Raw genomic sequence first — 72089 nt, forward strand, 5'->3', positions numbered from 1 at the left:
AAAAAAATTCATAAAAATGTGGGGCACAAAGATAATGAATAAGATTAAAGCTTACTTTATGGGCATATGTAGCAACTATTATACATTAGAAATTGCTTACCAAGGAAGTAATCACATAAAATGTTAAGCAATTTAAATGCCTGAGTACTTCAATTATATTCTATTCTATTAAACTAAACATACGAATTGTAAAAGACTGCTGTCTGGCACTCCTAGAAAATTTTAATGATCTGTTTCAATTGTGTTTTTGACATTTGTTTTCTAAAGCACATTTCAAGGCTTCGATAACTAGATTAAAGTTATAACCCACAAAGCGCTCCTGCAGGCTACAGTTTGGATGACACAAATCATCCTTTAATAGGTGCTATTTATATCTCCCAACAAAATGTACTTTCTAAAAAACCAACACTTTTGCACATCAAGGTTACATGCATGAATTCCCATTAAAGTTCAGTAACATGCTATTGTATTTAAAGTGTATTGGTTCTTGACCTTTTAGTTAAGAATTCTTCATTAAACCTGATGGTAGAAGGTTTATTTGCCATCTCCTATTATTTTGCTTGTTACTTTGCAGTAACAAACGTTACTATTCTTTCAATAGTAAAAACAATCAAGTGGTTCAGGGAGAAAAGAGGCAGACATTAATACAGTTGTGTTCACAAGGTATGCTAATATCAGATTACCTTATATTAGTATGATAATTTGTCTACTCGTGACTTAATTGTCTACTAGATGGAAGCAGTCCCAATCTTCAGAACCCTGGCTAATATACAGAACCTGTGTAATCAGAAATATGCAACATCTTTCTTTCTTTTTCTTCTCATTTTATTAAAAGAGTTTGTTTGATTTTATGCAATGCAAATGAATGATTGCTGAAAAACAGAAAGAAAATTAAGGAAGACTTAATGTGAAACCAAAAATTCATTTAAATGAACAATTAAAAGTAATTCAAATAAACAGAAATTGTTTCAAAACATTAATCTCTAGCCATACAAGATATCATTTATAATGACATGTACAGTATATAAGATGTTACTGTGCTACAGAAGAAGCATTATTACTATTGCTTATTGGTAATAGAAAAAGAAACTTCAATAATGTGAGTGTGCAACTTCTACTGAAATACAAAACGAAGAAAACTACTTCAGTTTTTTCTCTAAAGTTAAACATCATCATAACAATACTCTGAATTTATAAGTTCATGGTTTGTTTTATTTGGAATGAAAAACTTCTCTTCTACACTCAAATAGATGAGAAATATTCATTCAGTTCACTTTCACCCCATAGATCTTCATATTTTTAAAATTTAGTATAATAGAAGAAATATATAGTTAATCAATTCTTACTTGAAATAAATTAGAAAATGGCAATCTAGAGAAGGAAAAACTTGCTGAAAAATATAATCTTTAGGTATATTATGTCGGGACCAATATACAATTGACAAATTAAATACTGAAAAAATAATTTCAATATAACACAGTGAATTATACTATTTGTTGGGTTTGAGAAATGAGGAGGCAGGAGACAGGTCTTCAGTAACAACAGCTCTTTACTTTATTATGTGAACCCAGCAAAGAAACAGGAGAACAGTCCTCCTTATATACCATTTAGGTTGAGGTACCAGCCAATTTGTTTTCCTGCCCAAATTTCCTCCAAGAATTCAAATACATAACCCTATTGCTGCAATACATTATGCATATTTTAAAATTATAACAAATTAAGTTGGCAGATCAGAATTCTTGCAATTAAAATGTAAATCCAATAGGTATTTAAATACTGTATCACAAGCTTATGTATCATTCAATTGTTATTATAGTTTTTGAAGAAACTTTCCTAGAATTATAGTTCAACATATCTGCATCTAAGTACTTTCTAAAAATAATGAGATCACCAAACCTATAGTGCTCTAGGAAAACATATATTCTCGTTACATGAGTAAAAGTATAGACACAATCTAATAAAAAATTAAAAATGGAATAGTCATAGAATAGGTGACAGTCATAATATGCAACAAATATTTAAGGTTTATTTCTTTAAAGCACGTTTTTTAAACAGCATAGGTAGATGAAATAAAGATAAAGCTACAGAGTCATTTATATTCCTGTTATTCATGCATTTTACCATTATTGTACAAGCACAAATAAAAAATGTTAAACTATCTTAAAAAATGGCAGAATTTTCTCGAATGGAGCTTTAGAATTCAGAATCAGGAAGTTAATTCTTTTCTTCTCATGCACTTAACATTGTGAAGGAAAAATGAAATGCACAGTCTTTTCTCTTTGTCAGTGTTGTGTCTCCAGACAATTCCATGTTTCTGATATGTTGAGGCTTGCAGAAAAGTATCCTACTGATATTTTTTTTCTTTTTATTCCAGCTAAATGCCTTTATAATTTACTACACATTCACAGCCACTTTTATTGTAAGGGAGAAGAGCTATGTTAATCTATTGCAGGAAAAAATGGACAAAAGTCTTTTATTACCTTTTCCAAACTAACAAATTTTGTTTGGAGGCATAAGCTTTCATGATCTACAGTTGGCTCCATCAGATAGAATGGAATGGCTAGACTAATAAAGGATTTAAATTGAGATGAGGCAGATATAAGGAAAGTAAGGCAGAAGTTAGGCTGATTATGCAGCTGTCTTACATTTGAAACAGGCAATATCTTATGAAATGTCCAGAAAAATTATTAATAAGCAAGAACCCATACTTGACAATGACAACGTACTTTTTCAGGCACCGGGTAATACACCCATGTTTGTACACAGACAACTACCCAATCTGTAGCAGATTTTCATGTTTCAGAACAAGAAATCAACAGAATAGTGGTACTAATATGGCTTCCAGGCCCTGTCAGCAATACCCCCTTGAATAATTAATAGACACAAATTTAAGAGCAGGATACAAAACAGGAACAAAGTAAAGTAAAATCAAAGTATTTCAACCTTCTAGTTTACTCCACTACTATCTCAAAGTAATTTTTCAATAAAATAAACTTTGCCAGCAAAATTGATCAAGAGACTGCTGAACTCACATCCAAAAGCTTCAGGGTACTCTAAAGAACACATTAGAATTTTAACACCATAATCACTTGTTAATTGTTAAGATATTTGTAATCTGTCTCAATATAAGATTGAGTGTCTTGACCGGGTCATCTGAAGGATTGTGATGCCTATACCGGTTAGGGATGGACCCCTTTTCTGCCATTTATTATTTCTTCTCCATGAGATACTCGCCTATTGACCTCCTTCGACTGCGAGGTTCCCCCGCCTCGCAGGAATGGCCCTCCAAGTTATCGAGGGCCTACCTCAACGAAGGGTTTTGGGACCCAGAGAGGTGGCATGCTGCTAAGAAGAATGTATGGGGTTTTTAAAATAGATTTTTAAACAAGGGTTTTTTTAAGGGGGGGAGGGACAAGACGGGTGGGGAGGAGAACCCGTCGGGGAGGGATCCAGCCCCGGTGCCAGTTTGCGGCACTACTACATCTGGTCTGAAGGCAGGGGGGGAGGGGTTTGTTCCAGGACTAGGGGGTGGTTCAATTTGTACGGTAAGTGGGAGAGGCAGATATGGTGGAGGGGGGGGGCGTATCGAGTCTGGGGAGCACGTGCTCGATGTCTGAAAGCGATCATGTGCTCCGGCCCCTTAGTCCCTACCCGTTCCTCGGGCGGCCGTGATCCTCAGAGCCTGGATCTTCGGTTGATGTTATGTAATGCCCGGTCCGTGGCAAATAAAGCCCCCTTGATTTGCGATCTTATTCAGGGGGAGTCCGCGGACCTTATGGGCATTACGGAGACCTGGTTGGGGCCAGAGGGGGGGTTCCCCTCGTTGAACTGTGCCCCCCAGGTTTCCGAGCATTCCATCAGCCGAGGGCCCAGGGTAGGGGTGGAGGGGTGGCGGTTGTCATTAAGGAAGATCTAGAGCCGAGGGAGGCCACTGTTCCTCAGATTGCCGGCTGTGAATCCCTCTATGTGAGGTGGGGCCATAGGAATCAGTTGGGCTTGTTGATCACGTACCTGGCTCCTTGCTGCGTGACCACAGCCCTGCCCGAGCTGCTGGAGTTATTTGCCACTGTGGCAGTTGAGACCCCCAGACTTATAGTTATGGGGGATTTCAACTTGCCATCAGCTGGCTTATCATCGACTGCAGCTCGGGAGTTCCAGGCTTCCATGACGGCCTTGGACCTGATTCAAGTAAATGATGGCCCTACGCACATGGGGAGGCACGCTGGATCTGATTTTTATCTCTGGTCAGTGGTTAAATGATCTGATACTAGACGATTTAGTAACAGAACCAATGTCATGGTCCGATCATTTTCTCCTTCGCCTAGACTTCCGAACCGCCACCCACCATCGCAGGGAGACGGAACCTACATGGTGGTTCCGTCCCAGGCACCTGATGGACCCTGAGAGGTTCCTGACGGAGCTTGGGCCATTCCCTGAGGATCTGGCCCACGGCCCGGCTGAGGAAATAGGTGCAGCCTGGGAGCAGGCGCGGCTGGGGCCTTGGACCGTGTCGTGCCTTTGCGACCTCTGACCCGGCGCAGATCTCGTCCGGCCCTTGGTTCTCCGAGGGGCTGAGAGATGAAACGCCAGAGAAGACGCCTAGAGAGCACTTGGAGGTCCAGTCGTTCCGAAGCTGATCGGACACTAGTTAGGTCCTATTCTAGGACCTACCTAGTGGCAATGAGGGAGGCGAGGCGTTCTTACGCCTCCACCCTCATTGCGTCGGCAGATAACCGCCCGGCCGCCCTGTTTCGGGTGACCCGCTCCCTCCTCCATCGGAGGGTGGGGGATGACCCTTAACGGGGCCGTGCCGAGGAGTTTAGTGGTTATCTATACGACAAAATCGCTCAGCTCCGGGATGGTCTGGACCGAAATTGGGATGATCCAAGCGAGGGAGAGGAGGCACGTCTTGTTGAGTCCGTTTGGGATGATTTTGACCCTGTGGCTCCCGAGGACGTGGACAGGTTGTTGGGGAGGCTCCGCACCACTACATGTTTACTGGATCCGTGTCCTTCCTGGCTGGTGCTGGCCACTCAGGAGGTGACACGAGGCTGGCTCCAGAGGATTATAAATGCTTCTTTGTTGGAAGGGGTTTTCCCTGCCGCCTTGAAAGAGGCGGTGGTGAGACCCCTCCTTAAGAAGCCCTCTTTGGACCCGGCTATTTTGGGAAATTATCGGCCAGTCTCCAACCTTCGCTTTGTTGCGAAGGTTGTAGAGAGTGCTGTGGCGCGCCAGCTACCCCAATACCTGGAAGAATCCGTCTATCTAGACCCGTTCCAGTCCGGCTTCCGACCCGGTTACAGCACGGAGACAGCTTTGGTCGCATTGGGGTTATTCCTCTGCCCTGGTCCTATTAGACCTCTCAGCGGCTTTTGATACCATCGACCATGGTATCTTGCTGCGCCGGTTGGGGGGATTGGGAGTGGGAGGCACTGTTTATCGGTGGTTCCCCTCCTATCTCTCCAACCGGCCGCAGACGGTGTTGACAGGGGGGCAGAGGTCGACTGCGAGGGCCCTCACTTGTGGGGTGCCACAGGGGTCGATTCTCTCGCCCCTTCTGTTCAACATCTACATGAAGCCGTTGGGTGAGATCATCAGTGGCTTTGGGGTGAAGTACCATCAGTACGCTGATGACACTCAGCTGTACTTCTCCACCCCAGGTCACCCCAATGAAGTTGTTGAAGTGCTGTCCCAGTGTTTGGAAGCCGTACGGGTCTGGATGGGGAGAAACAGGCTCAAGCTCAATCCCTCCAAGACGGAGTGGCTGTGGATGCCGGCATCTCGATTCAGTCAGCTGCAGCTGCAGCTGACTGTTGGAGGTGAGTTATTGGCCCCAAAGGATAGGGTGCGCAACTTAGGTGTCCTCCTGGATGAGCGGCTGTCGTTTGAAGACCATTTGACGGCCGTCTCCAGGGGGGCCTTCCACCAGGTCCGCCTGGTTCGGCAGTTGCGCCCCTTCCTTGATCGGGATGCCTTGTGCACAGTCACTCACGCACTCGTTACCTCTCGCTTGGATTATTGTAATGCTCTCTACATGGGGCTCCCCTTGAGGTGCACTCGAAGGCTTCAGCTAGTCCAGAATGCAGCTGCGCGGGTGATAGAGGGAGTGTCGCGTACCTCCCATGTAACACCCCTCCTGCGCAGACTGCACTGGCTACCTGTGGCTTTTCGGATGCATTTTAAGGTTTTGGTTATGACCTTTAAAGCGCTCCATGGATTAGGGCCTGGGTACTTACGGGACCGCCTACTGTTACCATATGCCTCCCACCGACCCGTACGCTCTCACAGAGGGACTTCTCAGGTGCCGTCCGCCAAGCAATGTCGGCTGGCGGCCCCAGGAAGGTCCTTCTCTGTGGGGCTCCCACACTCTGGAACGAACTTCCCCGGTTTACGCCAAATACCTGACCTTGGACCTTTCGCATGAACTGAAGACGCATCTTTTATTCGGGCTGGCTTAAATTTTATGGATTTTATAGTTTTTATTATTAATTTTAAACCGGGTTTTAATTTCTATATATTTTAAATTTTTTAGGCAAATTATAATAAGTTTTTTAATCTCGCATTTTATAAAATATTGTCTTATCTGTTTTTTATTTGCCTGTACACCGCCCTGAGTCCTTCGGGAGAAGGGCGGTATAAAAATCAAATAAATGAAATGAAATGAAATGAAATAACCTGTATTTTCATAATCATCCTGTCTTCTATCTCTCCTCTTTCCCCCATCTATATTGATGTAAATTCTATATCAGACGAATCACAACTCACAGTATCTGACACAATGAACTGTGGAGTTCACAGGAGTTTATATGTTTTAATAAAATCATGTAGTCTAAAAAGTTCCTACCTGACTCCTCTGATTAACATTTACAGTAAGAACAAACAACATCTATGGTATATAATCAAAAGTTAGTATCTTTAAAAGAAGTGTAGCTTTTATTTGTTGATAGATATGTTTATTATTTCTAGTTAATATATGTTTATGGACATTATATAGACAAAAATTAAAAACAAAATAAAAACAAGACTCTTGTTGATTTGAATGGTTTTAGAAATCAAATCAATCAGAAAATGTATCTATCTATCTATCTATCTATCTATCTATCTATCTATCTATCTATCTATCATATATCTCTATCATATATCTATCATCTATCTAAAAAGCCATATAACACAATTTGTAGCTAAGATATAAAAAACACCATCAATATCATTACGGAACAGGCTGTATCATATACCCAGATCCCCAAATCTTCAATGCCTTATAAAAAGTCAGTAAAGCTGGAACCAAGCTGATCTTCAGAGGATGATGTCCAATGGGTAACATATAAAGGGTGTCTCCCTGGCCTCCACCACATGACATTCCCTAACAGCCAGAACCCAGAACAACATCCCCCACCATACCCAATAGTAGATGTATGTGGGAAGATCAACTCCTTAAAATGACTTATTCCATGTCATAAAGAGCTTAATAGGTCATCACCAACACCTTGAAATGAGTCTGAAAGCAGAGTGATATAATAAATGCAGCTCAAAGAGCAGAATTGTAATTTGCACTGATTAAGGATTGCATCAGGGTCTATAGCTTCCAGGAACTCTTCAAGTACAGCTTCATGTAGTACACACTACAGTAGTCCATTTAGCAGGTGGCTAAAGCATGAGTGACTTTCATCTGAGCCTTGATTTATCAATGGATATAATTAATACCAAAGTAACAACACTACACTAACTTCCAGACAGATACTCTCTGGAAAAACTCCATCCTGAAGAATATCTGGAGTATTGATCTATTCATCTGTATTTCCCTGATTTATATAGCCACTATCTCACAACATAGTCTTTAGACTGCATGCACAAATAAATTTACAAGAAAATGTAAAACATGGTGCTCGACATTAAAAAAAAATCCTCAAATCAAGAACACATTTCCACAGATTTCACCCAGTTTCCTGGCTTAAAAGTGAAGAAAAACTGCTAACAAGTTTGCAAGATGCAGCAAGTTGTAATTTTAAGGAAAGGTGTCAAAAAGTTGGGGATTCAACAGAAAATCAGCATATTCTGGATTCAATTAGGCTTACTTCACAAAAGCAGGATATAACCAAGAGTTTTTGCTGGTACAAATGTACTGGAAGGTACCAATTCAGCAGGTGAAGATAATCCTGAGGCACCAAAGTGACAAGCCATATAAGGCTTTATAGCTCAAATACAGTTTGACTTTCATCCAAAAAGCTATTAGTAATCCATGTAAGGCACAGGTGAAAATGATATCCTTCTAGAACAGGGGTATCAAACTGGCGGCCTGCAGCCGGATGCATCACCCACAGGTCATGCCCACACCCAGCTCCACAAAGGCAAAAAAACCCTCACGATATGTCACATGATATCACCTGATGTGATCGAATTTGACACCCATGTTTTAGACAAAAGGGATACATATTGAGCAGATGATGAGCAGATGTTCACAGTATTATTATGACCCAAATACGGACAGTATAGTGACAAGTTCGGATGGATGAAATTATATGCATGCAATTAATTCCCACTTACTTTTTTTAATGTTCCTGAATTTCAACCTAAATAGATCTACATGAGTCAATAAATACATTTTGATGGAAGATAGGCCTTGATGTTATTTGTATATAGACCAAAGATTTGTTGACCAAATTTTTGTTTGTTTCTATTTCATAATTTCAGCATTCCTCAGTCTTGAGAATTAATAATGCCTTCCTTGGTTGACTTATTTATTTATTTATTTATTTATTTTATTAGATTTCTAGACCGCCCTTCTCCCGAAGGACTCAGGGCGGTGTACAGCCAAGATAAAAATAAACAATATACAATTAAAAATAGATTTAAAAACTTATTATACAGTTAGGCCGATAAATTAAAATATATAATCTATAAAACCCCAATTTAAAACTAAAAATTAAATTTAAAAATCTCCCCAATTTAAGAAAGCCCCGCGCGAACAAACAAATATGTTTTCAGTTCGCGGCAAAAGGTCCGAAGATCAGATATTTGGCGTAAACCGGGGGGAAGTTCATTCCAGAGAGTAGGAGCCCCCACAGAGAAGGATCTTCCCCTCGGGGCCGCCAGCCGACATTGTCCCTCTCTGTGTGAGCGTACGGGTCGGTGGGAGGCATTTTCCCTGCCACTAAAAATCTTTCCATGCATTCAGAAGCCACCAAATATAGGTAAAGTGTCTATGTTTTTTCACTAGAGGCCTTCCTTCTCCCATTCTATTATTTTTGTTTTTCTCTACCCTTTTTCTATACATCACAAATCTAATGTAACAGTCTAACAGTCCCACTTGAAAACCATCACAGATCCACTGTTAGACCCCTTGCAATTTGCATACCAAGCAAATAGATCAACAAATGATGCTGTTAGTATGGCTCTGCACTATATCCTACAACATCTTGAATCTCCAAAGACCTACGCAAGGGTCCTCTTTGTAGACTTTAGTTCAGCAATCAACGCCATCATTCCAGACACACTTCTAACTAAGTTAAACCAGCTACAGGTACCTGAACACACTTGTAAGTGGATCACAAGCTTCCTAACAAACAGGAAGCAGCAGGTAAAGCTAAGGAGAGTCACATCAGATACCTGTACAATTAGCACAGCCCCCCCCAAGTGCTCTCCCCACTTCTCTTCTCTCTCTGCATCTCCAACGATCCATCTGTTAAACTACTGAAGTTCGCAGATGACACAACAGTGATTGGTCTCATTCGAGACAATGATGAATCCGCATGCAGATGGGAGGTTGAACGTCTAGACTCATGGTGTGACTGAAACAATCTGGAACTGAACACACTCAAAACCGTAGAAATGGTGGCAGACTTTAGGAGAAACCCTTCCATATTTCCAACTCTCACAATACTAGACAACACAGTATCAACAGTAGAAACTTTCAAATTTCTAGGTTCTACCATATCGCAAGATCTAAAATGGACAGCTAACATCAAAAACATCACCAAAGAAGGACAACAAAGAATGTTCTTTCTGCGCCAACTCAGTAAGTTCAAACTGCCCAAGGAGCTGCTGATTCAGTTCTACAGAGGAATTATTGAGTCTGTCACCTCTATAACTGTCTCGTTTGGTTCTGCAACCCAACAAGACAGACACAGACTTCAGAGGAGAATTAGAACTGCAGAAAAAACAATGGCTACCAACCTGCCTTCTATTGAAGACCTGAATACTGCACGAATCAAAAGGATGGCTGTTAAAATATTTACAGATCCCTCACATCCTGGACATAAACTCTTTCAATTCGTACCCTCAAAACGACGCTACAGAGCACTGTACACCAGAACAACTAGACACAAGAACAGTTTTTTCCCAACGCCATCACTCTGCTAAACAAATAATTCCCTCAACACTGTCAAACTATTTACTAAATCTGTACTACTATTAATCTTCTCATCGTTCCCATCACCCATCTCCTTCCACTTATGACTGTAACTTTGTTGCTTGTATCCTTATGATTTATACTGATATACTGATTGCTTATTTGTAGCCTATGACTATCATTAAGTGTTGTATCATTAAGTGTTAAATTTGTACCCTAATACTATCATTAAGTGTTGTAAGTGTTGTAACTTGATGCAGGTATATTTTCTTTTATGTACACTGAGAGCATATGCACCAAGACAAATGTCCAATCACACTTGGCCAATAAAAATTCTATTCTATTCTATTCTATTCTATTCTATTCTATTCTATTCTATTCTATTCTATTCTATTCTAACTAATGGTGTCTCACTACTGCTGCCCTGATTTGTAACCTTTCCTTTCTGGTATTTTGATTTGTAACATATTCAGTACCTGACTGTCCTTTAATTAAAAATAAAATCATTCTGACACCTATCCAAAATACTATGAGGAAAAGCTTTTATCCACATAAAAATACAAAATTACGCATATTATGTCTCTACTGGTTTTGAAACAATTAGCTGCTGGATTTAATTAAAATAACAATACTCCATATTATTGCAGAAGTACACTATGTAACAGAACTGCAGATGAAAGCATTAACTTACTTCATTCATCTATTGTTACTAAATCTTTGTGTACCTCCAACAACTTAGAAATAGGTTAAGAACTACAGATTTAGAAAAAAGAAAGAAATTATGCAGAAATACTTTCAGCACTAGAGCTCTATTTGCATACAATTTCTCTGGATAATTTTAAAAACTCTCTTAACTCATCTACCTTCATACTTTTCTCTAAATTGCTTTATTCAGCAGGGGTCCTTCTATTCTGCATATAGGAAGTGGATACTATATAGCCATTGTGAAGAAACAGCTGGCAAATACTTACTCAAATTCACCTGAAATGGAATCCAATATTACTATTGGTAAAATCATCATTATATCTTATTTTTTTTATTATTGTCTCTCTTCTCACACATGCACATACATACACATGGACTATATTTTCTTTTATATGGTAAAAATACTATTAGCTTAAAAAATGATTATGTTAAAAATAAGTGTCCTAGAAAAGAAAATAATGAAAGTTTGCTCTAAATACTGTGTATCCTAGATTACCTGATTAGAGAAGACTTTAGAACTGTAGCAACTTTCAGACTACAAAACTTGCTGGAGAACATCTCTGTTCTACTGTATGCATACAATGCAAAGACCAATACTTTCAAGAAAACTTATTGGTCTTTAAAAAAAGCACTAAGAGTACTAAAAGTACTAGCACAGAATTTCAGGGAAGACTAATTAGTACTCAATCACCAGAAAACCAAAAACATGGCATTTGCAAAAAGCTCAAGGATAGATAACCGGAATATTGACCAGGTCTCCTATTTCAAATACTTGGGAGATGTCCTTCATTCTGCTAACAACCCTATGAAGACTATGTTGCTGAAATGAAGAAGATCTCAACTGCTTTCTTCAAATTTGTCAAGATAAGCAGCCATTATATACCCAGAACACTCAAACTATTAAAAGCCAAGCCAATAGCACTTTTTTTTTAATGGTACCATAAAAACATGGTACCAGCAGGCCCCTTTTGAAAACATGGTACCAGCAGGGCAGGATGTGAGGTATTGAGAGGTCTAAAGTGTGCCCATACAAGCTACAAATTACTCTTCCCCTTCCAAATCCAGATTGTTGTACAGCTTCAAGAGATATAATTGAGGATTTGAAATTTTCATTTTTAGGCCCTTTTTCAGGCTGTTTTGCGGGCCATTTTTGGGCTGTTTTTTTGCCTATTTTTGGGCTGTTTTTCAGCCAGTTTCAGGGCTATTTTTGGGCTGTTTCCTGCCCTGCTGCACAAATCCTTTAAACATTTGCTGGCAAACACAAAACGAGGCTTCGCCCCAAAGCCTATTCCCCCTTCTGAATTTGGATTATTAAACAGCCATATGAAATAATATAAAATTGCACTACTAAGCACAGTAACATCTGGACTATAGCAAAACTTTGTGAAAAAAATTGATATAAGTTCCCATACTCCATATATAGATTATGTTGAACAAATGTAATGTCTTTGGGTTGATTTAAAGCCAAGATATGAAAATAAGGAAAGCAAGAAAACTTCATCAAAAACTTGAATTGTCTTCCTAAAGCACCCTGCTTTTTCTCCAATTACAATTTCTGTACTAATAAACTTTACGTCCAGTTTTAGAACCAATTCTGAGAAAATAAGCTTGAAAGAGGGTCAAAAATCCTTTCACCCACTTGGACTTCTTCCTCATATCAGTACATCTCTTTACAAAACAGGTTGTTCTTTAAAAAACACATTTGTCTCTAGAACATTTAGTTGAACAACAAGCAGACTTTGGAAAGAAATCAAGGAAAGGAGAGAGGAAAACCAAGAAATACCTCCCCACAAAAAAAGTAATGGGATAGGGAAGGAATCTTAAGTATCAGTGTAAAAGTCCCTTTTTTCCAGTGATAACAGTTCTAGGATAAATCAGATCAATAATAATGTCTGTCCATTTATCTCTCCTGTTCAGCTTTTCCTCATTATTTAATTATACCAATATAAATAAAGACAGAGGTGGACAATTCTTGTGATTAAGATAACTTTGTGTCCATTTTTAGGGCCAGAATGATCACAGCTCAATGATGGAGCATATATACTGTGTATTCAGTAAAAGCAGAGCTGAGGAAAACTTCTGTTGAGAACATTGCGAACTTCTTCTCATAAATTATGGTCCATGAAGGTGGGGATATTAGTGATCCTTAGATGCCTTTCTATATTTTTATGCATAAGACATGTTTCTATTAGAATCTTCCTTCATAGATATGCTGCTCGGCATAATCTGTAATATGTTTTTTTTTTTTAAAAAAGGAGATCAAACCACAGATCTCTAAAAAGGACCTTACTATAATTTGCCCATTTTTGACAGGGTTTTTCAAACTTGCAATCTGAACAGCATTCTGGAAGTTGAAGTCTACACATCTTAAAAGTTGTCAAATTTGAAAAACACTGATTTATCAGAACATCTAGCTCAGGGGTATCTAACCTTGGCAACTCTAAGACTTGTGGACTTCAAAATGGGCCGGAAAATGGGCGGGGACAGAGCCAGCCAGTGATGGGATTAGCCCAAACTGGTCCATAGCAGGTGAATCCCACCTCTGCCTTTGAGATGAGTGGTGGGCCTGGGTGTGATGAGTGATGTCGAGTTGGCCACACCTACCCAGTCACATGACCACCCAGCCACACCTATCCAGCCAGTCATTAGGACAGAGAACCAGTTGTTAAAAATATTTGAATCCCATCACTGACTCAAAGGACCAATTGACTTAGCCAGTTCCCCAACCTTTATTGCCAATGAACCCAATATGTACTCTACGTCTCCCATGACTTACACAAACAGCCTTAAAGTACCTATCCACCAGAAATTTTTAGGCTGGCATGGTGTTATGCCCTGCCCTCAGCTATCCTTGAAGGCCAATATAGGAAAATTCCCTACTTGCACAGAAAATGTTCCAGTGACTGTGAACCCACAGAAACAACAGAGCATGAGCTTCTGCCATGTCCTGTATTACCAAGATATTCATGCAAACTATATTTAATCATTATTGTATAACTATCCAGAGCACATAGGTCAATTTTATATTCCTCTCTTGCTTGCAGATACTAATACTGCCACAATAAACAACGTTGTCTGGTTCTGCACAGCAGTACTTTAAATCTATCAGGTGAGCTATGCCTAAAACTACCCTTAGTAATTAAATTTATCAGTTAAGAGTGTTTTGTATTCAGGTATATTACTTTTTTCTCTTTCCTTATATTTGTATAATGTTTTTAACCATCCCTCTAGATTTTTTCATACTTTTCATTTTTAAGTATAGATAGATAGAGATGACAGAGATAGACAGGTACAGGTACAGGTACAGATGATATTGATATAGATTTAGATATAGAGATTTGTGTATATGTATATGTATGTATATAAATATATTTTATATAAATTTATTCATCTAATTTGTTTAATTTTGTAAAGTTTTTAATATTTTTTTTCATTTTTAAAAATAATTTGCTCTCTGTAGCTTACCTTCCTTATGCTGATGTATAACTGAAGTAATGTTTTGTAGTAACTTTTATAGATTTTTCTACAATGTAATTGCAAAATGGGTCCTTTGTTGGCATGAGTGGTGGATGATAGATTATAGGTGTTCTGGGGGATATAAAGGCACTTAAGTGTCCACAATCAAATGCTTTCCCCATTTGGTAAAGAAATCCAAGAAAAAAATTCCATTACATTTCTGACCAAACACCCCCATTACGCAAACCTAAAGAGTCAGATAATGATTTTTTTTTCAGTGTCCCTGTGAAAACAATAGTATGAGGCTAGATTGAAGTAATTATGAAATAGAATTTTATGGAATCCAAGAAAGGCTCAATCAGATGCAGATTTCTAGCAATAGTAAGCAACAGAGCATTGGTGTCTGCAGGCCCAGCAATGCCATTACATTACAAGCTTTGGTCCCTTTGGATATGCATGCAATGTCATGATGCATGAACAAAAAGGGCAGCTTTTGTGTAGCATCAGTACAATGGTCCATTTATTAGAATAACGTGTTTGAGCCTCTACCTGCAGGCACTAGAGACACTATTTCATATTTACTTAAAGCTTTTCCCTGAGGCTTAGTCTCTATTTTTGATGAGTTTATCAACTGTTCCTTTGTTTATACTTATTCTTGAAATTTAAGCTTTTTTCACACTGTCCAGCATTGATCTTGCTTTTCTGCTTTCTAAGTAGATAAAATTTTGATGCCATTTTGTGTCTTGAGTATGGCACTTTAGTAACACATCCAGAAAGCATAGCCTTTAGCAAACTGCATATCTTGCTCTAGGGCTTAAGCTACCCACATATTTTTCTTTTTCTTAATAAGATGTTGATTCTAGGAAGATAGAAAAATATAGTAACAAGTAAAAAGGTAGCAAGTTCTATTGAAAACAATCAATTACTGCTGTTTCCACTCTAGTATCTCCTAGCTAAGTGAGGCAGATCTCGTGACAAGATTCTTACAAAAATATATAGCAATGTGTTCACTAATAGTACATTGACATACACACAAGCACACACACACATAATGATTCTCAGAAAAATAATGTGTTTCTGTTATCTACATTTGTGTACTAGTAAGATACAGTACAAAAAGTTATTATTAGTTTTAAATCTACAAATTATCATAGATTTTGAATTTCTAATTTATATATATTTATACTAATGCATTAATGCTTAACTATACTAAGAAGATATCTTGGATATATTCTACTTTTTCTTTTAATGTTTAATGTTATATCTACATTCTTACTTTTTTATGCCCAAATAATTTGAATATTAAATAGTTATATAGATAGCATCAGATAGATATATTTTAAAACTCATAAAATATTATTCCTTAACAAGCAAACTTAAAACTACTCCTACTTGACTTCATATTCAGTGGCCAGAATTTAGATAAAATATGACTTGTTTGTCGATACATAGCTTTTTATTTATACATTCATAAATAATTTTAGGGTTTAAATGGATTTAAAAGCACCCATACTTTTGTTCAGAAGAATTTTAGAACAGGTATGAAACCAATTGGCTTTTCAAGTCCAATTTAATGTTAAAGTACTGGCTTTCTATGGTACATATTTATTTATTTATTTATTTATTTATTTATTTATTTATTTATTTATTTAGTCACAACAATATATGTAGGTATCATACAAAAAGATTATATAGTAAATAAACATATATATATATATATATATAAAACAATAGGACAGGAACGGTAGGCACGTTTGTGCACTTATGCACGCCCCTTATGGTCCTCTTAGGAATGGGGTGAGGTCAATAGTAGAAAGTTTTTGGATAAAACTTTTGGGATTATGGGAAGAGACCACAGAGTCAGGTAAAGTATTCCAAGCACTGATGATTCTGTTACAGAAGTCATATTTTCTGCAATCTAGATTAAAGCGGTTGACATTAAGTTTAAATCTATTAGTTGCTCTAGTATTATTGCAATTAAAGCTGAAGTAGTCTTTAACAGGAAGGACATTACAATAGATGATTCTGTGAGTTAAGCTTAGGTCTTGTCGAAGGCGACGGAGTTCCAAGTTTTCTAAGCCTAGGATTTCAAGTCTGGTGGGATAAGGTATTTTGTTGTTTTCAGAGGAATGGAGAACTCTTCTTGTAAAATATTTCTGGACACGTTCAATTGTATTGATGTCAGAGATGTGGTGAGGGTTCCAAACTGGCGAGCTGTATTCTAGAATTGGTCTTGCAAATGTTTTATATGCTCTGGTTAGTAGTGTGGTGTTTTTGGAAAAGAAGCTACGCAAAATTAGGTTTATAATTCTTAGAGCTTTTTTTGCTATGTAGTTGCAGTGGGCTTTGGCACTTAGATCATTTGACATGAAAACTCCAAGGTCTTTGACGGGATGGGGTCGTCTGTAAGGTAATGTCCATCTAGTATGTATTTAGTTTTTGGGTTCTTTTTTCCTATATGTAAGACTGAGCATTTGCTGGTTGAAATTTGGAGCTGCCAATTTTTAGACCAAGCGGATAGATGATCAAGGTCATTTTGAATGATAGAAGTATTGTCTGTGGTGTTGAATAGTTTGACATCATCAGCAAAGAGAACACAATTACTTGAGATGTGGTCACAGAGGTCATTAATGTATAGTATAAAGAGTGTTGGTCCAAGGACGCTGCCTTGAGGAACGCCACTCTTGACAGGAACAGGATTCGATAAAGCATTGCCAATTTTGACCACTTGTTGTCTGTTAGACAGAAAAGCAGATATCCATTTGTGGAGGGGTCCTGAGATGCCATAGGATGTTAGTTTTAGGAGAAGTTTATCGTGTACTACTGAGTCAAAAGCTTTGCAGAAGTCTATGTAGATTGCATCTATTGATTTGCCTTGATCGAGATTTGAAGTCCATATGTTTTTGCAGTGGAGAAGTTGTAAGTTACATGATAATTTTTTCCTGAAACCAAATTGTTTGTTGGAGAGTAGGTTGTTAGTTTCTAAGTGTGAGGTAATGGATTGGTTGATGATAGATTCCATGACTTTGCAGGTGACGCAGCAAAGGGAGATCGGTCTGTAGTTTTCGACTAAGCTGGGGTCTCCTTTTTTGAAGATAGGGATGACTGTGGCTAGTGACCAAAGTTTGGGAAGAGAACTGGTAGTGAAAGCTTTATCAAAGATAATACTTGGGGTTCTGCTATATTAATGGAAAGTTTTTTTAAGAAGTATGCACATAGTCCATCGGGTCCAATAGAAAGCGATGGTTTTAAGTTGTGAAGAGCTTTTCCAACATTGTCTTCTGTGAAATCTATATGAGTTAAATCATCATAGTCATTGCTGGTTCGTTTGTGGAATGTCGGATATGTGTTATCGGAGTTAACAAAAACTGAGCCAAAGAAAATGTTGAAGAGGTTTGCTTTGACTGTTTCGTCATTGCATTCTTTGTTGTTAGAATCTTTTAGTGGTGGGATGGATCTTGAGTCTTTAAGTTTATTGTTGACAAAATTATAAAAGGCACGATTGGAATTTGTGCGCAGAAGGTTCTCTTCTTGCTTGGTGTGGTAATTTGTGCATTCAGTTTTTATTTGCTTGCATATGTTTCTGTAGCGGTTTTTGAAATTTGTAACATAGCCTTTTTTGCTTCTTTTCCAGAGGGATTTTTTTTTTGATTGAAGTTTTTTTATTGATATGGGTAGTTTGTTTTTTTTGGTCATGGTAGTCATTTGTGGTACATATAGTTTAATGACTCTATTGATTTCAAGCAGGAAGACTCTATAGTGGTCATCAGCGGTTATGCAGGTTGCAAACAGATTTTGCCAGTCCAGAAATGAAAGATCGTTGTTTATTTATTTATTTATTTATTTGATTTCTATACCGCCCTTCTCCCGAAGGACTCAGGGCGGTGTACAGGCAAGAATAAAACAGATGGTACAATATACAAATTTAAAATGCAGTTAAAAAACTTATTTTAAAATTGGCCTGAGAAGTAAAATATATAATAAGCTAAAAAAACCCATTTAAAATTAATTTCTAAGAAATTAAAAATTTGTTAAAATCAATTTAAGCCAGCCCCGTGCGAATAAAAAGATGTGTCTTCAGTTCGCGATGGAATGTCCGAAGGTCAGGTATTTGGCGTAAACCCAAGGGAAGTTCGTTCCAGAGGGTGGGAGCCCCCACAGAGAAGGACCTTCCCCTGGGGGCCGCCAGCCGACATTTATAAGGTCATAATTGGCTTTTTTGAAGTTGTAGTTGGGAGTACTGTTGTTATGATGATTTAAGTATGGACGTATATTGAGACAAAAATCTATCGTGCAGTGGTCACTGTTGGAAAAAGGTTCTTTAATTTGTAGTCCGTAAACTGAGTTTGAATTGTTGTAGAAGATGAGGTCAAGGAAGTTGTTGAGTCTTGTATTGTTAGTTACAAGTTGTTCAAGACCTAGGTTTGTAACAGTGTTGTATAGTGTAGTATGGATTGGGTCAGTTGAACATTCATTAGTTGTCCAGTTAATGAGAGGTAGATTTAGGTCACCCAGGAAGATGAGAGGATATGGGCAAGAGGTAGCCCATGTTAGCATTGAGGTTAGCATATTTGCATGGGTAATGTCATAGTCAGGGGCTCTGTAGCATAGTAAGAATCGAAGAGTAGTGTCAAGAACTGAAAGCAATTTCACTATCCTGAATTTACTTATAATCAATTCAAAAGGATAAAGAGTCTTGACATATTATGAAAAATTCTGAAAATGGAAAAAATGCATACTTCATGAAAGTGTTTTTCCCACATTTTATAATCCCTCCATAATGACAAATACTGTTGAGCCATTAACCCTTCTGTTCTTTTGAGATACTTAGTGGCTAAGTGGCTAATTCCCCAGTATAATGAACTTATTGCACAACATTTAGAGAAATGTTAGATAATTTTTTTTGATGTAATATAATAACTAAATGCATGCTAAAAAAGTAAAAAAAACCAACCAGTTACATATTTTAACAGAACAAAACAAATCACCGCTTAGATGAATAATTTTATACAAAGTTGTGAATACAAAATTGCAATCCTATACTCCTATAGGTAGATATATAAAATTGTAATATTAATAGTTCTACTAGTCTTCCAAGATTTATTTAGGTCCAGATAGCTGTGTTTTAATTCATATCTGCAGGGAATAAGTTGGAAAAATCTGTTACTTTGAAATTGATGTATTATATAGGGAAAATGGATGTAGCAAACCAGGCAAATTAAATTTTTGCCTAATATTCAATTTCTGAACACAAAATCAAATTCAAAATCAACATTATAGTTAATTATGGATAAATAACTAAACACCCCTGGATTAATTCCAGAAAACTGTCAGTTTAGTTGGAAGTGCATAACAGCAAATAGAGTGTCACAGATTCATATTTTATGATTTTAAAATGATAATTTATATCTAACATGACCATATTCATTTTAGTGTCAAATCCATGCAAGTAAATGACAATGTATCATTTAATAAATGATAGTGGAATTCTCAATAATAGTATGCTTTAATTATATAACCTTCCTCTGAGCTACAAATACTGAATGAATTTCTTTGATAGATAGTGTAGCTGTCAGAAATATGGGATAGACTTGATATGCCATAAACTTAATATATTGTGGTTTTTATCTATAATATTCTTTATGTCAAATGGGCTTTTTAAAAGAAAGTATAGCCCCATCTCTCTCTCTCTCTCTCTCCCTCTCTCTCTAAAGAAAGATACCAATGCCTCACTTATCACTTCAAAACTATTTTTGTCTACTTACTTTGAAATATTATTTCAGTCTCTTAGCCAACATTATGCTTAAATCCCTAGTATGACCAAAGCTGAAGTAGCTGAAAAGGTAATAAATTATCTCAACCATTTCTCAATAATAATATGACTATAAAAAAGAAAAACAGATATTTTGAAATAGAACAAAATAATTTTATTTCCTTAAGCATTAATGTTTATATATTTTTGCTGTTGATGGTGGAATTTAAAGAATGGAAAATCACCTCAGTTATGTCTTCATCTTGAACATTTCTTAAAATCAACTGCATATTGAAACCTTGTTATTATTTAATCAAACCATTAATTGTTTTCCAGTGATCATAAATTTGTAAATTATATTTGAAATGTTTCAAAAAGTAAGAAGTCAAGGCATTAAATAATAACTTGAAAAAATGAGAATTGAACAAACAAACATTAAAACAATAACTAAACAGTAACTAAAGGTCTTAGTTTTATTATAGAAAATATATCACATTACATATTCTCAGAATACTATAGGGTTCCCCATATCTGTAGTTGGGAATTATTATTTAACAACAAAGGATTCCCCAACCTTTTATTTAACCAAATCTTCATTCCTGAAAACTCCTGTAGTTTTGATTTTGCCCTCCTGCACTTCTTCATGTTTGTTTGCAATTTAGCATAAGATTATTTCATTTCTGCTTAATGTTGTCTTGTTGATTAAAATTCAATAAGCTTTTCCTGATTTTTTTCTCATTGAAATTTATTTACAGATTTGTTATCGTTTTGGTCATCTTCCACATATGTTGAAAACTGTCAAAAAAAATGTACAGTAAGAAGAAATCAAACCATTCTAAGCAGCCTTACCAATGGAGAATAAAATGGAAATTACTATTAATAATTTGAATGCTATGCTTCTGCTGATTCAGCAAAAAAGATGTATTATCTTTTTTTAAAAAAATAGGTGCAGTTCATTTGTTGATTGCACTCAACTGTAATCAACACTACTGTCAAGGTCAACCTATGAGGCATTCAAGGTTGTTGTTTTAATATAAAAAAAGAAAAAACAAGTGCACACATAGATGTTGAGAAAACATTTGCTTCTTAAGTATCATTATATTGATTTCAACCTATCTTCTAGCTTTGGAAAGTTTAATTGTATAAACACTTTCTTTATGCCTCAGTCTTTTACAAAAATACTGCCTAGCATGAGGTTATGACAGCGCCTCGTGGCACTCAATTTATATTAATGCAGAACTACTAGCATAACATTTGGTACATGTAAGTCTTAAGAAGATGAATTCTTTTTCTGTTTAATCTATTTTTGACATTTTATCACTTATAACATGGAAGAATTCATCAAATATTTCATATACATACATACATACATACATACATACATACATACATACATATATATATGTAGGTCTTTGGTTATTTGGGTTTTCTCCCGCGTAAAATTGGAAGTGTCTTGGCGACGTTTCGACGAAGTCTCATTCGTCATCTTCAGGCCTCAGCTTCGTGCTTCTGGGAGCAAGCAGAAGCATGAAGCTGAGGCCTGAAGATGACGAATGAGACTTCGCCAAACGCCGCCAAGACACTTCCAATTTTACGAGAAAACCCAATAACCAAAGACCTACATACAAACTCGCCAGAAATATATATATATATATATATATATATATATATATATATATATATATATATATATATATATATATATATATATATATATATGCAATTAAAAATATTATTTCCAATAAATACATTTAAGGTTCATTGTATTCTTATATAGAATAATTTGAATCAGTCAATGTTCTGTTTCAATACTTTTGTCCAATGCCTCCTCTCTTTTCTCCTTTTGATAGACATATTTTTATGCTTCCAGCTTTTTGTCACTTCATCCATTATCCTAAGAATTCTCAGACTGTAACTTCCAAAATGTTTTAAAGATATTAGTAATGCTTACACAATAGAATCGACACCATTCATTAAATTCTCATAGTTGTAATAGCTACAAGTCAGCACAGGACTTGAATACTTTAAGGATAAATGAATGCATAATGTATGCAATATATATTTCTTGCTGAAAAATTTTCTTCTCTTATTTTATGAAATATTTTGGCTGATAGCATTAACCACAGTTCTATTACTTTAAATGACACTTTTTAATTATTACAGTATGATACTGTACAATAGGATAAAATAGATTGTTTATCAGTTAACATCACAAATTAGTCACATTGGGTTTTTTTCTTTTTTCATTGTTATATACCTTTATAACCAGGAAAATAAATTCCTGGTATAACATCCACCTAAGATCGCCATAATAGCATCTGTAATGTTATCTTAAGATACTGGATTTAACACCTGGAGAGATCAGATTGAAATCTCCATTTTATTCCTGAACTGAGTGTATGTGAGTGAAGGTCATCCTAGTGACTAGCTAAAGCAAACAAGCACCAATATTTGGCCACAGAGATATAGAAAATTCTAGAGGTGAAAGATAACTTTCACCTCTATAATAGTAACCAAGGAATCATTTCACACTGCAGGAAAAGGCAATAATAGTCTGGTAATACTGTAAATATTAATAACTACATAATTGTGAGGTAATTGACAATGTGCTAAATAATGGGGCTACTCAAATTAGATGACCCTCAATATGTTATTAAGGAAAGCTGAGAATTTCAATGAATCAGATTAGAGTTGGAAGGGACATTGGAGATGTTCTACTCAAGCAGGAGTCCTTATACAATTTGAGACAAATGGGTGTCCAGGCTTTTCTTAAAAGCCTCCAATGATGAAGCACCCACAACCTCTGAAGGCAAGTTGTCCCACTGGCTAATTGCCCTCACTGTTAGGCAGTTTCTCCTTAATTCCAGGTTGTTTCTCTCCTTGATTAGTTTCCAGCCATTATTTCTTATTTTGCTTTCTGGTGCTTTGGAAAATAAGTTGACCCTCTGTAGCAGCCCCTCAAATAGTGAAATACTGCTATCATGTCAATCCACTCCTTCTTTTCTCTAGACTAGCCATACTCACTTCCTGAAACTGTTCTTCATATGTTTTACTCTGCAAGACTTTAATCATCCTAGTTGCTCTTCGCTGCACTTTTTTCAAAGTCTCAGTATCTTTTTTGCAATGATCAAAACTGGATGCAGTATTCCAGATGTGGTCTTACTAAGGTTTTATAAAGTGGTACTAATACTTCACATGGTTTTGATTCTATGCCTCTGTTTATACAACAAAGGATTGTATTAGTATTTTTGGCGGCGGCTGCACACTGCTGACTTAAGTTTAAGTGATTATCCACTAGGATTCCAAGGTTCCTCTCTCAGTTACTGTTTTTGAGCCAGATTTTGCCTAATCTGTACTTGTACCTTTGGTTTTTCCTGCCTAAATGTAAAACATTGCTTTTTTCCATATTAAATTTCATGTTGTTCATTTCATGAATAGGGCCCATTGTTCAAGTCTGTCAAAATATTTTTGGATTTTGAGCTTGTCTTCTGGGGTGTTGGCTATTCCTACAAGCTTAATGTCATCTGCAAATGTATGAGTTTCCATTCTATTCCATCATCTAAGTCATTTATGACGATATTGAGTCCTGCTAAGCCTAAGATGGAATCTTGTGGTAACCACTTTTTAGAGAACTAATGGTGGCATTAATAGGCTAAATTAAAGCCCTGTCTCAGTTGTCAAGAAAAAGAGAAAAAGGAGAATTACAATGGGAACATAAAATGTAAGAAGCATCAACAAGCTTAATGCAGTGAAAGATTAAATAAACTGACTTCATATTCACATTTTAGGTAACAGTAAAAAGGACTGGAATTGGACACTTTCATTCAGAAGATCATACTTTTTACCACTGAGAAAATAAAAACAAAAAATATATCAGCTAGACTTCAATGCAAATAATACCAGCTAGACTTCAGTGGCAACATTTTAATATAATTTATATTATAGTATAGTATGATATATGTAATATATAATAACATATATTATAGTATTGTATAGTATAGTATAGTATAGTATAGTATAGTATAGTATAGTATAGTATAGTATAGTATATTGTATAGTATAGTATATATTTATACTCCAACTACTGAAGCAATAGGAGAGATTGAGAAATGCTGAAATCAGCAGAATATTCAAGAAAGATGTGATGTCACTGGTTGGGAGGGCAAAGTTGAAAATGACAAGAGAAAAAAATGTAGTTATACGCTATGACAGTGGTGCACAAACTTTTCTTCATCACAGGTAAAGAAAATACCTTTTGTGGCCATGGACCATGAGCACTGACCCCAGGATTTAACTCAAAATTTAAATCATAACATTTCTTCCAGCTTCTGTGGATTCCCTGTAATGACATTGCAGACCCCGCCCCCCGCGGCCCACAGACCACAAGTTGAAAACTACTCCTCTATGATATAAAATCGGTGCTATGATGATGACTATTTCTTTTATAGTTGGTTTAGTATGAAAGAAGCATTCAATTTGTAGCATACAGTGTTTTAGCATTCTCTTCCTTGTACCGTTAAGAGACAATGGAATTAAGCATATTATTTTACAGACTAATTGCTTTATCATTCCAAGATTAGCTATCTCCCTGCTAGTATAACAACGTGCCTGGATTTAAGGGGAGTTGTTATTAAATAATCTAGTGTTAATCAAGATCTTTAAGTAACTTGTAATGTGATAGTACAGTACAAACTTGATTATCCCTTTGTTTTTTTTAGGGCCTATTCTCCATTTGGAGATTTGCACTAGATTGAAAGATCCCATGTTATGCTTTTCTTCCTGAGTAGGATTTTCATGCTCTCTCCTCTTCAATGATTTCAAATAATCCATGGACCTGGTCTCTTCAGTAGTCCAAGACTGATTATTTCCATTTTTCTTGCTAGACATATTTTCCCCTTCTTCTTCCATTTCATGCCACTTCCTTAGTCCATTTTAACTCAATTTGCCCCATCTGTATTGCATGTCTTCTGTGATTCTTCTCTCATCTCTTTCCCTCTCACCTATGACAGATTATCAGTCACAAATATATTCTATACATGTAGAAAATCACATGACAGGTGGAAAAAAGTACCTTCTCCATTCCTAAACAATGCTTGGTTGATTATTTCATTTCATTAGAAAAAAAAATTGCAGTAGGGGTCAAATGACATGTTTTTGCGTATTCTTTACATAATTTAGCAGTCATGGATTCTGTAATTCCTAGATTCATGTATTTGATATTTAAATATGTCTGTTTCCAAATGGATTACTATTGTAAACAAATTTAAATAGCTTTCCTAAATATCTAAATTTGTATTAATAATTTTTCTTGTACAAAATTATTTCTTTTACATTTTTTAAAATGAAGTCATAATTCTTTTGTGACACAAAACAGGTGAAATAAATGAAAGTTATGATTCCAATCCTTTATATATTTTGGATATATAAAAAGGTACATCAGTATTCAGATTATTCATCCCATGCATCCTTTAAATTCATTTAAATTTTGTTAGCCCTATTTTTGATACACATTAGTGTCTTTCCTTATTGTAAAATAATAACAATTTCATTCTGAAAAAAAGTGTTTAGTTATTATATTTTTTGGAAATGAACACTGCAATTTAAAATGTTAATGAAGACCTATATTATTCAAATTGTCTTGTAGGTAATTCTGTTTATTTTAATGCTTGTTTTCTTATTGTTTAGCAAAGAGTTATTAATTCTCATTGGTTTCATGTTCTTTGGGATGGTTCAGAAGCTTTTTCTGATATAAAGAGATCCTTAAATAAACTGTTTGGTCATACTGGAAGGTAGTGCTCTTTAATTTGCCATAGTGGCAGCTAGGCAATTCTTCTGTTTCTGCAGTAGCTGTATCTTTTTTGGACTACAAGCTTTCAATAGAAAATTTGGGGAATAGTAACTCTTCAGCCACTTTCTTGAGATACTGCTCTTGAAAGAAGAATTCTGTGCACTAACTTAGCTGTTCCTAGCATTGCAGTCTCCTGGACAGAGAACTCTGGAATCTGTTGAAGTAACCTTCCCAACTGAGGCATCACAGCCATGAATGCTCTTACCACTTTACTATCCTTTACCAAGTAAAGGACCACTGTGGTCTTTATTTTCAATATATTTTCTTGTTGCTTTTTCTGACAATTGTACTTTCCCATCTTTTCATATTGCTTTTTCTTGATGTTGCTGTCACTTGGCATTGCTACATTTATCACCACTGCGGTCTTCTGGTCCTTGTCTTCTGTCATGATGTCTGGTTAACTGGCCAGTTCCTGCCTATCTCTCTGGATCTGAAAACAATATAGGATATTAGCTGTGTTATTGTCCACAATTTTCCATGAAATCTTCCATCTGGACTTGGAATCTAACCTATACACTGTATGTTCCACTATACAGTGCCAGCTCCTTGGCTGTACTATTTAGTGTATGCTGTTTTCCCCCCCTTCCCCTGTATGTTCTTCTATATGTATGTGTGGATTACAGCATATTATGAAAGTTCCACAAATGTCTAAAAATATAAAAAATAATTTTATAATTGAATTTGTATGTTGCAAAATAATTTATAATTGAAATTAATATAATATAAACCATTGTTTAATCAGTATTTTCTTAGACTCAATGCAAATTGGCCAGTCTATATAAGGAACCTTCATTTGAGATTCTCCTGTAAAATAAACATTAAAAAAATAATATAAAAACTTTAAAGAAACCACAAAAGACAAGGGGAGCACAATTAGATAGTTGGTAGTGATTTACCTAACACTCTCTATGCAGTTTTCTGAAAATGTTCAGATATCAAGAAATAGCTACCAATGTAGCTAGAATATTCCACAGGTTTCTGAGAAAGGTTTTAGAAATCTATTTTTGACACATTAGTTATAATGTGACATCAATAACTCACAAATGATCACTCCGCTCTTTCTGGGGGAATATAAACCCATTCCAAACAAGCTTCACTACAATATCAAACTTCATGGGTTTTTTCTTACAATGGCATTTCCATCTTATATGGATTTAAATTCAATACAAAGATGAGTTCTCAGCCAAAGGCAAGCAACTAATACAGATCATGCAGTGGACAAAATGAATACATAAAAACTTTATTTCTTATGCAAAAGACACAAGAAATAGATGTAAGAAATTTGAGTGCTGATTATAATATTAAAAATCCTTTGTATTTGATATTAACATTATTGAGGAAATATTGAGAAATAAATTAGAAGAAAAAGTGTCCATTAGAAACTGGAAATGTTTTCACAGGAAATAATAAAAGAGTGTGGAAGGGATAATAACAGATGCATTGTACTCTATTCAATTTATAATGAACTAGCAACTAAAACTACTGGTCATCTAGAGACAGGGAAATAAATCTGATAGCAGAGGTGGTATTCAGCCAGTTCAGACCACTTCGGGCGAACTGGCAGTGGAAATTTTAACTGGTTCACTGAACCAGCAAATACCACCTCTGACTGGCCCTGGCCCTGCCTCCTGGTCGCTACTTGTCCCCGCCCACCTGGTCACCCTGCCCCCCCCGCACCCATATATAATGTTGCCTTTGCCATATGGCCCAGCTAATCGCCTCACCTCGCCTCTGTGCCTTGCCTACTCTGCTCACCAAAGGTAAGCATGCCACCCACTTACCCGTTGTCTCGGATCAGGGCCCAGGGAAGCACAATTCCCCGAAGCCCCAGTTGGAGCTTCAGCCCACTTGCCGTTCGCCTTGGCCAGGTCAGGGAATGAACAGCCATTCCTGGCTCTGGCCTTCCCAAGGGCCTCCCTCCACATGCTACCCGCTCGCCTTCCACCTCGCTCACCTACATCTGTGTCTTGGTGCCCCCGCCGGTAGCTTTCGCCTCCACTGCGACACCGTCCTTCCAGTGCAGCAGCCATTCTCCTGGCCTGGTCTGCCCGCAAACAGCACCAGTAGGCAATGGGATGTCTATGTGCGGCCTGCATGAAGAAAAGGGCACGAAAAAGCCACCTCTTTTTCACAGCAAGAAGCTGCTTTGCCAGCTGGAACCGAGCCCGCACCAGTGGCTGGAGGCTTCTTGTGCCGAAAACTACAGAAAACTACAGGCTGAAAAAGAGGCCTGAAGTCCTGTTGCCACTGCCACCCACGATCCATATTGCCTGCCAATGCGCAACTGCACCCCATTGCCAGACCCGGCCAGGAGAACGTCCTGCTGCACTGGAGGGATGGCATCACAGCAGACCTGCTCAGAAGGCAGCCGAACTGCGGTGTCTCTTTAAGGTACTTTGACTGTGGGAAGGGGGGATCATAAAGGGAGAGGCCACAGGAGCTGCCTTTTCTGCTGGTTCTGTGGGTGTGGCTTGGTGGGGTCATGTGACTGAGTAGGTGGCCTACTCGATGTCATTCACAGCAAGGTGCTGCCCCACCAAGCCATGCCACCAAGCCATGCCCACAGAACCGATAGTAGAAAAATCTGAATCCCACCACTGTCTGATAGTAGTAATGTAATGAGATTTACAGAATCAAATGCAAAGAAAGCTAAAGAAGAGAGAGGATCTCTTATTTTCATTTCTTATAGTAACAATTCTGGCAGTTTGTGAATGTAGAAACAATAAAGTGCCTCGCTGCCACTGCTGCTGCTACTACTATTGCTACTACTTTATTATAACTGTCCATTTCCATTGACTCTAGATGGCTTACAAATAGAAATACAAAACACAAAGAATCAATTGGCCTCTTCAGGGATGCCTCCAATAAGCTAAAACGAACAAAAGTCTGCCCAGGATAATTTGTTTCAGCTAAAAAAATGCATGCCCAACAAGGGCATTTGAAATTGAGTAAGAGACATGAATATCAGTTTCAGATACCGAGATCAAACACCTAAGGTAAACAGAAATTTGCACACAATATGGCAACAAGCCCAGATCCTTTGTTTATGCAATTTTATTGCTGCAGGAGTGTAATTATTGCCTTGATTACTAGCCTATTTTAACACTGCGCTGGAAACTTTTTAGCTTTAGTAGAAAGGTCATTTAAATGGTTATTCAAGCAGGTTGTCAGTTGGATGCTAATATACCTGAAGTCCTTAACTTCATCAAATGATCTTTCACTAATTTCCTATTTAACAGGGGACTTTGGGAGAAAATTGGATCCTTAATTTTTGAGTAATTGATGACAAAAATTTTCCTAAAACAAGGCATCTATGGAGCTGCATTTGTATTACAGTTAAAATGGCCCCATCATGTGCATATATAAGAAGTGAAATAGAATTGTTGGCAAGTATTGTAGAGGGTGACATGCTGGGTTAGAAAGAGACACAATGATTCATTTACATAGAAATTGAAAAATAAGGAGACAAGATTATAGTCCTGTTTCTCCTATAAAATTAGGGACTGGCTGGTTAAATCACCATTAAAACTACCTCTAAGCTTCATATTTTATTTTGATGCAACAGAATTATTAAACTAAAATATTAAAATTATTAAACTTAGTTGTCAATATTCAATAAACACAATGGCTATTTCCTCCATCTTTTTTACTAGTAAAACTCTCATATCTGATTGTTTGTAAACTTTAATTGGTTGAAACGGTGCATCACAGGCAACAATTTTTGAATGAAAATGCTTCAAATGGATAACAAAATGCATCAAAAACCTAAGAGTCATAAGTTTTGCTGGATTTATATTTTAGCAAAATTTCAGCCACTTCACTGCTGTCATGCTACTGAACTCACATGGTCATTTCTAATGATCTGTGCCAGTTTCCTACAAGAAAAGTCAATGAGGAAGCCAACGAAAAGTCAGAAATCACTCCAACTCCACTGCTTCTTTTCCTCCCTATCTGTGGACATTCTGTTTCTCTATTTAATAAGGAAATGTCTCAGATAGGGAGGAAAAAAACGGGTCACATATTATCTAATAATATCTCATCAGTTATTGAATTAACTGCTTTCCTAAATCAATAAAAGCAACTTGTTGTCTAGAGTATTTGCTGCTAAATGATGCAAAATTGCATATTGCAATATTACATATAATACATGCACATTGCAAATTGCATATTGATCCATACAGCTACCCTCATCTAAACTTGCTTATTTGGGAGCCAAGAGATTCTTTGAATACATACAATCTAAAAATTTATGATAAAAAAATTGTGCATATATTTTGCTAATTATTATCAATTAATTAAGAAATAACTGGATTGCCTTTCTTATACATGGGGAGAGTGACAAAATTAAACCTGACTTTGGGAAGCAATAAATAGATAATTGATTTAAAAAAACAGGGTATTAATGCCCAGGCTCACCAACCAGGATTTATTTTCTGTAATTATGACAAGATCATATCTTTTCTTCAGAATTTGCCACTGGTCAACCAAAATTAGGATTTATACTTGTGTTTGTGAAAGTCTTATCAGTGTAGTAAGAGATCAATTGAAGGAAGGGGTGGAGAGATCAAGAGAATCACCATAAAAAGAACCACTGAAGTTGCCGAACTATCTCATCTAGGGTTCTCAGAGGCTAAATCTGGTAAATTTATATGAAGAACAAGTCTAATATTTTTTTCACTCATCATCAGCATAAAGAAGGAGTGATATAATTCAGATTATAAACTTGTTCCCTTTCCCAAGTCTGTGTTGAAAAGAATGCCTAACTACACCAACTAATTCTAGCAAGTTTTTTTAAAAAAAGATTGTCTATGGAGACAATCATCAGGTTATGTTTGTCCCAAAGGTGCTTTTCAAAATACAACTGAACTTCCTTGGGGTTTTTTTTTCCTGCAAGCATTTCACTTCTTGTCCAAGAAGCTTCTTCAATTCTAGCGGTTGAATTCTTTGCAGTCGTCTGGTTGTTAGCACTTTGAAAGTTAATTGTTAGGTTGCTGAGAGTTGATGGGGGTTTATATCTGTACCAGAGTAAGAGTAAAAATGGGTGTGGAACCTTCTGGAATTGTGTTGTAAACAGGATATAGGTGGTATTGTATCCCTCCCTCTCTGTTGAGAGAAGGTTTTTCAATTTTAACACAGATTACCCTTTGACCCTGCTTTCAAACCAGTGGTTCTGTCCAGAATGTGAACTTTGCTGTCTTCAAAAGAGTGACCTTTGTCTCTCAAATGCAAATGAACTACTGAATCTTGTCCTGGTGTGTTTGTTCTTCTGTGCTGTACCATGAATTTATTTTTCCCCCAATGTACAGATCTGCATGTCTCATTGCATGGCATGACATATACCACATTGCCCAGTTTGTGTATGAGTATAAATTCTAAGGATAAAATACCCAATGAAAAGGGTTTTAATTAAAGATTCTTAAGGATGTGTAAAGCTGATTAGAATATGCCTGTTGTTGTTAGTTGCGAAGTTGTGTTCGACCCATCGCGACCCCATGGACAACGTTCCTCCAGGCCTTCCTGTCCTCTACCATCCTCTGGAGTCCATTTAAACTCATGCCTACTGCTTCAGTGACTCCATCTAGCCACCTCGTTCTCTGTCGTCCCATTCTTCTTTTGCCCTCAATCTTTCCCAGCATTAGGCTCTTCTCCAGTGAGTCCTTCCTTCTCATTAGGTGGCCAAAGTATTTCAGTTTCATCTTCAGGATCTGGCCTTCTAAAGAGCAGTCAGGGTTGATTTCCTCTAGAACTGACATGTTTGTTCGCCTTGCAGACCAAGGGACTCGCAGGAGTCTTCTTCAGCACCAGAGTTCAAAGGCCTCAATTCTTTGGCGCTCAGCCTTTCTTATGGTCCAACCTTCACAGCCATACATTGCAACTGGGAAAACCATAGCCTTGACTATATGCACTTTTGTTGGCAGAGTGATTTGCTAGATTTGCCATAGTTTTCCTCCCCAGGAGCAAGCGTCTTTTAATTTCTTGGCTGCACTCCCCATCTGCGGTGATCTTGGAGCCCAGGAAAATAAAATCTGTCACTACCTCCATTTCTTCACCATCTCTCTGCCAGGAATTGAAAGGGCCGGATGCCATGATTTTAGTTTTCTTAATGTTGAGTTTCAAGCCAACTTTTGCACTCTCTTCCTTCACCCGCATCAAGAGGCTCTTTAGTTTCTCGTCGCTTTCTGCCATTAGAGTGGTATCATCTCCATATCAGAGGTTGTTGATATTTCTTCCTGCAATCTTAATTCCAATTTTTGATTCATCTAGCCCCGCCTTTCTCATGATGTGCTCTGCATATAAGTTAAATAGGCAGGGTGATAGTATACAGCCTTGCCGGACTCCTTTCCCAATTTTGAACCAATCAGTGGTTCCGTGTCCAGTTCTCACTGTTGCTTCTTGACCCACATACAGATTTCTCAAGAGACAAATAAGATGATCTGGTACTCCCATCTCTTTAAGAACTTGCCACAATTTGTTGTAATCCACACAATCAAAGGCTTTAGCATAGTCAATGAAGCAGAAGTAGATATTTTTCTGGAACTCTCTAACTTTCTCCATGATCCAGCGTATGTTGGCAATCTGATCTCTAGTTCCTTTGCCTTTACGAAATCCTGCCTGTACTTCTGGTAGTTCTCAATCCACATACTGCTGGAGCCTGGCTTGTAGGATTTTAAGCATAACCTTACTAGCATTTGAAATGAGTGTAATGGTGCGATAGTTTGAACATTCTTTGGCATTGCCTTTCTTTGGAATTGGAATGTAAACTGACCTTTTCCAATCCTGTGGCCATTGTTGAGTTTTCCAAATTTGCTGGCAAATTGCGTGTAGCACTTTTACTGCATTGTCTTTTAAGATTTTGAATAGCTCAGCTGGAATACTGTCTCCTCCACTAGCTTTGTTGTTGCTCAGATTTCCTAAGGCCCATTTGACTTCACATTCTAGGATGTCTGGCTCAAGGTCAGTCCCCATCCCATTGTGGTTATCAGGGATGTTAAGCTCATTCTTGTATAGTTCTTCTGTGTAATTTTGCCACCTCTTCTTAATCTCTTCTGCCTCTGTTAGGTCCCTGCCATTTTAGTCCTTTATCATGCCCATCTTTGCATGAAATGTTCCCTTCATATCTCCAATTTTCTTGAATAGATCTCTGGTCCTCCCTATTCTATTGTTTTCTTCTATTTCTTTGTACTGTTCATTTAAGAATGCATTCTTATCACTTCTAGCCATTCTCTGGAATTCTGCATTCAACTGGGTGTATCTTTCTCTTTCTCCCTTGCCTTTCGCTTCCCTTCTTCAAGGCTTCAAGGTGTTGGTTACTATCTTTAAAACGCTCCATGGCTTAGGACCGGGATATATACAGGACCGTCTACTGCAATCATCTATCTCCCAACGACTGGTGCGTTCTCACAGAGAGGGACTCCTTAGAGTGCCGTCAGCCAAGCAATGTCGGCCCCCAGGGGGAGGGCCTTCTCTGTGGGGGCTCCTACCCTGTGGAACGAACTTCCCCCTGGACTTCGACAATTACCTGACCTCAGGACCTTTCGCCAAGAACTTAAAACTTATTTATTCCGTCTTGCTGGACTGGCTTGAATTTTTAAAATTTTAAATCGATTTTATAGGTTTTAAATTTTTGTAAATTTTATAGGGAGATATTTTATTTCAATGTGGCCATTCAAATAAGATTTTTAAGGGTTGTTCTTAGCATTGTATGTGTAGCTTGTGTATTTTATTATGGCTGTGCACTGCCCTGAGTCTTTCGGGAGAAGGGCGGTATACAAATTAAAATATTATTATTATTATTATTATTATTATTATTATTATTGTTGTTGTTGTTGTTGTTGTTGTTGTTGTTGTTGTTGTTATTGTTATTATTATTTTCCTCAGCTATTTGCAGAGCTTCCTCGGACAGCCATTTTGCTTTCTTGCATTTCTTTTTCTTTGGAATGGTTTTAATTGCTACCTCTTGTACAATGTTGCGAACCTCCGTCCATAGTTCATCAGGCACTCTATCAGATCTAATTCTTTAAATCTATTTGTCACCTCTACTGTATATTCATCAGGGATATGATTTAGTTCATACCTGAGTGGCCTGGGGCTTTTCCCTACTTTCTTTAGTTTAAGCCTAAATTTTGCAAGAAGAAGCTCATGATCTGAGCCACAGTCAGCTCCTGGTCTTGTTTTTACTGACTGTATAGAGCTTCTCCATCTTTGGCTGCAGAGCACATAGTCAATCTGATTTCTGTGTTGACAGTCTGGTGATGTCCATGTGTAGAGTCATCTCTTAGGTTGTTGGGAAAGAGTGTTTGCTATGACCATCGTATTATCTTGACAGAATTCTATCAGCCTGTGCCCTCCTTCATTTTGTACTCCAAGGTCAAACTTGCCTGTTATTCCAGTTATCTTTTGGCTTCCTACTTTAGCATTCCAATCCCCCATGATGATAAGGACATCATTTTTTGATATTAATTCTATCAGGTGCTATAGGGCTTCATAGAACCGGTCAATTTCATCTTCTTCAGCACCAGTAGTTGGGGCATAGACTTGAACTACTGTGATATTGAATGGTTTGCCTTGGATTCAGACTGAGATCATCTCTCATTTTGAGGATTGTAGCCCAGTATTGCTTTTCTACTCTTTTATTGATTATGAAGGCTACTCCATTTCTTCTGAGGGATTCTTACCCACAGTAGTATACCTGATAGTCATCTGAATTAAATTCGCCCATTCCTGTCTACTTTAGTTCGCTGATTCCTAAGATGTCGATGTTCAGTCTTGTCATCTCTTGTTTGACCACATCCAGCTTGCCTTGATTCATGGATCTTACATTCCAGGTTCCTATGGAGAAAAAATCTTTACAGTATCGGACTTTCCTTTCACCACCAGATACATCCACAGCTGAGCATCCTTTCGGCTTTGGCCCAGTCGCTTCATTTGTTCTGGGGCTAATACTAGCCCTCCGCTCTTCCCCAGGAGCATATTGGACACCTTCCGACCTGAGGGGCTCATCTTCCAGCGTCATATCTTTTTTCCTTTTTGTACTGTCCATGGGGTTTTCATGGCAAAGATACTGGAGTGGGTTGCCATTTCCTTCTCCAGTGGATTACATTTTGTCAGAACTCTCTGCTATGACCTGTCTGTCTTGGGTGTCCCTGCATGACATAGCTCATAGCTTCATTGAGCTACGCAAGCCCCTTCGCCACAACAAGGCAGTAATCCATGAAAGGGATTATGCCTATGAGTAACATAATGCCTATGAGTAACATAATGTATAAAAATGCATAGAACATCTTTATATAACATCACAATTGATTTTGATTTATTATAAAGCTTCAATGCTATTAATTAACTAAGAAGCTATACATTTTTAAATGTTTAGAATTATTAACTTAATATAAAATTATTTCAGTATGAAAAACCTAGCATATCTTAAATTTATGAATTGTGTTCTGAGCCAGAACAGGACAGAATAGTAATTTATTATTGTCCCCTTGTTATGTAATAATATAATTATGAAAGTCATATAATTTTATTAATAGTTATCCTGTTTATTATTTTAAATGCTATTGGGCTAAAATCAGAAATAGCGTAAGGATTACAGAAGGATTACAGAAGTGTGGCAAAATGAATTTCATTTTTAAAATACATTTAGCTATATAATTTATTCCAAATTTTAAAATTTAAAATTATAACTTCTTGAAATTTTGCATATTCAAGATGACAGCACTTATTTTTTTGAATGGAATATTTGTTGCAACTGTCTCTCATTTTGGTTTATCGCAAAATTTATAAATAGCTTACTTAAATAATATAGTTTCATGTAAATTAATAGTTATACAATTTCCTCATTACTAATGATATAGTGAAAATGTCATTGGCTGCATTGAAAAGAATTATTAATAAAGTTAATTAAAATATCTGATTCTCATAAATCATAAGTCACACTTTGTAGCTTCCTAAGAGTGTTAATAAAATTATGAAGTTAGCTTCAATTGTATACAGTTGAATGTTTAATACATAAAACATATACTGTGACAGTTTTAAATCAATCTTGTATTTTTTCTGCTCCTTATCCAATCACCAGTATAGTCTCTAGTCACCCATAAAATATCATAATCTTAGGCTTGTCTTTGCTCTCAAATGAATCATAAGGAGTTGTCCCACTGTAAGAATGATAGTGGAAATTTACTAGATTTTTTTAAAAAATGGACAAAATCATTCCAAATCTATGTCAAACTAATAAAAATGTGTTTTAAATGAGTTGCTAATGAGTACAAAAGGTGCGTTTGAAGCTCTTGGGAAGTTTTTCTTCAAATGGAAAGAAATGCTTCTTAACCAGCCAAGTGATGCCCCTTTCTAAAGTAAGCGATGAACCTCACTTTCTGCCCAGGACGATGTTCTTTTGCCTAATTAAAACAATGTCTGGTAACACTGGGAGCAAAGAGCTAAGGTTAATGATGGTATGTTTATTATTAGATCATGAGAAACTGCTGCAGAATTCCCAGAGGAGGAGTATTGTGCCACAACTTTCTTTGCCACAGATTCATGGGTTTTGTGACCCTAGCTTAGTTTCTGTAGAAAACAGGGGCAAGTTCATTTTATTTAACAGTGTTCCAGATAATGGAGGACCGATATTGATCAAAATAATGCCACTGCTGAAATAAATAAAAAAAGAGAAGAATTATAGAACAAGAAATAACACTAGGTTGCAGAAGGTCACTCTGGCCCTTACTTTGAGGCATTATTCTAGCAAGGTTTGCATGCAAGCATCATCTAATGTACTGTTTTTTAAAACTCTGCCATGTTCATTTCTTACAACACTTTGCTCTCAACTGTTGTATTTACTTCTTCATTTTATTTCTCAGAAACATGGCATGAAAATTTATAATAAGCTCAAAAGTACATCATTTTTTCCTCTATGTATCATCTCCAAACCCTAATAAGTATAGAATGAATGTCTGTTAAAAATAAGCTACATACTTTCTTTCTATTAATTTTTCAATTATGCATTCTATAATAAATCAGTATTTTATTTCGTTAGCTACTTTGCCATATATTAAAAAAGCAATGCACAACACTTTAAAAATCTAGCACAGGAAGGAGATGGGAAAGACAGAAAGTATCAATAATACTGTATCTGCAAAGCATTTTCAGGTAAAACAATCTATATGTATCACGTTGTAAATTCTGGAACTAATGCAACATCCTATTCACATCTAAAATACTTTCTATTCCATTTGTAGATATAAATTATTAGGGCAGAATTCTGGGAAAGATGTTTAGTATAACTTAGATTCTTATTATCATCTAGCAGATATTAAATCTAACAACTAGGGAATATCTGTCTTGAGTCAGGAAGAAATAAGTATCTATTTAGAGGATATACAATTGCACTGTGTGCTTGTGGATGATTTTCCTATATAAGGTAAAAGAAAGTGATAACCAGTTGCAATAGTAACTAAATAGTAATAAAGGAGAGATTGGCAGTGAAGGCTCAGAAATCAATGATTGAAAGAGTTAATATAATTTGGAAAAATCACTGAAAATCATTAGAGGAAATAGAGACTTAGAAAACAGGAGGAAAAAGTAGGGGGTTAAATTATATTAGAACTATTGCAATTTATCAAATTATTTCATGTCCAAAATATTCAATGTTGCATCATTAAATGATAATATTATAATGATTTACTGAAAGAAAGAAGAAAATAAGCGAGGAAGGGACATTTGTACTCTATTGTATATTTTTCTATATTGATAGTATAGCATCACTGGGTAAAATAATGGTATTACTTCTAGCACATGAATGCTTGAAAACTACAGCTGGATTTATATAAAGTTTTTCTTCACTATTGAATATCAGGAGTACATAAAGCAGGGGTGAAATCTAAAATTTTTTGCTACCTGTTCTGTGGGTGTGGCTTGGTGGGTGGGTGTGTCCTGTGACTGAGTGGGCGTGGCCAACTCAATGTCACTCATAGCCATGCCCACTCAGTCATAACCCCCCCCACCAAGCCACGCCCACAGAATCCAGTAGGGGGAAAAAATTAATTTCTATTCTGCCTTTTCCCTTTCCCTCGCCACCTGTTCTCCCTTCACCTAGGCCCCGGAGCCGCCACCTCAACGGGGTCGGGGAATGCACCATTCGCCAATTCCGGCCTTTCTCCAGAGCTGCCGCCCACTCACCGCCCACTCACCGCCTGCTCACCCTTCGCCTTTGGTCAGGGGCCGGGGCCCAGGGACACCCCATTCCCTGAGGCCCCGGAGTCGCCCCCTCCTTGCCCCCTCCTCAACCAGGTCGGGGAATGCACCATTCCCCGACACCAGCCTTGTCCCTGAGCCACCGCCCGCTCTTCCTTCATCACGCGGCATATACTTACTTTCCTCCAGTGGCTGGCTGCCAGGAAAGGCAAGCATCCAAAAATTACCGGAATTGCTCTCCTTGAATATGCCACCTTGTTCTATGTGCCGGCTGCGCAAGCACACACCCAACCTGCCACTGATAAATGAATGAAATAAACGGTGTGCACTTCCGCAGCTGATGCATGGAACAAGCATCAATGGTGGTGGCATATTCAAGGAGAGGGACTCCAATAACTTTTGGAAGCTTGCCTTTCTTGGCAGCCAGCCGCTGGAAGAAAGTAAGTATACGCTGCGTGGCGAAGGAAGAGCGGGCGGCAGCTCCGGGACAAGTCTGGTGTCGGGGAATGGTGAATTCCCTGACCCGGTTGAGGCAGGCAGCGAGCAGGGGGTGGCTCTGGGGTCTCAGGGGAATGAGGTATCCCTGGGCCCTGACCAAACGCGAAGGAGGAACAGGCGGCAAGCGGGCAGCAAGTGGGCAAAGGAAGAGCGGGCGGCGGCTCTGGGGAATGGTGCATTCCCTGACCCGGTTGGGGCAGGCGGCGGCTCCAGGGCCTCGGGGAATGGGCCCCAGCCCCTGACCTAAGGGCAAACAGGTGGCGAGCTGCCTTTCCAGTGTTCTGGTATCCAGCTTTAGAAGGCTGGACTGCGGGCCGTGGAATGGTTCGGGAGCATGGCCAGCCAGGATTGCTACCAGATCGGCAAACCAGAACCAATCTCCGCTACCTACTCGCCCGATCCGGTCCTATCCGGTAGCATTTCACCCCTGACATAAAGTATTAGTAGATGAAACTAAGCCTTCAGCCATTATGAAACAAAAACAAACATGATTTCAATGAAGGGGTAAAAACTTCTCCCCAGTTTTTTTTCTTTTTTAGGTTTCAAATATAAAAAGAACTAGAAACTGCATTACTTACATCACTAAAAGTCCTTCAGAACCACATTAAAAATAACTAAAAATCATACCAATTGTCACACCAAAATATCCCAAAATTTGACAGCGTTATATTGAACTATTTTTTAAAATTATTTTTGTTTCAAGAGATGGAATGAAGAGATTTGCATCCTAGAAAAATTTTGCTTTCATTCCTATTCCAAATTGGAAGGGAAAAAATCCATGCCACCTATTCCCCAATACATTTGCACTGTGGCCTCATAATAGTAAGGAATACAAATGGGATAACAAAAACTGTCTGCAGATCTCCTTACCCCTAATTTATGATTGCCATGATCTCAGTGGAAAAGTTCATCCAAATATGTGGTTTGTCATGTTTTTTTCATCAATGCGCAAAACCAGCAACTTTCTTGAATCAGTTTTATGTGTAATAACTTGCAGGTTTTAATTAAAAACACTGCTGTAGTCCAGTTAAAACAAAACTGAGTTTTTTTGGGGTGGTGGCCGATTATCTATTTGGATGAGTAGTATTCAGTCTGCTCTATGCAAAATCATTGTTCCGCTTAGATCAGACTTCCCTTATAGTGGAGCTGATCTACACTGAGCTTAGATCAAGGAGATTTGAAGCATCTCTAATCATTACTATCTTGATACATCTGTTCTAACCTTATTAAAAAAGATAGCTTGGAGGTAGCTTGGCAATAATTATCCAAGCTACAGTTATTTATTATTATTTCATTGCACAGGTGCAGCTAGAAAATTATAACTGATATTAGTTGAAACTCCATTTCCCTATGATGTACATGAATCACAAAATAACAACGAAGAGTAATAAAATTCTTTTTTCCACATGTATTGTTTGAAATATGATGGATTCCATTAAGAGCTTTGATATGAGTGCTTTACCAATCAAATTGGGCAGTTATCCATTAGTATCTGGGACCCTACAGCAGGAGTACCTGCTTAAGAAAACAGTTTCCTTCAAAATACCTACTTAGCAGCATTTCATTTTTTTCATGTTAGTTAAAGAGGTGGTCTTTTAAATATTTTTCAGGTTTCTTTTATTTTAACAGTGATTGCTAACTTCTTTTGTATACATTTTTCTGTATATTTTTTCATGCTCATTATTTTCCTATCACTATGACATAATTTTTTAAACTTGATATTCTTGTATCATTTTAAGACATTCGGTGAGAAAAATATTGTAGTCATAGGTTGATTTATTGTTATAGAAAATAAGATTTCTGTTGACAAATGTGTCTTCTTCTGAATTCAAATACTTATTTGAAGCTACAACTGGAACAGGTGGCACTAATGGGAGACAATGGTTCATTGGCAGTGTAACAGATTTTTCAATGCATAAACTGCTAAATTCTTCAGCAGTTTTCTCATTAAGCAGTAGGAGAGCAAGAGACAAGATGGAAATTTAGTAGCAGTTGGCATCAGTACAACTGCCATGCGCTGGGTGAACATAATTCCTATTTTACCCCAAAGCAATTGAAATTTAGACACTTTGATATAGTAACAACTATAGCAAATATGACAATCACATGATCTATTTCACATATTCATATTACCTTAATTGAATCTCTAATTTCTCCTTGCTATGTATGAATTTTCATCTCTAACACTATAATATAACTGCCAGCTAGTTTCACTGGAAATCTATGATTTGTTAGTTTTGTACAAAAAAAAATCTGTTTACTCACCATGAGAAAATTAAATAAAATGACTCCACTGTTTAAACAGCAGGTATGTCTTTGAGCTACTATTTTTAAGGACATGCATATTTAATAAATGTAATAGAATGTACAAATAAATGGACATTTCAATTTTAAACAAAGATTTGTGTTATTGAGGGCCTGCTATTTCAGTTTCTATGGAATAACAGTCTATGCTGCCATTTACATCATGGTGTTATATGAATATTAATCCTCATTCCCTTGAACAGCTAACGTAAGAGATAAAGGCTGATAACTGGGGAAGTGGAGTTACTGAGGAAAAAAAAGGATGTATCAGCATATTTCGGGGAGCATCAAGATGTATAGAAATACATTAAGCAAAAACAAAGACATTCAAAAGGAAGCTGAAAATTAACAAGACCTATGAATGCTGAGAGGTGAAGAAAATGAAGAATAGAAATCTAGATAAAGGACTGAAATAGATTATGTTATATGAGGTCAAGATTAGTTGGCTACCAACTCAGATAGAAGTACATTTCTTAAGTATTGAATGAAAAATTTGTTATGATACGTTACACAGTAGGGTTCATCTTTTAACAGAGCATCTGTAGTTTAGGTAACCATAATGGGCTGGAAATCACATGATATCTTTATGTTTGCTTGACTCCCCCATAGAAACCAAAGGAATGTGATTTTAAGACATCACCAGTCTTTGATGTTCTGAGAAAATTTGGTGATATGCTGAAGCTTATGGTAAAGAAAAGTTACCACCAACCAACAATGACACAGAACAGTGATGGCTAACCTTTTTGCTGTTGCGTGCCAAAAGCGAAGGGAGCATGGGGGGGTCACACGTGGGAGTGCCCACACCCATAATCCAATGCGCCCAGTCTCCCCCTGCATTCCCCCTGCTTGGATTCTCTCACTTCGAGAATGGATTTTTGGTACGGTGGGCCCATAGGCCCATTTTTTGCCCTCCCTAGGCTCCAGAGACTTTCTTGGAGCCTGGGGAGGGCAAATACACCCTTCCCCACCCCTGGAGGCCCTCCAGAGGCCAGAAACAGCCCATTTCCCATCTTCTGGAAGGTCCAAAAATCAGCTGGTCAGCGCACAAATGCACGCTGGACTGAGGTAAGGCAATGCTCACGTGCCTACAGATATGGCTCCACATGCCACCTGTGGCACGTTTGCCATAGGTTCGCCATCATGGACATAGAAGAATGGATTAGCAAATCTGCTATCTGTCCCAAAATTAATCAAAAACTTTGGGTCTCAATTCTGTAACTCAGTAGGGATTTTAAGGATTAATTTTTAATGTCGGATTTCCTTGAACTGTTCTTCCCTCAGATTAGATAGGACATACTCTCAACACTTACTTTTAGGGGTGAAATCTAAAAATTTTCCCTACTGGTTCTGTGGGCGTGGCTTAATTGGTGGGTGTGGCTTGGTGGTCAGATGACTGGGTGGGCGTGGCCAATAACAAAAAATAATAAAAATAATTAACAAAGTATAAAAAACAATAAGAGGTACAAAAAAACCAACTTTCACACTTTACACACACACAACACAACACAACTGACTCACACACAATGTAAAAGCAGCTGCACTTCACACTTCACACAGCCACAAAAAGCTCAAAAACCAACTTTCACACTTTACACACACACAGCTGACACACACACACACACACAAAATGCCACATACAGCTTTCTGAGATTTTGTGTGTTTGTGTAGTTAGAGTGAAACACTACAGAAACACACCAAATCTCAGAAAGCTGCACAAATATTTTATTTTATTATTTTATTTTATTATATTTTATTGTGGATTTCAAATCCCAGAGTTCCTCAGCCAACAAAGCCAGCCAGTTGATCACCAAGGAAATAGATTAACTAAGTGATTGATTCTGTCTGGCTGAAAGTGAAACTGCTTTTGGGCTGGAAAAAGAGCCATGCGTTCATCAGTAATCAGGTAAGTGCCTTAGAATCTCTACTCTTACTTGTAGAAAACATGTTTTCTACAAGTAAGAGTACAAGTAAGGTTCTGCTGATGAGGAACTCAGGTGAGATTGCCAGAGGAGACTTTAATTTTTTTTAAAAAAAGTTTAAAGTCTCTGCCGATCTCAGCTGAGGGGCGGGATCCTCAAAGGCTTTTTTTTTATTTTTAAAGGCCTGTTTCGGCTGAAGCAAAACCGGCTTTTAAAAGTTAAAAAAAAAAAACTACAGATGGTGCGACTCAGCAGAGGCGGGGGGGCGGGACCAGGGATTTTTGCTACCGGTCCTCCGAACCAGCAGCCGCCATTGCTACCGGATTGCGTGAGCCGGTCCGATCCGGGAGCATTTCACCCCTGGTTACTTCCAATGTCTGGATATAGGTACTGGTTTATGTATACATACGTTAATTTAAACACTCATATGACTAGTAAGGCAAATGGATTTAAGTATTTTTCCTTGAACCTCCCTCCCCCAACCTAAAGATTTGACCTTGTTACATTTAACAGATGGATAAAGTCAATCAATCTTTATGTGCATTCTTAATAGGTCTGATATAGCATTATTACATAGATTAAGCAGAATTTTATCGAACTTAGAGCAACAAGAGTTACAAATAAGTGAAATATGGTATTAACATTTCATAACAACCCCTTGTCAGCCCCATTTCAAACGTTTCGTCATATGACAAGAAAAGTACGGCAGCTCAACCTACAACCTGCTAATTAATATTTACTTACCCTTCCAGCAAACTCTTAACATAAGAATATGCAACATTATCACGAGTTTTGTTAAGTAGTTGATTTAATTTTCAAAATTATTTTATAATAAGAGATTATTTTAATATTAAAATGGAAGGATGACAAGACTCTGTATACCACTTATCTGTGGCAAACTTCAGTTACCATGCTAGTGTAACTAACTAACTAACTAACTATTTTTTTATTTGTTTGTTTATTTGTTTGTTTGTTTATTTATTTATTTCCCACCTTCTTTATTTTATAAATAACTGAAGGCAGGGAACATATCCAACTCATCTTCTTCCTCCTATTTTGCCTCAAACCACCCCCCTGTAATATGAATTGGGCTGAGTGTGAGTGACTGCCCCAAAATTACCCAGCTGCTTTTAATGGCTAAAGTGGAGTAGAATTCATGTCTTCTGCTTTCTAGCCTGGTGCCTGAACCACTAGAACAAACTGACTTTATTAAGGATAAATTTCTAGCTATAATGCATTAATTTAATACAGACAGTATATTCTTTGAGACGAAACTTATGTATGGGACAAGTTGAAGATTTTCTTTCTAAATTCACTTTGAGAGCCGGTCACACAGAAATGATTATTTCATATAACTTGATTTACTGTATTTGTAAATTCATTCCAAGTCATAATGGACCATCCTGAAATTATCACTTATCATTAATTCTAAAGTTTAAACTTCCAAGATTACATGGATTTTTTTTACAGACACACTGCTAAAGTGTGTATGACAAAGGAATAAATGTATTAAATGATTGGTTTTAATACACCACTCAATTATCCATTTATTTTATTCTGAAAGTCTTACAATTATTTTGTAATATAATAAATCGGGAACACATCATTTTAATGAGGTATAAAACTCTGATTAATGAATCAGAGTATCTCTCAGTGTATGACAGAGGAACTAATATGAGGCATTAGAGACTTAAATCTAAATTGTGGTTTTATTTTGAATCCATCCAAGCAAAGAGAAAAATTTGTACCACACACAGGCAATAAAGAGACAACCCCACTGGATCACTCACTTCAGAAATTTTATTACTGAACAAAAGGCATTATAAGCATGCCCTTTTAAAGAAAAAAAAAAGAAAACAATTAGAAAGGACTGGTAGAAATTCATAATGGCCATGAAATGAACATTCTGGCAATAAATGATGCTTAAGATTTAAGTTCACATTCTTGCATTTTACTAGGAAAAGAAAAAAATTAATTATAATTATAATTAATTTAACAAAGTTGGAAGGGACCTTGGAGGTCTTCTAGTCCAACCCCATGTTCAGGCAGGAAACCCTACACCAGACAAATTGTTATCTAATCTTGTCTTAAAAGCTTCCAGTGTTGGAGCATTTACAACTTCTGGGAGCAAGTTGTTCCACTGATTAATTGTTCCAACTGTCAAGAAATTTCTCTTTAGTTCTAAGTTGCTGCTCTCCTTGATTAGTTTCCACCATTGCTTCTTGTTCTACCCTCAGCTGCTTTGGAGAATAGTTTGAGTGTTGTGCACTTTATGCTCCAAAACGAGTTGAAAATGTAGGAGGCATATTATACATGAATAACCAAGAATATGTATTCTGGATTATCCTACCATGCTAATTGAAGAGATTTTCTACCTATTTGCAGCTTTTAATATCACTGAACATGATATCCTTCTGGACCTGCTCAGACATTGGCGTGGGGGCACAGTGTTGTCCTGGTTCACTTCCTTCATCCAGGACTAGGTGCAGTCAATGGTAGTTGGGGAGGAAAGATCACACTTTATATCCCTACTATTTAGGGTACCACAGAATTTGGTACTCTTCCTTTTCCTATTTAATGTCTTCATGAGGCCACTGGGTAAGGTCATCTGTCACCATGGGTGAGGTATCATTAGTAAGTTGCTGATACCCAATTATACATCTCTGCTCTTAGCAAACTAAGCAACAATGTGAATGCTTTATCACACTGTTCAGAACATAGAAAACAGCAGAGAAAACCAGAAGAGAGAAACTTATTTCATTATTTCATTACTTATTTATTACAAAACTTATTTCATTATTTCATTACTGTATAAACTATTCTATTATTTTATAAACAACATTAAACATTAATTGTTAATCAAATGTAGCAACAGGGAGGGTACTTATAGTTAACATTCAAAACTTAAACTTTCAAATTCTGTATAGTAGTGTTCACAGTATTGCCTTTTTGTTTGAAAATCAAACCTAACAAGAAAAAAAAAAGGTGTGTGAAAATGTATGTACAAGGAAATGTAGAAATACAGAAAAATTGTCCCAAAACTAGGATTTTGAAATGCCTTGGTCAAAATCCTAATTATAGTTGAAATAATATTTAAAAAAACAAGCTTTATTTAGAATAAGTTAAAATTAACTAGATCTGGAAACAATATTTTAAGATATGCAGTATAAAGAAAACTAATGATAAACTAATGATATAGGAAGTACAATTTATTATTACAGTCTTAGACCAGAACAAATAAAAGCACTCAGTATATATATACTTAAGAATTCTAGTATAAGATAATAAATAACAACTAAAATCTATAATAAAATCCAGTGTCAATTATACAGTACTAATTATACATATATATATATTGGACTATTCTATTTAGAATAGAATAGAATTTATTGGCCAAGTGTGATTGGACACACAAGGAATTTGTCTTGGTGCATATGCTCTCAGTGTACATAAAAGAAAAGATACATTCATCAAGGTACAACATTTACAACACAATTGATGGTCAATATATCAATATAAATCATAAGGATTGCCAGCAACAAGTTATAGTCATACAGTCATAAGTGGAAAGAGATTGGTGATGGGAACTATGAAACGATTAATAGTAGTGCAGATTCAGTAAATAGTCTGACAGTGTTGAGGGAATTATTTGTTTAGCAGAGTGATGGCCTTCGGGAAAAAACTGTTCTTGTGTCTAGTTGTTCTGGTGTGCAGTGCTCTATAGCGTCGTTTTGAGGGTAGGAGTTGAAACAGTTTATGTCCAGGATGCGAGGGATCTGCAAATATTTTCATGGCCCTCTTCTTGATTCGTGCAGTATACAGGTCCTCAATGGAAGGCAGGTTGGTAGCAATTATTTTTTCTGCAGTTCTAATTATCCTCTGAAGTCTGTGTTTTTCTTGTTGGGTTGCAGAACCGAACCAGACAGTTATAGAGGTGCAAATGACAGACTCAATAATTCCTCTGTAGAACTGGATCAGCAGCTCCTTGGGCAGTTTGAGCTTACTGAGTTGGCGCAGAAAGAACATTCTTTGTTGTCCTTTTTTAATGATGTTTTTGATGTTAGCTGTCCATTTGAGATCTTGCGATATGATAGAACCCAGAAATTTGAAGGTTTCTACTGTTGATACTGTGTTGTCAAGTATTGTGAGAGGTGGAAGTATGGAAGGGTTTCTCTAAAGTCTACCATCATTTCTACGGTTTTGAGTGTGTTCAGTTCCAGATTGTTTTGGTTGCACCACAAGGCTAGTCGTTCGACCTCTTGTCTATATGCGGATTCGTCATTGTCTCGAATGAGACCAATCACTGTTGTGTCATCTGCGAACTTCAGTAGCTTAACAGATGGATCATTGGAGATGCAGTCATTGGTATACAGAGAGAAGAGAAGTGGGGAGAGCACACAGTCTTGGGGGCCCCCTGTGCTAATTGTACAGGTATTGATCTTGCTTAGCTTCACCTGCTGCTTCCTGTTTGTTAGGAAGCTTGTGATCCACTTACAAGTCTGTTCCGGTACCTGTAGCTGGTTTAGCTTAGTTAGAAGAATGTCTGGAATGATGGTATTGAATGCTGAACTAAAGTCTACAAAAAGGACCCTTGCATAGGTCTTTGGAGACTCAAGATGTTGTAGGATGTAGTGCAGAGCCATATTAACAGCATCATCTGTTGATCTGTTTGCTCGGTATGCAAATTGCAAGGGGTCTAACAGCGGATCCATGATGGTTTTCAGGTAGGAAAGCACTAGCCTTTCAAAGGTTTTCATGACTACAGATGTTAAAGCAACTGGTCTGTAGTCATTCAGATCCTTGATGGTGGGCTTCTTCGGCACTGGGATGATGGTAGAGCGTTTGAAGCAAGAAGGAACATAGCACATCTCTAGTGATTTATTGAAAATATGGGTGAAGATGGGGGCCAATTGGTCAGCACAGACTTTTAAGCAAGAAGGAGTTATCTTGTCTGGGCCTGGAGCTTTTCCTGGCTTTTGTCTGTGAAATAGGTCCTGCACTTCCTTTTCTGTGATCACTAGGGGTTGTGAACCCAATGAAATGGGGTCAGTTGTAGGAGGCTTGGCTGTTGTTGGTGTGTCTGAGATGGGGTTGTGGAGATAGGTGGCTGTAGTTTCCTTTCAAACCTGCAGTAAAACTCATTCTGGTCATCTGCCAGTTGTTGATTACCTTCAGCCTGGGAAGGAGGTTTGCCATAGCCGGTGATATTTTTAAGAGTTTTCCACATGTTTGCTGGTTCATTTGCTGAAAACTGATTCTTTAGCTTTTCAGAGTAGCTTCTTTTTGCTGCTCTTATCTCCCTTGTTAGTGCATTTCTGGCCTGATTGTACAGCATTTTATCACCTTTTCTGTAGGCTTCCTCTTTGGAATGTCGTAGCTGCTTAAGTTTAGGTGTAAACCAAGGTTTGTTGTTACTGTGTATTCGCAAGTTCCTTGTAGGTACACATAGGTCTTCACAGAAGCTGACATATGATGTTACAGTATCTGTGAGTTCATCCAGGTCTGCAGAGGTATCTTTAAAATATTCCAATCAGTGCAGTCAAAACATGCCTGTAGCTTTAATTCTGATTCCTCCGTCCAGGTTTTCACTGATTTAATTATTGGTTTTGTGGCTTTAAGTCTTTGCCTGTAAGCAGGTACAAGGTGAATCATGCAATGATCAGAGTGTCCTACAGCTGCACGTGGTAAAGACCGATAGGCATCTTTTAGTGTTGTGTAGCAATGGTCTAGAGTATTCTTGCCTCTGGTGGGACAATTGACATGCTGAAAGTATTTTGGTAGTTCTTTCCTTAAGTTTGCCTTGTTTAGATCTCCCAAAACAATGGCCAGTGAATCAGGGTGTTTGGCTTCAGCCTCCATGATTTGGTCAGCTAGAGTTCGTAATGCCTTGTTTACACAGGCTTGTGGTGGGACATAAACAGCAATTAGAAGAAATGAGGAAAATTCACGAGGCGAATAGTAAGGTTTGCAGTTGATAATTAGAGTCTCTAAATTGTTGTCACAGAATTTGTAAATTATTTTAAAATCTTGACACCAGTTTCTGCTAATATATAGGCATAAGCCTCCTCCTTTCTTTTTACCAGATGTTTCTGGAATCCTGTCTGATCGTTCAATTTGAAATCCTGGAATGTTCAGGCTGCTATTTTCAATTGATTCATTTAACCAGGTTTCAGAGAAGCATAGGACTGCTGAATTGCGAAAATCAGAATAGTATTTGTTTAAGAGTATTAGTTAGTAGTAGTATATAGTTGCAATCCCTAAACTGTGTGACCCGTTGTGGGTTCAACAGTAAAAGAGAAATGACTAAGCAGCACAACGGGTTAGCCACAATTGTTATCTAACATTGCTATGGTAGAGAAGACAAGTATTTGCGATGAATCCCCAGCGCTGCTGTGCAGAATCTGGCCACCTTTGCTGTAGTTATGGACTGTTCATCCTTAAGCAGCCACTAAAGATAGGCAGTATCGGAACGGCCAGTATACCTAGCAGTAATTGGCAGAATATGTTTTTTTGTCATTCTCCCCCTCCCCCATTTTTATCAGTCTTTTAAAATAGTGGTTCTTAAGAAAAATAAAGAATAAATTGGAGGACTAAATCTCCATGCAGTTTTTAACCATAATGCTTTCTAACAACTGTATATTCTTTATCATTTCAAGTAATTGTAGAGTAGACAAAGTAACATATAAGAATTTATTGAAATTAAATTAAGGTGTATTTTCCTTAAGCATTGTTAGAATTTGTGCCATATAGCACCATCTAATTTTGTGGCACCCCTGACAAGAAAAATAGATTTCCTGTCTTTTAAATATATTTCAAAATGAAAGAAATGATTGGCTTAAGGGGATATAGATGGAAAAAAGCATGCAACAACTCCTAGTTATTATAACAACCATCTCCTAAACTACTCTTCAAGTTTTAAAGAAACAATTATCCTATCTGACTGACAGAGATTAAGAACATACAATAATCAGTGTCTTCCAGTGTTCATTAGAATCAATACATTGTTCAACATATCAACTAAGGGAGCATGAACTATACAGTTTATTGTACAATGATAGCCTTTGAAATATAGACAGCACATAGCCAGAAGTCTGAAACTAGATATTTCATTTCATTCTCAAATGGTTGAAATCTCTTTTAACTATTTTGTAATGACCTCTGTGCTGCACAGACAACTTCTCCAATGAAAGCTCTATTGGGAGTTTTTGAAAATGAAAGCTATTGGCTATTAATCTCCTACTTAATCAAGAGTTTAATTTTTACTAAGACTAAGGAAAGTGAGATTTTATATTGCCTTTCTTTTGTCCAGAAAAAAAGTCTTTTTTTCTGAATTATCTCCCTTTAATTGCAGAGATCTGGAACTTAAGACTAATTTTTTAGTTAATACTTCGGAAGGAATTTGTTTATTTATCCTCTGTCCTCTATTGCTAAGACATTTAAGATTTAGGTTGACTCTTAAAATGTTAGAATAATCACTATGGAGCATCACTAAATCTCTGAGTCTTAAAACAGCAGTAAGATAAACAACACTTTTCTGCTATCTTTTTCAAATTCAATGGTAAAGAACATTGTGATTAATGTTTTTGTTAACATGTCTTTTTTGAGTGTAAACTTTTTTTCCTTTGGTGATAGTGATACTAGAGTTAATAATGACTTTAATATCTTTTCTCTGCTAATTCTCTTAAGCATGCTCTTGATGGAGATGTATTTTTACTTTGTTTTTGGCTTAGATCTCATTTCATGCTCAGACTTGTTATGTGCAGCAGTTGAATTTTGATAGTTGGCAACGTGGTCTTTTTTATAAAATGAGATAAAACAAATAGGAAAGAAACATCTTGTGATGATGTTTTAATTTTTTAATGACTGCTCATTTTCAAAAGCATGCAGATGATGGGAGATTTTGAATGAACAAGCAAAATTATAAACTGTCCATAATAATTGCGCTGCTAGTATGTACTACAACACATCAGATGTGATGATAAAAACAAAAAAGTTCTAAGATTGTACCACTCTATTAATGACATCACTGGTTACTTATAAAATTGAAGATATTATGTACATTAAAAATACTGCTGTCCTTAGAGATTGGAAATTCAAAGATAAACATACATGCTTCATTCTCAGTTTTTTTCCCCTTTTCCTATTTTGCACCACTGTTGACTAATAATTATTTTTCAATTTGTCAGAATTTATTTCTATAGGGCACTGGAATTTATGCATGAAAAAGCTTATTATGTCTTTATTACCTTACACATTTAATTCTTCAGAAATTGCTAACTGCTAATGGTTTTACCAGAAATTGACAAAAAGAAGTTGATGGTGATGTGTATCTTTTTCAGATATCTGCTACATAGAACTCTTTATTCCAATGTAATAGTTGAATATGTGTCTCTAATTAAGCAAGAATTTGTATTACCCACTAAAATGTTATAACTAGGTTATATTCTATTTTATTTTGCCCTTGGTGGGAATCCCTATATAAAGTAACATGAACCTTGTCTGTTGTAGCCCGGCGGTGGCCAGCAGACCTGGCAAAAGAGTCAGACAGTGAAGTGGTTCGTGAGGAACTTGAGCCAGTCCTGGGGGCTGGAGAAAGCTCAGACGAAGGCTCTACATCGGAGGCAGAGAGGGGGCCAAGGGCATCTGATAGTTATATGCTGGCTCCAGAGTCTCCAGAGCCTCTGGAGTCTGATATCAGCAAGGCAGAAGAACAGTGGGAGCCTGTTCCCAGTGTGTGCATGTGCAGAGCTGCCAGAAGACAAGAACAATTAAGAAAAGAGGGTCGACTTGGGAGAAAGGCTTGGAGTGATTGGCCCCTCCCATAAGACATAAAAGAGGAACGAACGGGATGTGAGCGTTTGCAGGGAGCAATTAGTTCATCTGGTCAGTTCAAGCTTTGAAAAGTTCTGTTTGACTCTGTGCCAAGTTTTGCCTTGCCCTGCCTTTGGCAATTAGTTCTCTGGCAGCATTCCTAGGGAAATAAGGCAGGTGTTTATAAACATTCCCCTGAAAGACTATTTGTGAAGCCTTGCGGACTGTGAATGATAATAATTCACAACCATGTAAATAAAAGAGGTTTGGCCGGGACTAAGATTGTGCTTTATACTTTTTAAGAAAGCCTAGATCAGAACACTGTCATCTTCAATTCCAAAACCTTGAGATGGTCTCATCACCACGTTGTATTAACAATGTTCCTTAAACTTGTCTCATGCTTAGCAACAATAGATAAAGCTTTTCAAGGAGAAGTTATGATTATCTTCCTTGGTCTAGTCAAAACCAACAGACATCAAAAGAAGATATGAATAATGGTCCTTCAAAACCTATATAAACTAGTCAGATTCCCTCTCTCTTGCCCCCCCCCCCCGTAATGGAACTTTGATGCAGAATTACCAAGCAGAACACTGCATAGTTGCTAATTATGAAGGTCACCTCTTTGGGTTTCCCTGACTGATATAAAAGGCATAAATTATCTTACGTTATTGAACATTTTTTCTTGGATTATGCTATAATATCCATTATTCCTATGCATTCTTTGATTATTGACTCATGTTACTGCATCATTTTCTTATCCTGTCTTGCAATACAAATCAATCTACAGTTGATAGTATCTCCTTTCTATTTTCTATTGAATCAGGAAGTCTATGACATTACTTAGAAGACTTCAGAAAATGTAGACAAATTCAGTAATTATTTACTAGAGGTCTTGTAGTCACTAGTGTGTTAATTCTTAAATGCTTTACTACTCCGGAAAAACCTTATAGTTTCTTACCATTCATTTCCCATAATCTCTGTTAAAAATAATAAAACTGGTTATAGCATCATCTGGAAAATGAGCTACAGAGAACATTAACATTTTCAAGAGTCTAAACCAAAACACAGCATGAAGTACATATAATGTTGTGTTAGTTTCACACCATTAAGGAGGGAGGGAGGGAGAAAGGAAGAATGGATGGATGGATAGAAGGAAGAAAAGGCGAGAAGGAAAGAAGGAAAGAAGGAAGGAAGACATTTTTCTTTTGTATTAATCTTTGTTAATATATGAGCTTAGAATAAATAATACTGTGCTCAGCTCAGAATAAATAATGCGGTGTATAGTATGTAGACTACAGAGCAAAAGGCATTATTTTGTAATGGGAAGAAAAGTCATGATACAGAGTATTTATGTTCATCTCAAGTATTAAATTTATAAAGCATGAAAACTCCTACAGAATTACAGTCTTCCATAATTTACTACCTTTTAAATTCAATAAAGTACACAGATGTTAAGTTAAAATATGACAGACTGGGAAGGCTGTAGAAACCCAGAAAATAATGGCTAGAAAATTCCCATTATTTTTATTGATAACTAGAAGCTGTACTTCTCATCCCCAATTTTTTTCTATAACTGCTTCCTAAAACTATCCCACAATGTCCTCATAGATAGGCAATACTTTGTGAAAAAAATATAATAAAAATTGATTAGGTATAGACATTATGGAAAATTGTCACAGTTCAATAGAAGAAAGCACTTATTGACCTCCCACATTGCCATTTCCAAAAGAAGAGTGCTCAAAACAGAGTTCAACTTTTATATTGTATTACTGTATACTAGAAAATAAATCAGATTACAAGAATCCATTATTGAAGAGTAAGATTGCATTTGTCCAGCAGCCTGATAAGGTCAGAAATGCAGGGCTCCTGCTACTTATGATTATCAATTATAGCCTCCAGGCGCTTCTTAATGAAACCATTACTGCTGGTAAAATAGCAAAAATTCTGAGCTGTTAAAATGTGCAAGTAGAACAAAAACAACATCTATTCAGTACTTGGTCTATATGAATATCCACATTCATTTAAAAAAGAAAATTAAATAATTTTTCACATGGCATAGTTTCTTGTAAAATACATAAGGTAAATGTATCATCCTACAATGCTTATTATTATATTGAAGAGAAAATGTTTCTTCCAGTCTGAATACCTGGTAATGTTGCTATATTACACATGTTATGTATTTTGGTTAATTAAAAATTGATCTTTTTAAGGAGCTGCTGATCCAATTCTACAGAGGAATTATTGAGTCTGTCATTTGCACCTCTATAACTGTCTGGTTCGGTTCTGCAACCCAACAAGAAAAACACAGACTTCAGAGGATAATTAGAACTGCAGAAAAAATAATTGCTATCAACCTGCCTTCCATTGAGGACCTGTATACTGCACGAATCAAGAAGAGGGCCGTGAAAATATTTGCAGATCCCTCGCATCCTGGACATAAACTGTTTCAACTCCTACCCTCAAAACGACGCTATAGAGCACTGTACACCAGAACAACTAGACACAAGAACAGTTTTTTCCCGAAGGCCATCACTCTGCTAAACAAATAATTCCATCAACACTGTCAGACTATTTACTGAATCTGCACTACTATTAATCGTTTCATAGTTCCCATCACCAATCTCTTTCCACTTATGATTGTATGACTATAACTTGTTGCTGGCAATCCTTATGATTTATATTGATCATCAATTGTGTTGTAAATGTTGTACCTTGATGAACGTATCTTTTCTTTTATGTACACTGAGAGCATATGCACCAAGACAAATTCCTTGTGTGTCCAATCACACTTGGCCAATAAAAATTCTATTCTATTCTATTCTATTCTATTCTATTTTGTCAGCAGATACTATGATATTAACATATTAAAATATATCAAGTGATTTTTTTTTACTATTTTCCTAAATAAGGAGATGAAAAACAACCTTTATTAAGAAAACTATGTGGATATTAATATTCTATTAGCATATTATGCTATATTCAAACCTGTATCATTAAGACAAATTGTGAACATTTCAAATTTAGTCATAATATATATATATGTTTTTAAATATTAAGACTGAGACTGCCCTCACACATTTTGTCCAGGATGGCCAATATAAATGATTGGGAATTTTGTTGCTATTGTTTAAATCTACTTTTTACCTCAAATCAGAATTTAAATTGAACATAGTGCAAAGATACAATATGAATGTAATTATAATTATATTATATTTGCTAATATTGATATTTAATGTGTATTAAAATGAAAGGAATAATTAACACAGAACCTTGTATATTTATTTAAGAAGTTAGATGGATGAGTCAAAAAAGAAGATAATTTAGCCATTATTTATTTATTTGATGAGAACTAATATAAGAATATGACAAAAGAGATGTAAACATAACATAACATAATAACAGAGTTGGAAGGGACCCTGGAGGTCTTCTAGTCCAACCCCCTGCTCAGGCAGGAAACCCTACACCATCTCAGTCAGATGGCTATCCAACATTTTCTTAAAAATTTCCAGTGTTGGTGCATTCACAACTTCTGCAGGCAAGTTGTTCCACTTATTGACTGTTCTAACTGTCAGGAAATTTCTCCTTAGTTCTAAGTTGCTTGTCTCCTTGATTAGTTTCCACCCATTGCTTCTTGTTCTACCCTCAGGTGCTTTGGAGAATAGTTTGACTCTCTCTTCTTTGTGGCAACCCCTGAGATATTGGAACACTGCTATCATGTCTCCCCTAGTCCTTCTTTTCATTAAACTAGACATACCCAGTTCCTACAATCGTTCTTCATATGTTTTAGCCTCCAGTCCCCTAATCATCTTTGTTGCTCTTCTCTGCACTCTTTCTAGATTCTCAACATCTTTTTTACATAGTGGCAACTAAAATTGAATGCAATATTCCAAGTGTGGCCCTACCAAGTGGTATTAACACTTCACGTGATCTTGATTCTATCCCTCTGTTTATGCAGCCCAGAACTGATTGTTCTGATTGATATATAAACATATATACACAATCCATGTAATTATATATAAAACTCCTGCAAGAGTACAACAGTTGTCTCTTAACTGGATGTCCGGTTCATCTATCCAGTCAATCGCCTTTGGTGTTGCTTCATGCAGATTTTCTAGGGAACCAGAGAAATCATGTTGGGCAATCTTGCACAATATGTTTAATAATTTGGATATCAGCACCACAATATTTCCATCCCCATTGATATAGGGCAGAGGCACTTCTTCCAGCATACATCTAATTCTGTTCAATTTTGTCCAAACAGAGCGAGGCAAGTTAAAACCAGGTGGTCTGGTAGAGGGATCACTAATAGCAATAGCACTTAGATTTATATACTGCTTCACAGTGCTTTACAACCCTCTCTAAGGATTTATAGATTCGGCATATCGTCCCCAATAATCTGGGTCCCCATTTTAGTGACCTCGGAAGGATAGAAAATTGAGCCACTCAGAATTGAACTCCTGGAGTGAGCAGTGAGTTAGTACTGCCTGAAGTACTGCATTCTAATCATTGCACCACCACAATGCAGTTAGATCACATGAATGTACCTTGAATCATTCATCTATACAGGTATTTTTAGGGTTTAGTCATGAAATGCTAGAAAAATAAAAAAATCAGTATAGTATACTAGTGGTTTACATGTTGTACTAGGAATGGGGGAACCCAAGTTCTAGCCCACCCTGACTCATGAAAATTCACAGGATAAATAGTGGCCATTCACCTTCCTATAGCCCATAAGTTTATTGATGTGGAGAAAGTAGGCAGTTGAAACATTATATTATCTCCTTAAACTTCTGAATGAAAGATGAGCTGCATATTTAATAAATAAATAATATAAAAATAATGAGAGGTGGCTTAAAGACGCTAAAGGATGCTTAAGAGCACTAAATATGCCAACCATGGTGGTTTGAGCCCTGGTAGCACCACAGGTGGGACGAGTTCACATCACACACTTCTAGCTCCTGCCCTTTCCACCCATCCACTAGGCAGATGGTGCAACCTAATTCACACTACATATTGTAGTGCACTGTGGATTAGTGTGTGGTGTAAAACAGAACAAACTAGTAATTAGATTGTCAGGACTACTCTGTGAAGTGTTGATCACCATGATAAAATGTATACCATATGAAATAAAATAAATAAATAAATAAATAAATAATGATATGTGAACAGGCTGTAGCAAACAAACCTAAAACCAGGGGTGAAATCTAAAAAATTTCCCTACCAGTTCTGTGGGCATGGCTTAATTGGTGGGTGTGGCTTGGTGAGCAGATGACTGGGTGGACGTGGCCAATAACAATAAATAATAAAAATAATAAACAAAGTATACAATACAATAAGAGGTACCAAAACCCAACTTTTACACTTTACACACACACAACACAACACAACACAACTGACTAACACACAATGTAAAAGCAGCTGCACTTCACCCAAAATGGCCCCTGCAATAAGCAGGAACCTCACACAGCCACAAAAGCTCAAAAACCAACTTTCACACTTCACACACACACACACAACACAACTGACTCTCTCACACACACACACAAAATGCCACATACAGCTTTGTAAGATTTTGTGTGTTTGTGTAGTTAGAGTGAAACACTACAGAAACACACCAAATCTTAGAAAGCTGCCAAATATTTTATTTTATTATTTTATATTATTTATATTTTTTAGATCAGGGGTCTCCAACCTTAGTAACTTTAAGATTTGTGGACTTCAATTCCCAGAGTTCCTCAGCCAGCAAAGCAGGCAGATTCAGTTGCTCACTGAGGAGATGAATTTTAGGCAGGCAGATTCAGTTGCTAGCTGATGCAACTGATCTAAAGCATGGCTTTGCCAGCCAGAAAGGAGCAGCAATTATAGGTAAGTGGTGGATTGGGCAACTGGGTGGGCATGGGCTGTTGTAAGAGGTTGTTAAAAATGATTTTAAAAGCCTGTGATGATCAGGCAACTCATCTGGGATAGCCAGAGGAAAAAAAGATTTTAAAAGCTCCTCTGACGATCCCAGCTGAAGCTCCCTCATTGCAGCCCAGAACCTCTTAAAATAATTGTTTTAACAAGCTCTTCGGCTGAAGACCTTGTAGAAAACATGCTTTTTAAGGTTTTGGTGATGAGGAACTCAGCTGGGATCACCAGAGGAGCCTTTTAAAATCTTTTTTTTTTTTTACAAACTCTTCGGCTGAAGAGTTTGTTTTAAAAAAAAGAGTTTAAAGGGTTCTGACTATCTCAGCTGAGCCGCGGGATCATCAAAGGCTTTTTTTTTTACTTTTAAAGGCATTTTTTTGGCTGAAGAAAAACTGCTTTTAAAAGTTTTTTAAAAAAACAACCTCTGATGATGGCGCAGCTCAGCAGGGGCGGGGCCAGGGATTTTTACTACTGGTTCTCCGAACCACCAGCCACCATCGCTACCAGATCGGGTGAGCCGGTCCAAACCGGGAGCATTTCACCCCTGCCTAAAACTATAAGGCAAAGACTATAAATGGCAAGAGAATAAGCACATGGGCAACAATCAGAAATACATATACAAAAGACAGGAGTAGAATTAGAAAAATGAATTAATGACTGTTGAAGTTCTCTAAAAACTTATTTATACATTTGGATTAAGAAACAACTGTAGTACTAATCCACATTTTTATTAGCCAGAGAATTTCTAAGTCTAGATTTGACTTCTTTCTTTAATAGCTTATTACACTAAGAATGCATATAATATGAAGAAAAGCTTAGCTTATTGATCTATTGGAAAAAAATGAATGTGAAGAAAAATAGTTAGGATACCAACATTCATCTACAGGTAGTCCTCAACGTACAACAGTTCATTTAGTGACCGTTCAAAGTTACAATGGCACTAAAAAAAGTTACAGCCATTTTTCAGGCTCACAACTGTTGTACCATCCTCATGGACATGTGATCAAAATTTAGATGCCTGGCAACTGACTCATATTTACGAAGATTGCAGTGTCCCAAGATCATATGGTCACTTTTTGTGATCTTCTGATAAGCAAAATCAATGTGGAAGCCAGATTCACTTAACAACTGAGTAATTAACTGCAGTTATTCACTTAACAAATATGGCAAGAAAAGTCATAAAATGGGGCAAAATTCACTTAACAAATGTCTCTTGGAAACAGAAATTTTGCATTCAATTGTGGTCGTGAGTCAAGGATTACCTATACTGGGAAATATAACACCTACATAAAAATCTTCTCAGATTTCACAAAGGCTTCCTATTTTTGGAAGAATCTGAGGAGGGAAGAAGTATGCATACATGTTGAAATATCAGCATTCCTCCCTGGTCAAAGAGATGTTTGAACTATTCTGTAAAAATAATGTTTGCTAGCCATTATGTAATAAAAATGTAATAGCATGTGTTTATTAAAAAATAAAATATCTTTCAATCCTACTTTATGTTGATATTAAATTCCAATTAAGAACAATTTATTGTAAAGTTATTAGTGGCATTTCATGAAGTAAGAAGCATATATAGCATGTACATTTATAAATTTTTAGAGAACCATTAGGGTTTAAGAGAAAAAACAGCACGGGAAAAATACTGAGGTCCAGTCTTCGAGGTACGAACTTAATGGTGCCTACCCATTAGGTTCATAAGTCAAAAAATTGATCAAGTGAATCAGGCCAATTTTACAAATTTTTAATATTAAATTCATTAATTGAATCAAATAGTTCATTAAATAAATTAAATGACTCACTTTCCATTGGCCGCCAATTAGCTGTTTCCAGTACAGCCAAAGGAGGAACTAAATTGCCTCCACTAGGGCTCTTTTTGTAGTAGGTTTAGTTGTTAGGTGTTTCTTCAGAATATTACAGAGATTAGAGAATGCATTGAAGGCTGACATCCAGTCAGTAGTAGATGACTGGATTGTTCTAGCCCGCTTAGTAGCATTCTCTGTTTTAAGGCATCCTAATATTGCCTTAGTATCAACTTTAGCCCAAATTAATCTTTTATTTTAGGTCACCTCTACCTTTTTGTGAGCTATCTGTCAGCCATGTTATATGGTCTTAAATCTGATTGGCCTCGCAATGTCACACTTACAGGCTGATAGTCGCTATTGTCGCTAAGGTGTATTGTGACCTCTGAAGAGAGGTCAACTTTATTTCTAGGCACACAAAAAAGATCCAGTACACTGCTTGAATTGGCCGAGTGGTATGTGTAAGGATATTTGTAATTCTTATCCTTACCTCCCAAAATTTGAAGATTACCCTCAAAATTAAGGAGACTAGGAGCAGGCCAGCAGCATTACTTTTCTGGTCTCTCGAGAGCCACTGAGGGTGGTTATCAAAAAACTTCCCTGGGACTCCCTTTTTCTGAGTGTACTCATACAAAGAAGGACCCAACCTAGTGTTCAAATCTCCTGGTAATACCACTATGGACTGAGAGTACAAAATAAATATATCATCTAGGATAACTTCTGTTAGATATTGGCAACAAGAGTCTTCACTCTGGTCCGCTGTTCAAGTGGGAAAATAACTTTAATGTGATTGGCTAGCTCTTCTGACAGCTCCCTATAAAAGGGCTGGCTGTCAGAGAGGCTAGCTGCTGGATTGTACATAGTTGCGAATAAAAGAACTGTTGTTGAAACCTGTCTCCTGTCTCTCTATCCATGAATCTAACAACTTCCAAGCCCATCCTGTATTCAGAGTTATAATACCGGTATGTGTTTGGCAGGATATACACATTTACCAGTATTAACTCGAACTCTTCATATCCAAATTTAACAGCTAGGAAGCATAGATATTTATCTTCGTTATATAGTATTTCCCCCTGCCATTTCAACTCTTGCTTTATAAGAATACATAGCCCACCAAAGGGTCTCCCTTTGTTTTTTGTTTTTTAGGCTGGGGAGGCCATCCCTGAAAGCCAGGCAGTTATACTGGTTTGTCCACTTGGTTAACCAGGTTTCTTGAAAGGCTATTACATCAAATCTAGGGAGAAAGCTCATTAGTACACTATCGACCATCCCTTTCCAGCCAACTACGTTCCAGATCAGCATCTGTATGGGATTCCCAGAGGCAAGGTGGTCTGGTTGGCTAGATGGTAAAAATGCCGGATGTCAACTTGACATTGGAGCAAGATCGATATCATCTATGTCTTCCCATATAAACAGAGTTATTGTAAGGTTCAACATTTCTCCTCGTGGGTGTTATTTTTCTTTCTTATCCCTCTTCTTGGGCAAAAACATACACAAATTGAGAGCAAAACTGAAAGTGTTAAAAGTTATTTCATAATTTAGAACATTCAATAATATACAAGGTTATCCTCAACTGTATTTGAGGATTAAATAATATTTAATAACAGTATTAAATAATCACCAAGAAATATCATGTTAGAAGGGACTTACTGTTTTTATTTACAAGAAATTGAGATAAAACAATTGTTTACACTATTATTTTCCATTGCTTAAGGTGTTAAAGTAAAGTTACTAATTTGTGTGTCTATATACTGTATACATAGTAATGTATATATTTTTGTATGAATACTGGCAATTAAGAAATAGATATATGGGAGCCCTGCTTCCCTAATTCAGTCTGCTCATTCATAGAAGAGGGCAAGTCCATTAATTGAGCCAGCATAAAAATCCAATTGAAATTTTTCCTCCAAAAATTTTCTTTGCTTTTCACTGTTTTTTTAATCTTCCTCTAATATAAATTAATTTATGGCCTTTCTGGTTTGATAAATGGCAACTTTCTAGGAATATGTATGTTAAATGATAATATAATTTCACCTACCTATCTACCTACTTTTCTGATTTTGTATTAAAAACAAAAGTGAAAAATTTCTAACTCTTTCAGTTCTTCACATAGACTTCTTTAGACCCTTATACTAGTTAATTTTCTTCATCACATGCATTCTTAAACTATGAATTGAAATTCATTTCTGATTATTTTCAGATTCAGTGCTCTGTGTCTCCAGGGTATATGTAACTCTAAGTAATGTAATTTTAATTGAACATAATTCTTATTCAATAAGCAACAACATTCATAAAACATTGTTAATTGAAATTATCCTTTTGCTATCCCATGGTGAAGCAATAACACACATGGATATACAGTATAAGTAAACAAGAAGTGTGAAAGCATAAAAAGCACAGATGCTTCCTAATGCTGTTTACCTACCATAAATTCCAGTGTCATAGTCAATATGCTTCTGTGGTTGACTAGATGTGAGTGATGGATCCTGGATCAATATACTACCATATATTTTCCAGAGAGATTGCAATTACTAGCCTGGAGAGCACTCTAGTACAATTTCAATATTGGCAATAAGCTAAATGTCTCTATTCTGATTCATGTTATCATAGATATGAATGAGAATATTTTTAAGACAGCTTAATAAGTGAATAGATATTTCAACTATAATATTATAGAACCATAATATTATTTGTATTAGAAACATCATATAACTAAAGCAATTTTTTTTAAAAAAGTAACAACTTTGTGACCACAATATTTATATTAGTATTAGTAAGCTCAGATAAACTAGGACTAGTTTAGGAAAGCTAAATCTTAACACAACACGTAAGCATTTATGGAAGCATTTATATCTTTGTGTGATTATGTATAATGCTGTAAGATACAAATATACGCAACTTCTGAATACTATTCTTTCAAAAATGTTCCAAGAAATAAAATGCATGAGGTTGCACATTAATACTGTAACTAGTTGCTTTTAATGATTGTTAGGTATTGTTCTAATGAAACAAGCTAACAACCTTGAAGAAAAGCTAGGTCATATTTCTTATTTTTATATTCCTTAAATTGAATAGAATGTAATGTTTTTATTGATATTGTTAAAAATATATAGATCATATTTAAGTAAAATAGATCTTCATTAAATAATTATGACATTTTGTATAGAATTTGTCATATAGCTAGTCCTCAAATTAAGACTACAATTGAACACAACATTTCTGTTGCTAAGCAAAAGATTTGTTAAGTGAGTTTTGCCCAATTTTATGACCTTTCTTGCCACAATTATTAACTGAATCACTGCAGTTAAGTTCGTCACATGGTTGTTAAATAAATCTGGCTTGCACATTGATTTTGCTGGGGAAAGGGGATCACAGGGGATACTGCAACCATCATAAATTTGAAACAATTGCCAAGCTTTCAAATTTTGGTCATCTGATCACCCAGACAACTGTCGTAAGTGAAAAACTGTCAAAAGTCACTTTCTTCAGTACCATTTAACTTCAAATGATCACTAAATGAATAGTTGTAAGTTGAGGACTACCTGTAATAAGCACTCCACATGTTTAAATATCACTGATGCAAAGAAAAATGCATTTCAAGCTTCAAGTATTTGAAATAGCAAATTAGGACAATTAAGAGAAAACAATTTTATATGGCTTAGACATCAGAGAAAATGTGAATTATCAGCTCACAAATGGAATTATTTATCAAAAAATATTGACAAACTCTTCTAATTTTCCTGAAAACTTTTTGATAAAAAAATATCTAAATAGACCAGAGTAAAAGGTTAAATGTACAAGAACACAACTTTTGAGAGTATACATTTAAGAGCATGACAGTAATACTGGATTTTCCAATAGACTTTGAAAATGGGTACACCTTTAAAAGCTTCACCTACACATCTGAGAATCTGAAAAAGTTTATAATGGGAGAATTGCTCCCTTAGATTATCAAGTCATTATACTAGTAGTCAGTGGTGGGCTCCTGCTGGTTCATCCCCCTTCTCCTTAATTTTCTGAGCAGTTCAGAGAATCTGTTGTTGGAAGAAATCTTTTCCTACTTTACAGGGCTAATCCTGCAAGGAATGCAGGAAGGAAAGATTCTAGTGTCTCTGTATTTCTAGTCTAAACTTAATTGCCTCCCCTGCTGCTTTAAATATTTTCAGAAACTGCCTATGGATTAATCTTTGTAACACTGTAACAGCCTTAAAGGTTCTTGGCAGTATGGCCAGACTTTCTGTCTGTACCTGAGCTTCTCTTGAGTTCACCACCCCCCTGGGGTTTTTTCTGGTACTTCTATTCCTAGGGCTTGAACAGCTATTTATAAAAGGGTTGGCATAGCCATAGAAGAAATGGCTGAGAGGCAGGATGCAAGCTTTTTTTACTGTCTTTCTAAGGGCATGTGATTTTTCCTTAAATCTGGATGATTACCTTAGGATATCTTCTAAGGTGAGTGTGACTAGCTGATATCTTTAAGTGGTGTAAATGGATCTAATGATTGCTTCTCCTTGGTGCTTTGTCAGTTCATAGAACACAGGAGTCTCTATGGGGGATTCTTCAGTCATCCAGGTCATGGTTGTCCCAAAGGTGCTTTTTTCAAGAGGCAACTGGACTTTCTTGGTTTCCAGAAAGTCCAGTTGCCTCTTGAAAAAGCACATTTGGGACAGGAGCCTCTTCATTGCTTCAGAGTGGCCAAGCTACATGATTGCTCAATGATAATAAGTGGATTCTCCTTCCAATTTGTTATAGATTGCTCTCATGATAATATGGCATAGTAACATGGCACCAGTTGTAGAAAGTTAGTACCCACCTCTCTCCTAGAAGAATGAAATATTTTGAGAAATATTAAAAAGAAAGAATATATTTCCCTGGATGAGAAATGGAGAAACATATTTTCTTAGAGGAAGAAAGCAGCTCCCACCTTCCTCAATAGACCACAGCAGATGTCAGCACTTAAGAGATAAAGAGATAGATAGCTATACTCAGAGGCAAAAAATCCTGCAGCAAGGTCTGAACAAAGACAGAATGGGATTAGATATTAATTTGTCTTTTTAGCTCAGCATTTTGTATCCAGCATTTTGTATGTCCACCTGCTTTCTGGAGAGCTTAAATGACCTCTCTGCTAAAGGGTTTCACTTTATGAGCAAGAGTTGGATGTGTTTTAACTATTTTAATTCTTCAATGTGCTCTGGCACCCTGCCTGATTTATAACTCTGGGTTTCAGGTATTGCTGAGGAAAAGGAAGGTATTCAGACAGAATGGTTTAGCTTTCCATGACAGCTGTGACTCATTGATCTTCAGTGTGTATTCCCACATTTCTAATCTAATTATTGGTATTTAGGACAGCTTTTTGAAAGAAAAGAAGCTTTTTGTATTTTGGTACAGGTAATCCCTGATTTACAACAGTTCATTTAGTGACCATTCAAAGTTACAATGGCACTGAAAAAAGTGACTTATGACTTTTCACACTTATGATTGTTGCAGCATCCCCATGGTCATGAGAGGCCTGGCGAGGCAAAGTGTCCCCTTGACATGAGTGACATCAAGTTGGCCACGCCCACTCAGTCACATGACCTGCCCAGCCACACCTATTCAGCTGGTCATTAGGGCAGAGAACCAGTTGTTAAATTAATTGAAGCCCACCACTGCCATTAGTAGCATTAAAAGTTAATTTCAACAATTTAAATTATGCCTATAAAACAACTGACAATACAGATTTTCCAACCAAACACTGAACGATTAGGTATTGTATATTGGTTAGCAGACTAACTGCCACATTTTGCACTGAGAGAACCTTCCTCTTTTTAAGGGTAGTTCTGCTAAGGCACACTACATTGTCAATTCAAAATATAATCAGATATGGATAACAGTTCCTAACAGCTCGTAATCAAGTCAAGAATCGTTGTAGCAGGAATACTTAATGAAATCACATATATCTGCTTTTCACCAGAACTGCCATTCTGAAATTCACTAAAAGCTGAGGATAAGAATTACACACAAAATGAAAATCTGTTCTTTCAGGAAAATATAATTATTTCCAGCTCATATTGATACATATCCTCAAATTCATCCAAATCATTACTGATCAACCTATTGCTTCCTTGATATTGGATGTTAAGAAGCATGGCATCCTATTCAGATCATATCCCAGCGCTATGTTCTCAGTGTAGTCTGAAAGAAGGAATCATACTTCATTGCGCTCAATAGAAAATTCTTCCACAGGTATAGGCCCATAGCAACACCATAGTTGATGGTATTAAAAGCCACCAAGATATCCAAATAACCAAACTTCAGTCCTATGATAAAAAATGAATTTGGCCAGATAATCTGTATTCTGTACAAAAATAAATTATATATAAATCAGCATTGTCCCAATAGAAATTTATATTCAGTTTAAGAATTGGCACTGATCATCTCCCTTAGTCACAGGACCTGTTCCAGCCTAAGTAATTTAATTAATCAGAAAGGACAGAGTTAAGTAAATTGGAGTAACTCTTATTTCTCCACATACTTCTCAAGAAGTGATTACAGATATCAATAAATATAATTCCCTGATTTATGTAACAAAATGAGTTTCTGCTTTGTGAAGGGGGGCCACTCCTGATTTATAATTTCATTTAATTAATGGGTTTAATAAAATCATGTGAATATGTAGCTATATTGTAAAAATTATGTCATTATGATAAAAATCAGTACGACAAGTTTTAACTTATTTGAAAGGCACAGGATTCTTTAATATCTTCGTAAGTGATTTACTTGAGGGCATAGAAGGGATACTCACTGCAGATGACACCAAGCTAGGAGGAATAGCCAAAACATTAGAACATAGGCTCAAGATCCAGAAGGATCTAGACAGACTTGAATACTGGGCCCTATCCAACAAAATGCAATTCAATGGTGAGAAAAGCAGGATTTTACACTTAGGAAAGAAAAACCAAATGCACATATATAGAATAGTTGGCACCTGGCTTGACAATTTTCAAAGGAATTTAGGAGTCTTAGTGGACAACTACTTAAGTATGAGCCAACAGTATGCTCCTGCTGCAAAAAATGCAGTGTTAGGCATCAACAAAGAATAGTATGAAGATCATATGAAGTATCAGTGCCACTGTTTTAGTAAGACTAAATACTGTATCCATTTTGGTCACCAAAATATAAAAAAAATACATAAAAAGAAGGCAGAGAAGAGTGCAGAAGGACAACAAAGGATGATAAGGGATATAGAGGCTAAAACATATGGTGAGTAGTTGCAAGAACTGGGTGACAAAGGGTGACATGATATCAGTCTTTCAATATTTGATGGGGTCAACCTAGTCTCAAAGCATCTGAGGGCCAGACAAGAAGTAATGGATGGAAACTTATCAAGGAGACATCCAACCTAGAACTAAGAAGAAATTTCCTGATACTGAGAACAATTAATCAGTGGAACAGGTTGCTTTCAGAAGTTGTGGTTGCACTGGAGGTGTTTAAGAAAACATTGAACATCAATTTATTCAGAATGATGTTTGATCAGGGAGTTGGACTATAAAACCTCCATGGTTCCTTCCAACTCTATTATCCTTAAATGCCATTATCAGATATGTGGGCATGATTATCATACAATTGTATCCACAAGAAAAACTTACAATCCATGAAAGAATAGGTTATGTTAATGGAATTCTCTTAATCAGGTCAGTTAAAGACCTAATGCTGCATTTGAAAAATACAAAGATTTTTCTTATATTTATGTGGTTTATCATGTTGCTTATATCTGCTTTGTTTGACGTGTCTATGGTTGTCCAAACCCAGAATATAGACTAATTTAGTAACTAATATACTATGTGAATATGGCCATGGAATCTCAACAGTAACTTTTTTGCATAACATAAATATAATGTAACTCTTTGTCAATTTATAAATTGAAATTCATCTAACTTGAAACTATATCATTTTACAAGTATAAAAACAATTGAAATAGTTTTTAAAGGTTAAATCATACAACTTTTAGCTTTTCTAAAATTGAACTATCAGACTGGACTGAAATTATCTGGATATTGAAAATACCAGATATTTTGATTTGGAATTTTGCAGTTTGGATCTTTCAACTTTGTCTAAAACCCTTCACTTACTGGATTCCAAAAGCCTACTCTTCTCTTCTAGAACTGTAAGTAAGCACTTTTGACTTATAAACACAGTATAAGAGTGCATGTTTACTTTGAAATGATCAGAATTAGGTAAAGGCCGGTTTATCTACTACTATGTACTATTATAATAAAGAAATATTTTTAAAATCCTGAAAGAAAATGTAAGCATGAGACACAGTTTCAATAGAAATATATAACTTGTATTGCAGAATTTTGAAGTATGGCCATTTTTAGTTTTGAATTTGGTAACTGGTACAAGTTCTTCATGGCAGCATGAGCTAACAATCTGAAGGAATTTTCTGATTAAAAGAATTGTCTTATGATTGTTGAAATGAACAATCTTTCTTGGTCTTTATTTTATTACTATTTTACTGAGAGATTGTGTGGGCGGGGGAGGAAGAGGGAGATATGGTGTAGTGGTTAAGGCATTAGGATAAAAACTGACAGACGCTGAGTTGCTGTTCCAAATTAGGCACAAAACTAGCAGGGTGACTTTGAGCCAATCATTCTTTCCCATCTCTGAGGAACCTCAAAGAGTTATATTAATAAAATTCCCTATAAAGCTTCAGTTTAAGTGGATCTCGAATTGTTCTTAAGTTTAAAATTTTGCTTGTTTAAAGCATTGAAACATGTTATAAAGTACTTGAAACAGTTGTAAAACACCTGACAAAGCACAGCTGACTACTAGTATGATAATTGGGGAGCTTGAAGACATGTTCCTATGGAGAATAAGAATAAATCAACTTCAAAGTGCTGATTCATTAAAGATTTTGATTGGCTATTGTAAAAAAGTCAAGATGAATTGCCCTGCACCCAGGGTCTGTTACCTAGAAATAATTTATATTTTCTGACATTCCATATAACACTGAGCAAGATTAGTCTTTCATCCTATATGTGGAAATGAAATGGCATGAGGTTTTTTTTCCACTGTCCAGTAGCTACAGATAGGAGCAGCATATTATTTCTATTTCCAAATTCATTTGCCAGAAATCCAGGCTGCTTCTGGTTCAATATCAGAGAAGTCTGTAATATTTTATTTTACCCAGAAATGGTATCATTGGAATGGAAAGACAATGATTTTCGTGGATCTAGCTTTCATATTATTACCAATTCAAAAATTTTAATGGGGCATATACAGTAATATGTGCCACATATTTTTAATCTAGGTGTAGTGGTAGTAAAATTTATTAAGTTTTCTAAAATTGTTGTAGCATAAAAACATTTATGTCACAAGGAATATTTTTTCTCTCTTTCTGTCTAAAAGAAATAATAATAATGACAGTAATGCATATTTATGTTTATAATCCCAGAAGACACATATTAACTACTATGGTCCTACTAGAAACGTGGAGAAAACCTCCAATATTGCAGTATAATTTTTTGATCACATTCTTATTGCACTTTTCTTTCTTTCAATTCAGTAGTGGTTTTCACTTACCTTCGCTACCGGTACAGAACTCTGAGCGCGCGCATGCGTGCGCTTGCTTTACTCGCACGTGGCACTTCTATACATGCACAGAGCATCTGTGATAACATCTGGGTGGGTGGGTGGAGCCTCCCACTGCTGCAGCTACCGGTTCGCCTGAACCAGGACAAACCAGTAGAGACTCACCACTGCTTCAATTCCAAAATACCCTGGTGGTATTTTGAAGACCTGGCTTTTTACTCAGGCCTTTGATAATTGAATCCCCTTCTGGGTAACATCGGTTTGCTTTAATTGTTGTACAATTTGTGCCATCTTTTATTCTTTGTTTTTAATTACTATTTTATTTCATTGTTTTATGTGTCTTTATCTGTGAACCTTACAGAGGTGTTGTCGGCATAAACGTTCAAAAAATAAATCTTAATAATGTTAACATAACATAACATCAGAGTTGGAAGGGACCTTGGAGGCCTTCTAGTCCAACCCCCTGCCCAGGCAGGAAACCCTACACCATCTCAGTCAGATGGTTATCCAACATTTTCTTAAAAATTTCCAGTGTTGGAGCATTCACAACTTCTGAAGACAAGTCGTTCCACTTATTAATTGTTCTAACTGTCAGGAAATTTCTCCTTAGTTCTAAGTTGCTTCTTTCTTTGACCAGTTTCCACCCATTGCTTCTTGTTCTACCCTCAGGTGCTTTGGTGAACAGCCTGACTCCCTCTTCTTTGTGGCAGCCCCTAAGATATTGGAACACAGCTATCATGTCTCCCCTAGTCCTTTTTTTTGTTAAACTAGACATACCCAGTTCCTGCAACCGTTCTTCATATGTTTTATCCTCCAGTCCCCTAATCATCTTTGTTGCTCTTCTCTGCACTCTTTCTAGAGTCTCAACATCTTTTTTACATCGTGGCGACCAAAACTGGATGCAATATTCCAAGTGTGGCCTTACCAAGGCATTATAAAGTGGCACTAACACTTCACGTGATCTTGATTCTATCCCTCTGTTTATGCAGCCCAGAACTGTGTTGGCTTTTTTAACAGCTGCTGCACACTGCTGAATGGTTATCCACTAGATGGTTATCCACTAGGACTCCAAGATCCCTCTCACAGGTACTACTATTGAGCAAGGTACCACATATACGGTACTGGTGCATTTTGTTTTTTTGGCCTAAATGTAGAACCTTACTTTTTTCACTGTTGAATTTCATTTTGTTAGATAGCGCCCAATGTTCAAGTCTGTCAAGATCTTTCTGTAACTTGAGCCTATCTTCTGGAGTGTTGGCTATTCCTGCCAGCTTGGTGTCATCTGCAAATTTGATGAGTTCCCCATCTATCCCCTCGTCCAAGTCATTGATGAAGATTAACTCTTTTTTCCCAGTAAAAAGTTCATAAGGAGTTTCCAGTCACTAAAAAAAAAAAAACAACTTTCTCATAGTAAACAAATTATTGTTTTTTTTTCATCTCTGCTACTTGTTTCATCTTCACTCACCATTTCTCTGTTGTGGGCATTTCAGTCTTTTCATTTTGTGCTTATAGCAGTCTTGCAGTAATGAAGATTAAAATTTTTAACTTGTTAACCTTGAGCAGCTTTCTTAATCCAGAAAGGAGCAACTAATGCACAATGTGAAATTTTCGAAGTTCCTGGTCATATCTGCTACTTCTTTCTCAAACAGAAACTGTAAGTCCAGGAAAATTCCCAAAATATTCACAAGACAGTTAAGATTAGAAATTCTCAATTTTTCAGAACGGAGGGGTTTAAAACCCATAGTCATTCAGTCTTGTCAGGGTTGAATCAAACCTGTTATTTCCCTCTAGTACTTCATAGTCTCTAGGTACTTGGATAGAACATTGACAACTCGCCATACAGATGATATTGCATCCTTGTATTGCTCTGTCCCCAGATCACCAGGATTCTGTCACAGTTTTTTTGGATACAGAAGCAACAACTACACAAGCAATAGTGCTTATGGCATTATTGCAATAACATGAGATGGCAATAAAAGAATATTCAAGAATATTGAATAATGTAACATAACTCAAGACAGTAATCAAAAAATAAAAAGAATTATATCCCTACTTCCAATCAGGAAAACCCAGTGAATGGGTCCCTTCAAAGCAAATATGCACACTTCTCTAGCATTTAAATAATGTTAAATTCATATTCTATAATCTCAAGATTCAATTAATTCAACAAAAAGTTGTTTATAGTGTTTATTGGGCACTAATAAACACTATATTATATAAAGAATATATAACAAGAATGTCCAATCCATTCTCTATATGTTGAAGTATAATGTTTTGAAAGGAACACTGGCTCATATTTTTTAAATCAACACTGTTTTAGGTTAATATTCATAAGTAATTAACTAACTTATTTGTGCTTGAAGCTATGAGATTCTAGTACATTTGAAACTCTGGATAGAATGCAAATGCTTGTTTTCTAAGTTCTGGCAATATTTTGAAGTTTTCATAAATTTTGTCAATATTCTAACTGAGGTCAAGGTTTAAAACCTGAGCTTATATTTATTTCTAGTTACTTTTCTTTTTTATTATCTTTTCAGAGAGGAGTATTTCAGGTTCTGGTTTTTTTAAAAATATTATTTGCTGTTGTAGATTGACATTAATTTTAAAAAATTAAAAATAAAACAAATATAATTAATGTCATTCTGTTTGTTGCCACGTTAGAAGAATGGTTTTTTTTTAAACAACATAAAGAACAGTTGCAGGAACTGGGTATGACTAGTCTAGAGAAAAAGAAGGGCTAGGGAGGCATGATAGCAGTCTTCCAGTATTTGAGGGGCCATCACAAAGAAGAGGAAGTCAACTTATTTTCCAAAGCACTAGAAGGCAAGACAATAAACAATGGAGGGAAATTAATCAAGGAGAAAAGCAACTTGGAATTAAGAAGAAACTTCTTAACAATGAGATCAATTAATGAGTGGAATAGTTTGCCTTCAGAAGTTGCGGGTGCTGGAAGTTTTTAAGAAAAGACTGGACGGCCACC

General features: G+C 36.6%; 1 long non-coding RNA gene across 1 annotated transcript; it reads left to right on the forward strand.

Annotated features, from left to right (window-relative positions):
- The first annotated feature begins 11308 nt into the window (after positions 1-11308).
- Positions 11309-54501, forward strand: LOC131203321 (uncharacterized). Its single transcript, XR_009156344.1, has 4 exons — positions 11309-11356; positions 13059-13180; positions 14098-14162; positions 54041-54501. It is a non-coding gene; the product is annotated as an uncharacterized LOC131203321 (long non-coding RNA).
- The last annotated feature ends 17588 nt before the right edge of the window (positions 54502-72089 follow it).

The sequence above is a fragment of the Ahaetulla prasina genome, chromosome 8 (assembly GCF_028640845.1).
Source record: "Ahaetulla prasina isolate Xishuangbanna chromosome 8, ASM2864084v1, whole genome shotgun sequence".
In the NCBI taxonomy this organism is placed as follows: domain Eukaryota; kingdom Metazoa; phylum Chordata; class Lepidosauria; order Squamata; family Colubridae; genus Ahaetulla; species Ahaetulla prasina.